The sequence below is a fragment of the Triticum urartu genome, chromosome 7A (genome assembly GCF_056163025.1).
Source record: "Triticum urartu cultivar PI428250 chromosome 7A, HENAU_Tu73, whole genome shotgun sequence".
NCBI lineage: Eukaryota > Viridiplantae > Streptophyta > Magnoliopsida > Poales > Poaceae > Triticum > Triticum urartu.
The window spans coordinates 17,967,061-18,039,149 of NC_141879.1; the positions used below are offsets into that span (position 1 = coordinate 17,967,061).

Here is a 72,089-nt window from a genome sequence, read left to right on the forward strand (position 1 = left end):
CAGAACCGGGACTAAAGGCCCTTTGAAATCGGGACAGATGCCCTGTTTTCTACTAGTGTTTGTACCTCTTTGTTGTAATACAAAGAAAAAAGAGCATCCCCGCAAGAAATATGCTTCCACTGCGACTCTAAACATCGTTAAAAAACGGACAAATTGCAGCAGTAACATTTTCTTTCCCTTCCCCGAGAGGCAATACCAATTTAACTATGCTACAAAATAGTATCTCTGACGTTGTATGTAGTCCGCATAATATCAGTATATAAGCTAAACACTAGTGCCAGGCTACTGAAGCTGCTCATCCAGATACTCAGCTTGCAGTTACATATGATAATTTACACTCGGTTTACGTCGGCAACACGTGATTTTCTTGTAGTGGAACGCATCCATATATCACGAGATGCATGCATGTCTACGTACGCGACAAGATCGAGATCGTGCTTGTGATGCGTCGGTTGATCCCAGCCAGCTAACAAATTCGGCCGGTGCCCAATCTATGTGTGATTGCTTCCGTTTCCAGCCACATGCATGACTTGTCCACTCTTGTCTTTCCCGGCGGGCCGGCGGCCGTGATTTTCGCTACGCTAGCTGGAGGGCGCGCATGCAGCTGAGAGCCGAACCGGCAGCGATCGACGGGCGCACCTGACCTGCCTCTGCCTGTCCCAAGTTCTCGACACACGCACGATGGTCGATCATCATTCGCCACTAATCTCAATCGCCGACTCATATTGTCACGCCTCACCAGTTAGTTAGTCAATTAATCTTGCTAAGACGACTGAGACTTCGTTCGATGCAATATCGATGAGATCTTACAATAAGACTCGTGTAAAAATCGACTTGGTTAAATCTAAGTCGACTAAGACCTACTCCCTCCGTTTTTAAATACTTGTCTTTCTAGTCATTTCAACAAGTGACTACATACGGAGCAAAATGAGTGAATCTATACTTTAAAATATGTCTATATATATCCGTATGTAGTAGTTATTTGAAATGTCTAGAAAGACAAATATTTAAGAACGGAGAGAGTAGTTGTTAATTAAGAAAGCACGTAGTACTTTCTGTCTGTCGACTGTACATCTCGGTCGCCATCCTGCAACCCCCGTCCTGCAGCTAGCTACGTACCACTAGCTGCTCGATTCTTCTCTTCTTCTCATACCTCCTTCCACCCGGCCCGCAAGCTCCCTAGCTAGCTAGCTAGCTTCTTCTCCTTATAAAGGCCTTTCCAGAGCTCCGTGTGCCATTCCAGAGCTGCAAGACTGCCAAGGAAATCGCTACCTTTCTACCTCACATATTCTTCTCCAACGATCCAGATCAGCTGATCAATGGGGTTCCCGGCGGCGGTGCACGCGGAGGTGCGCAGGCTGCTGCTCAACCTCCTCTTCCCTACACCAAGAACAAGAAGTGGAGATATACACACACACACACACCAGGAAATAGATTACATGAAGTTGATAGAGGGGTGAATCTGAATATATGAAGGGGTACTTGAGAAGAGTTTTTTTTTCCTATACTAGCTTTTTAGTCTAACTTCCCGTCCTGCTAAGATTTTAGCAATATCATGTCTTTTTTTCCTCAAAAAAAAGCAATATCATGTCTTTTTTCCCATCTTTTATACTGCTTCTCAGGGGGTTTGGAAATGATTCATGTATACAGTTTATTAGATATTTTGCGCATTAACGCCTTCTTGGAAATGCATTTTGATTTGACCAGATTACCTTAATTTCTCGTCTATGCTAAACCTAACGTCTAAAACATTGATGATATGGTTGCCGCATACCTACCAAGACATGCAATTTTGGTTCTTGTGTGTACAATAATTCGTCCACTAATATCTGCTTCCTTGAGGGGGTTTTCATTTTGAAAGGGGACAACTTTTATTCCACCATGTATTTGTTACTCATTTGTTCATATAAAAATAACTTTGTTACATGAAAATGTGTGAACCAAACTATTAACCGGGCTAATACTCAAATAAGAGATGAAATAATTACAATATACTGCTAAGACTCGTGCATCATAGAATCCTCTAGCAAGATATTATATATGAAACAGCCACAAAAACATCTAAACATACTATAATACATGTACAATGTCTAGCACACCGCATGTGCAAAAGCCATGCAAACTACATCTTTTGTTATCTCTAAATAAATTGAACAAATTACTCCATAGACGGATGCATGTGGTTTTGTCATTTTTTGTGCTTTATTTAGAATTGGATAAACCAGATTCATTTCATGAAACATCCTAAACTATAACACGAAAATTAACACAATTTCCAAATAAAATAGTATCTTACTCTTCTTGTTGCACGTATGCCAACAATGTTTAAATTCTAAAATATTACCGATGCAGATATGTAGTAAGTATTGATAAACATAATGTAAATACTAGTCAAATTTCGTGATAATAAGGTGTAGAAAATAAAAAAAATATTAGTATAAATATGTGATTATGGTATCCTACTTAATGCAGAGTCTTCGCCGGATTAGCCTAGGACAACACAAGTCTCGTGCTTCGGGCCATGTCGGGCTCGGGCCAGACTGTCCGACTAACCCATCGTGACATGACGGCACTGCATGAATGCCTCGCCGAACATCGAAACACGGCACGCAAAATGCCAGGCCGCCGTCGAGTTGTATCGTGTTGGTTCACCATTGTTTATGGCGTTGTTGGTCGCAGCTTGGTAGACAGTAGTTAGCATCACGAGCGTCCATCAAACAGCTGAATAGGTGTGAGGCAGTCAACGGTGTAAACGCTGCACGCGACCGACATTGACTGTAGACCGAAGTCTCCGCTTAGGCCAGCAAATTTATGTCAAAAAATCAATCAATTTTTTGCCTACTTTTTAAACTGTTTGGTTTGGTGAATTGGTTTATCTAATCAGATCAGAGAGATAACGAGGCTTAATTCTGATTTACAGTGAACAATTTGCGGGCCGTTAAATTTTAAATTGATTTTTTAAAATTGAATATTGTCAAAATTCTAGAGGTGCTACGTCGAACAAGTAAATCTAGAGGTGCCAAACCAATGGAGAAAAACACCACTACCGAGAGAACGGCTATAAAGTGGAGTCATGTGTTGCCACCACCCACTGTGGACATAGATCCGAAGTCTCTAAATTGTGCCAGATGCATGGTTCATCCCCTCCAAATATTCAAGGTAAACTTTTAATCCTAATTTGGTGCCATTTGTGTACGCAGGTAGCTTATTGACTTCCATTTAGGAATGGAACTAATCTTTACCAAACTTCGAGTTAGTAGTGAATTGACACACACTTTCCTGGTTTTTCAGCACATTGCTCCCACTCTAAACAATTTTTTTCCAAAGAAAATCATTTATCATCGAGGGTAAAAGTCCTAGTCTGCAGGATTTTTTACCTTTGGAAATTTTGTTGAACACGTTACGTGTGAGGTCGAAGAAACCAGTCGGCGGTGAATCGGAGCACTGATGGTGACAGAAAGCCCGTCTGGGGTGGGCGGCGTCTGCTTCAACAGCCGCACGGCTGCCGGAGGGGACATGCATGATTTTTTTCTTTTTTATCTCTACATCTTTTGTTATCTCTAAATAAATTGAAAAAATTATTCAACTGATGGATGCATGTGATTTTGTCTTTTTTGTGCTTTATTCAGATTTTTATCAACTAGATTTACTTCACAAAACATCTTCAACTATAATACAAAAAATTAACATAATTTCCAATAAAATAGTATCTTATTGTTCTTGTTGCATTTATAAAGATAGAAGTTTGTGTATGCCAATAATTTTTAATTTTTAAAATCTCATCAATGCAGATATGTGGCAAGTATTGTTGCATAATGTAAATACTAGTCAAATTTTATGATAATAAGTTGTCAAAAAAATGTTTAGTATAAATATGTGATTATGGACTCCTACATAGTGCAAGGGCTTGGCCAGGTCGCGCCAGCCCAGCAGAGCTCTCGTACTTCGGGTCATGCTGGGCTCGGAGCAGATACTCCGACTAACCCATCTTGCCATGTCGGCGTTGCATGGATGTTTCACCGAGCGTCGAAGCACGACATGCAGCATGGCAGGCCGTCGTCGGGTCTTACCATGTCAGGTTGCCATCAGTTTCTGTCGTTCGGCCATCACCGCGAGCTGGATATTCTGCTGGTGACCTCGGTTGTAGTTGAGAGAAAGTAGGATCTACCGACAACTGTAGCAGTTACTAAGGAAGGAGGATGTATATGTGAATGAGGGGTGGATTCTCGAGTGCTCATCCGGTTGGTGGACACCGTGAACGCTGCGGCGCCATTGGCTAACTCAGGGATTTACTAGTGTCTGTTTGGCATCATCCATGGAGACTTGAAGAGATGAGGGAGAGAGATATGGTTACTGGTGGGGACATGTTGTAATTTTCTGTGTTAGTTTTGACCATCTTGCATGTGTTCATTTGTTAGTTTTTATCGGGTTGTGTTTCGTGTCAGGCCGTGCCCGTGCTAACTCGTCTAATCATGTTGTGCCATGCCCATTTTCTCGGCCAGACACGGCCTAGGACCTCGTTCCTCAGGTCATGCTGGCTCAGTTCATCATACCTCGGGTCGTGTCGTGCCATGGACCGTGCTTCGTCTTTAGACCTTGTGCCGTGCCAAAAAAGCCAAGCCCAGTTCTCAGCATTAGTCCTACTAGATGGTTGTCTGGATAGACCAAGTGACTTCTCATCTGGCATAATGGTAGTGACTCATAGTAGAATGCGCCAACTCCTAAGTATGCATCGACGAAACTTAACAATGGTCGTATGCAACATTATTTTTCTTCACTATGTATGTTGTCAAGCTAAGGCAAGTACTTGTCATCCTTGTTGGTAGCTCGACATCTCTTCTTAACCCAAGTCGCATGGTCATGTTTTCCAAATTTGATCAATCGAGAGCGCCCAGAGAATATCTCTCAGAGCCAGAGCGGCAAATCCTATCTTGGCCGACCATGTCTCACGACATGTTTTACGACTAAACCAAAAGCTACCTTTATAACTATATAGTTACAGAGTAGCATTTAATAAACACTAAGTAAGTCGGTCCACATCCCGATTACATGCGAAGACCTCAAGTCTTGGATATGACATATACATTGTACCTGAGACTAATACATGATGATATCTTTGCATCTCAAAGTGGGTTTATCTGACTCGGTGATTCAGATCCCGAGCTCGGGGTTAGCATTCCTAGATCCATAACTTGTGAAACATAGTCATCAATTGAATGGTATACAAATGAAAGTATATGTATCCACATAATCTTATGAACTAGGGACCGCTAATAGTCTCACGTGCCAAATACTTTTTTATGCTGCTTCCGTTCTAGAATACAAGGTGTATCTATATTTTTTAAAATCAAACATATGTACATTTGCCAAAGAATATAGAAGGAAATATGATCATCCATAATACAAAATAAATTAAATATGGAAAATACTTTTCTAATGGATCCAATGATACAAATTTGGTAGTTATAGATGTCAAACTTTTTTTCTAAATAATTGGTCGATGGCTTGTAAATCTTTATTATGTTTAAGATGCCCTGTACTTTTTAGGAACCTTTATAATAGATCTAGGTCCTTTTTTGCAGAAAAGAAGAAGAAAACTTCCTGGTGGATATGCATGTGTTTCTGCTACATGTTGTAAACACGCGCACCAGCATTGATATCCGTGAAATTACGTACCCGGGCTGTTTGGTTATTGTTGTACCCGGGCTAGACGCCACACCTACCGTATTCGTGAATTAATCATATGGAAAGTTGCTCATATATTCAACAGATTAATGGTAGTTTTAGAGCGTTCTTATTGATAATAGAACAGAGTTGGCCATTCTCTTGGAAACTTTCCATTAGGTTCGGTCCAGATTCTGGGCTGGATGAGGCCCACCAAGATTGTAGCTCTACGCATGTAATGTATTCCCTTAACCCTTTTTTTGCATCAAATGTATTCCCTTAACCCTGGAAAATGCTGAACAATAAGGTAAAAAAAACTAGTGTATATACATTGTGCAAATGATTTCATATGAAAATGAATCCGCATATCATGTTGATATGGCTGAGTATTTCTTTTACCTCTTTTTACAGTCATATACACTTTTACCACTTATCAATCCTTTTTTCCCCTTTTCTTTTTCTACGTTAAAAAACAGGTTTAGACAAATTTGCACTCCTTGGTTCCAACAGGTTGAAACCCACTGTCAACCAATTTTTGTTTACCTTCACATCTTACCTGCTTGTTAAAACAAACTTACATCAACTGTTTTTCTTGTGAATAAACCCTTTTATCTTTTGCTCCGTGCGAATTATATATCAGAACAAATTTGCACCTCTTTGTTGCAATAAAAAGAAAAAAGAACACCCATGCAAGAAATATGCTTCCATTGCGACTCTGAACAGCGTTAAAAGACAGACAAATTGCAGCAGTAACATCTTTTTTTCCCTTCTCCGAGAGGCAATACCAATTTAACTATGCTACAAAATAGTATCTCTGATGTTGTATGCAGTCCGCATAATATCAGTATAAGCTAAACACTAGTGCCAGGCTACTGAAGCTGCTCATCCAAAAATCTAGACACAGTTTCCTCTGCTTACCCCACTATCTCTGACTCCAGGTCGTAACCACGCTTACGGATCAACTGCAAATTACGTACCAACTGCATGCTCGACAATGAATTCTTGTTTCTGTCAATGTGAAATGAGCAAGAAAAAAGGCGCCGCAAACTACTCTGAAGCACAGCCACTAGCATGTGAAGTTTGACTGCTCTTGAATTTCACCAACTGTAGAGAGAGCAAGGCATCAGGTGTTATTTACACGTATGTAGATAGATACTATAACAGTTCACAAGATAGATTCAGAGTACGATTCCATACCAGGAAGTTCAACAGCAAAGTTAGCTTGGGCATCAGCATCCGAATTAAATTCCTGCATACCAAATAAGTGGAAGCGTCAGGCGCTTTAGCTGGTAGCTGCTCAACTTCAGCCATTTCATTAAGAGAGAATAATAATACAAAGGGCGAGGCAAGGGCAGTCCCTCCCAAACATGGGTTATCTGCATTTCTCAAAATCACCAGATTTGGAGTGGCATTTATCAAATTAACCCCCCAAACATACACAGACCACACCCAGCGAACAAAAAGGTCTACAAACGCACCACAAACACAAGAGGATAACGATAAGCCTGCCTCCTCGAGACAAGAGTCTGGGGCGAGCGACCTAAGAAGGAACAAGGGAGCAAAAATGGTCTTGTTTTTTGACAAAAACAAAAGTAAAACTAGCACCAATCCATGCCACCTGGTATCTTTTTTTCAAGGCATTCAGTCACGTGAAGGCTTTTGTACAAGAGCACAAGTATGTAATATGTTTGCCAATCATTCATATAACAGATCCCCCAAGCTGGCTGATACAAGTAAGTTTGAACCATATCAGATGGCACTGAAAAGATATGATACCTACCCTCAACACATGGTTGATTTGAAACTCAAGAAAATTTCCCTTCAGCTCCTTGACTTTCTTGCACAAGTCAGCCATATTATCATTCCTAACACGCCAGAGATCTTGGACCTGCTCCAGAAAGTTCAGTGTGTTATTTATGTGAAAGAAACAAAATTGAACGCTAATAAAGCTTCCAGCTACTGGAGAAACTCATCAAAGTGCTCTGATTACGTTTTACCAGATTTTGTATGCCCTAACATCAAGGCCTTAATACAATTATTTCTTGCCCAAAATAAAATAATAGACTGTGGTACACCTTATATTATAACCTGTAAATGTTATAATAGATGTAGCATAAAACTTTCCCTTGGTGAGGATAAACAGAGGACCATGATGATCAAATTAAATTAAAGGAGAAAGAACGTACAAAATAAAAACAAAAGTCATTCGATCTCTTTTAATTTGACCACAAGTCTATTGTTTTGGTGGACTGCAAAGAGTAAGCACAAACTGCACATCAAGCAGTTATCTATTGACAGTTCCATGGTAGAACATGAAGGCTGCAAAGTAGTGAGGGTACAAACCAGACCTGGTTACAGACAAGCTTAGAATCGCCTTGAGCACGAACATACTTGAATCCCTTCTTAGCAGCATATCTCAACCCCAGGAGCAATGCACGATATTCAGCAGCGTTATTCGTTGCAATACCCAAACCCTCACGTAGTTGAGCAATCTATGGTTAAAGTAGAAGATAGTCGTCATCAGCTAGTTGTGGTACTGGTAACAAAACACTAAGAAAACAAACCAGCTCAGAAACAGTTGGCGTACATACCACAGATCCATCTGACCGCCTTACTACTACACCGGCGCCTGATTTCCCGGGATTTCCTTTGCAAGCACCATCAAATTCAAGAATGCAGGACAGCTTTAAAGACGAGGTTCAGTGATGAGAATAAGTCAACATTTCCTCAGTGAAGATAAGTTGCAAATATGCATATTAATATCAAAATCATAATGACAAAATAAAACATAGAAAGAGGGCTTGTTAGTAGTTAGAACCTAAATTGCCCAGATATGGCAGGAAAACGACATATTGGGAGTTTCCCGTATGTATCCCCCTATTTTCTATTGTCTAAACTAATTCAGATACAGGTGGGACACCCCCCGATACCAGCCGGACATGGGAAAATTCTAACCCATCTATCTATACCCACAACAACCCCCTCCCTTTTTCTCACCTAATTCTGCCCCCATCCTGACCTGAGCTCCGCCCCGCCGTTATACAGCACATATGCAAGGAAGGCCGGCTGCCGCCGGTGCACCACTGCTCCCACCCGTGTTCTGAGTGCCACCGCACCAGAGAAGGAGAGCTCCAGGCCGCTGTTGCTCCATCATTCGATCTGAGCACTACCCGATCTGTGTGCCACCGCAGCTCCCTCTAGCGGCCAGGCCTGTTTCCCCTTTCCCCCCTCTTTTCGAGGTGCTGCACTCCACTCATTTCTTCTTCTCCTCTTAAGTTCAGCAATGGCTAGCGCCACTAGAGGTTCTGGTTCTGGAATTGGAACTGGAAGTTCAAATTCAAATGCAGGCAGTGGAGGGGTCAGTGCAGTCCAAATGCTGAATGATGCTCGTGTGATTCATCCAAATGAAGATGTGAGAGTCGCCACTCTAGAGGTATGCTCAGAAGATCAAGAAGACCAGATGAGGCCAAGGAGGGAATACAAATCTCGTATGTAGGATCTGTAACCGTGAAGTTAATGGGAGGTACTCAAGAGTGAAAGCACATCTCTTGAAGTGGTCAAATTATGGTGTCAAGACATGTCCAAAGGTGAATGTTGATGGTCTAATTTAGCTCAAAGATGATCAAGACAGGGCTGATGCAATGGCTCCTAACATGTCTCTCGATATTCCACTGCCAACCGATGGAATCAGTGGGGGGAAGAGAAGGGTGTCATCGGCTATTGAAGCAAGCTTCAATCTGGAAACTCGCAGCAAGTTGATGCTTTGTTGCTAGGCTGTTCTATACTGCACATGTTGCGGTGTCCGTATACTCCATATCTGTGTTTTTTTAAAACTAACGTATCACAGTACCATAGTGTCCAGTATCACCGTATTCATGCAGTTTATGTTAGAACATGGTATCCATACTCACATGACTATCAGGTAATGGCTCCTGTTCAGCGACTTTGGGATGCTTCTTTGATGGTCCGGTTTCCTTCAGCAAATAATTATTGGTGTGAGTACATGAGATGTGAAAACTTTTTGACAAGCATTTATTCACGCTTAGCTTGGAGTGAGAAAAAGATCTCTACTCACCGTCTCCTGTGGCCTTTTCAAAGTAGAGGTTCCATCAGGTTGCTGAAACAAAAGGTGACACAATAAAAATATATGAGAGTTTATGGGAAAATGCGCTAGTAATGCAACCACCTTTGAGGATATAACAGAAAGATCAGCTCAACTGTCAAGGTAGCTTTGGAACTATGTACCAGAGAAACTAATGCCCTGGAATTATGGGCTATCATGGGCATATATAGTATATAGAGATCACAAAATTAAATTTTAGTGGTGGCCCTTTCTATCAAGATTAATACCATGCCTATACAACCAACAAGCACATAAAACACAAGTTTGGTTATAAGTCGTAGCGTCAATGACGCCACACATTGCAAAGCGTTTGCAAAAATACAGTAGAACACAGAGCATATGGTAGCTTCCATAGGTAAGCGGAAAGGGATGAATAAATCTATACTGCACTGGCATGTTATAGACATAATCTCAGGGGAAATAGTTGGAAACTACAATTGCACAACAAATTTTTACCTGGAAAGGGCAGGGAGCCAGATCATCAAACAATTCATCTCTTGCATCTGCTGCATTAATGGAATACAGAGCATTCTTTAGCCCGCGCGCAGCGAGATACTCCTCGGTGTCTTTACGCAGAGAATAGCCTTTGTACACAGTCACAGAAGGATCGCAGACCTACCACGATAATTTTCACATAAGAAATGTCTACTGAAATAGTAATAATAACTTTTTTTTTCATTGAGTATCACCTTATCAGTAACATACAGATGAACCTTGCAGCAACGCAAGAAAGAACACAGTGGTTTTAGCAATCCTATGAGATGCAGTCTCTAGCGCAACAATGATATTAGCATACTATGAGATGCATGATTACAGCTGAGGATTTATGTGAAGTGTTACGTTATCCATCCTTTCTAGTTATTATAGGAAGCACTTAGTGGTACAGTTGTCAAGTGTAGATATGTCTCCTCAGGATGCTACATTCATTGAAAAAATTGGCAGGTGAGCAGGTGCTAACATTTTCTTCAGGTGAGATGTTTAATGCAGATAACCGTCACAATAATAGACTGAATGCTTAGGGTAACAAGTTTAGAAGTAAGGAGAAGGTAAAACAAAGATTTTTAAAAAAAGAACTCCTTACCGAATTGCTGACTTGAGCTTGGCAGTCAGCGAGGTTCTTGTAGATACCGATGACATCCCCCTTGCGGACGACATAGAACGGGTCGCCGCCGGCAGAGTCCATCGGTGGCGGCGTGGTCTTCTTCGCGGCGGATCTCTTGGTGGAGCGCTTGGGCGAGGAGGAAGAGAAGAAGCGCTCAGCGAGGCCAAGGGCAATGGGTGGCACGGGAGGCCTGAGGGGCAGGTAGCGCAGACCGTGCTGGTGCTGGTGGCGGATGCCGCTCAGAGTCAGGGTGCCGGCCACCGCGTGCCTCCACGCCACTCTAGAAATCCCACAGAGAGAAGAAGAAGAATAGCAACTCCTCATCGACAGCTGCTAACGCGAAATGAGAGGATACCCAAAATAGCACTGGTGAGAACGAGAGGTTTCAACATACACTCGGCTCCGCGTTGAATTGGACCGGCCAATTCAGCTTACAACGCCTGGCTAATCTGCACAATACACAGACTGAAAAATCAACTTGCTGCACACCGGAGCCAGAGGGGATTTATTTTTACAAGAGAAACAGAACTGGACAGAGAGCCACATTAGTAAATTGTTTGCAGCAGCTGTAACATAGAACCAAGACAAATGGTGTATGGACATGAAAGAGGATAAGCGAGTGCCGGCGCGGGTACTGGTTCATCCAACAGCATGAATCACAAATTGCTCGAAATAAACATGCCAGGACAACAAACACTTGCTGGTCCAGTGAATCCTAGAGAGCTTATTTCTCATGAACAGATACTTGCTAGAACAAATCACAAACAGGCAGCGTGCAGGCAGGATACGCACAGACGGAGAGAAGCAGGGGGCGTGCGGCTGCGGCGGCGGTCGCGTCGGGGAGGGGGTTGTTGGGTAGCGCATGGGAGGGGGGGGGGGGGGGGGGTGCTGGGGACGCGCCGCCGGAGGGGGGTAGGACGCCTGAGATGGGAGAGGAGGAGGGCTTGTGCCGGGCGCGTCGGGGCGGAGGCGACGGCGCAGGGAAGGGCGCGGGGGAGAAGGAGAGGGAGGAGGAGGAGGAGGAGGGCGCGGGAGGAAGCTCACCTACGCCACCGCCGCCGACGACGACCTCCGCTGGACGCCGCCGCCGCTCTCCTCTGTTGTGTTGCTGGTGGAGTGGGGAAAAGGGGGAGGAGGGCCCCCGATTCGGGTGAAATCAGAGCGGGATAGGGTTTAGACACAAGCCAAGGGTTTATTTTTGCTGCGACTTTCAACTTTCAACGCCTCTGATTTTCAGCAAACCAATATGTGGTTGAATAATTAGGAGGACGATGGTATCTCTAAGCCATCGGAGTTCAAGTGCTAAGCATGTGGTGGCTTTGGCGAGCGGAGGAGCACATACGACGGGCGGCGGCGCGAGGGCGAGCATGCGAGAGGAGATGTGGCGGCACGAGGGACAGTAGAGTGCGCCGGTTCGTGTGGGGCAAGCAAGGGAGGCTGACGGGGACTATTGGGCGTGAGGATAGGTGCGTGTTGAGGGGGAAAGGGGGGGAGGGAGGGGGGGGGGGGGGCGGCCCAGCTGCCATAGACCGATTCAGACCGAAAAAAAGACGCGTGCATGGTGATAGGGTTAGAAAAAAAGAGTAACAACACTATCCCAGATGTTTGGAACGTCCAACACGGACCGGCATTAGTGATAACATTTGGCCCTCGGTCGCTCTCATCATACTTTGAAAGATTTGGGACTTGTGTAACATTGAAGTTTTCTGGAACGGGACCATCCACCTCTGGCTAGCGTGAAGAACACTGTTTTGGATTTTACTGACTATCTCTCCTCGTGTCCTAGGGCAACTCTGTAACTTGGCCAAACTATTGGCTTCCTTTCAACTAATATATTCATGTGGAGATCGCCTCCACAATGATTGTTCAACAACAAGTATATAAATAACAAGTCAGGTGAACTGTTATAATTATAGTAAACGATCAATCCATCCATGTCCCTTGAACACAGCCACCACCCACCTTCTCTCTCGATCTCGAGCTGAGGAAATGATTGAAATGGTGGCAAACAAGTTGTGCTAGTGGCCCTCATGCTATTTCACATTGGTGTAGTCTCTGCATTGTAGACATAAGGGAGGGAACAAGAAGGCCCCTCTCGTGCGGGGGGGTCATTGTCAATAAAGGATTGATCTTCCCCAGCATTGTTCAAAAATTCAAAAATTGTTCCTATTTCTTCAATCTTGTTCTCAATTTTTTTAAAAAAATTCAAGAAAATTCATTAAATTTTCGTGTTTAAAAAATCTAAAAAATATATTCCGGATTTAAAATTTTATCCATGTTTAAAATTCGTGTTAAAAAAATGCTCAAAAACTTAAAACAATGTTCGTGTGGTTTTAATGTGTTTCGAAAATTTCGAAAAAAATCATATTTTGGAAATTGTTTGAAAAGTTCAGAAAATGTTCATGTTTTCAAAATTTGATTGTGTTTTATAAAAAAAGTTCACAAAGAGATTCTTCTTTTATAAATATTTCTCATAATTTAAAAATTATCACATTTTAAAAATAAGTTATTCGTGTTTAGTTGAAAACCCAAATAAAATTTCTTGGAAAATTAGTCCAGCACGCCGCAAATTATATATGACGCTCTTTGCGTCGATTTTTCGAGCAAACACACAAACAGAGCGAGGAGGCGAGCTACTAATTGTGCCGGCCCGTTTAGCGTTCCACGGATCTCGGTTTTGAGAACTTTTCTAGAAGGTTCCTGGCCGGTTTAGGTTTGGTTCTTTAATTTTTCTTTTTCCTGTTGTTCCTTTTACCTTTTTTCTTTTTTTCTTTAAAATTCGTTTTTTAAATGTTTGGAATTTTGAAAATAAATCCAGAATTTCAAAGAAGTTTGTGTTTTAAAATTTTGTGTGGAATTTCAAAAAATCAAACATTGTTCAAAACTTCAAAAAAATGTTCCCATTTTATAAATTACATAAATTTAAAAAACGTTCCTGTTTTTAAAAATTGTTCACAATATCAAAAAAATGTTCCCATTTCACAAATTCAGAAAAATGTTTCCATTCCAAATTTAGTTCGGAAATTTGCAAGAAAAACAGTTGTCTTGAAAAATATTCATAAGTTTTAAAATTATTCACTTTTCAAAAATGTTCAAATGAAACAAAACATCTTAAAACTTAGATGCTACCGCAAGTCGGGTGGCAGTGAACAGTTCTTTTTTTGAGAAACACCTATAACTTTATTATTACTCATAACAATTATAGCTACACCCGATTTGGACCTAAGATCCAAGAAAATACAAAGTAACTCCTAATGACTAAAAATTACATTGAAATCTCTTGAAAACACCTTCTTCGCAGTATCAATCTCTACTAGAAATACTCCAAAGATTTTGGTAAAAAGGTTGCAATTGGACTGGAGCAACAATGTTGTCACTCTTTCACCCACACGAGCATTAATCTCTGCTCGAAGAAATACTCCGAAGACTTCGGTAAAGAGGTTGCAATTCGACTGGAGCAAAAATGTTGTTGTCACTCTTTCACCCACACGAACATTACCAATAATGATTTTTGAAAGCGTCTTGAGTCGCCCATGCAAAAAGATGGGGAGCCTTGATCGATGAATGTACTTGGCCAGGGCATGATCCCCTAAAAATGCAGGCCGTCAAATCACTATATCATCACTATGGTGTCGATGAAAGATTTCACCTCCTTAAAGAATCAAATCAACAACAAAAAAAGCTTGACACGGCAACATAAACTCATTAGATCCGAATAATCGGTTGTGCGAGGACAGAAAACTCTCTAACCTCATGGCACCGCCAAAAGATTGAGAGAAAATTTATTCTCACAAAATTATGATGATCATAGACGTTGATGAAGAACAAAGATGTCTTAAAGATCCGAGGTTCCTCCACCTCTCAGCACCAAGATGGCAGCCGGAGGTCAGGGCGGCTAAATTTCTTAGGTGACAGCGGCGATGGTGGCACGAGAAACCCCATACAATGAACAAATAGCTACGCTATAGTGTACGTGCGCTATGGGCGAAGTAAATGGGCCAGCCCAGTCGAGGCTCTCGTGCATCGAGGACCCCACTGGAGACAAGGAGCATTACATAGGAGCTCTCCTTTGTCTCAAGAAAAAAAACATAGGACCTCTCCTTTGTCTCAAGAAAAAAACATAGGACCTCTCCTCACGACGCACCAAGGGCTCTCAATTCCTGCGAGCTTAGGGTGTATTTTGTTGAGGAACCAACTATCATGGATTGTTACATTCCAGAGGAATGGGTTGGTTCGTTTCTTCGTATAGTAGGAGCAAAAAGTAGAACGGGTTGGTTATGTTCTTGTGCTTGGTTTTGAAGCACCGAATGAAAAATGGAATAACAATATGTCAAAAAAATTGGCAGCATTTTATTTGTATTTTCAAGAAAAACAACATAACTATATATTGACAAGCATGACACTTAAATGACATCACATAGAACACAATTTTCAACAACAATATCGTAATGTAGCAATAAGGTAGCAAGTTCAATTGCCACATACAAAAGCAATCAGCCATACAAGTCTTGTTCACATACCAAATATCCAAAACCAACCAAAGTGCACTACAACCATACATGTCAACTAACATATTACAACCATATCGAATTTAGAAGTTCTTCACAGCAGCAAACAATGATAGCCATTGCAGCAAGTAATGCATGTTATCAAACATATAGCCACCAATGACTAGTAATCATGGATCTATTTTGACAAAAATCGAACACAATATATATGCACAAGGAGTATCTTATTTACATGCAAAAATTGGGCAGCACCATTTTCCCTCTAATTCAGTGTGCACCTTATTTACATGTTGGAGCCGAAGGAGTCTCTCTCTCTCTCTCTCTCTCTCTCTCTCTCTCTCTCTCTCTCTCTCTCTCTCTCTCTCTCTCTCTCTCTCTCTCTCTCAGACACACACACACACACACACACCACACAAACGGTAAGTAATATATACTAGACCATATTCATTAATTTGTTGCTGCAATATACTAAATTGATTTCTAGAAGGATATGCTGATTGCATGATCTCCAATTTATTTCGCTGGAGTAAAGTTAATGGTGTGATCGACATGATTTTCATATTAATTAGCCTGCTCCACCACCAAATAATAAAAATATTAATTCACCTGCTATGCATCTCACAATTGATTTCTCCAATCTATCTATATATTCAAGCGCGACCATTGCCATTAGCTCACAATCCGACTCTCAGGTAGCCAGTTCACTGGGCGCCCCAGCATGAGAGGCACCGGCTTGGTTTCCTCGCTGACAGTAATCCTGCTCCTCATCGGATACCTTGCAGTTATAGCACATTGTATGTAAACATATATATATACGATTGTATTTCTCAGTGATGCAATCATGTAACTATGTAGGAGTATATATAAACTTGTACGTAATTCTGAATACGAATTTTTTGATGCGAATTAACAGGTCGTTTGGAGGCTGGAAGAAGGAGGAGCTACCAGGAGGATCATACCGGAGCTACTACGGTCAACGCGACATCATTAGATGAGAGCAAGCTTAACCTACGTTTCTGCACAGGCCATGTATGTCGCCACCCTCCGAGAGTCTGTTACTGCTGTGAGCTTCTGCCGCCGGACCAGCCGTGCTTCGCTTCCAAAGAGGAGTGCTGGCAAAAATGTCCCGCCTGTGACCCCAAGTGTCCCGGTCCACCTGCCACGGAGTTGCATGCATGAGCAAACATATGCTTTTCATGTAAATGAGTCATAAACATGGTTGTTATTATGTGAGAAAAAAAATACTGATACACAATATCTTTGCTAACAACACTGTCTTTTATACCGTGAGCCATTGTTTTTCTTTTCTCTTTTCATGATACCTCGCGAAGTTTCTCTTTGGGTGCCGAATGGAGCGCACATGATATTTTAACTGTATGCATTTATTTATGTTTCCTTTTTTATAGAACAAAAATGACACATACATTTCGTCTTAATTATTTAAATTATATCTGATATAATATCATGTTATGCTAATTTTGTTTCATATATTGATTTTTCTCCATATCTCTACTATTAAAGAGAGTTGGTCATTGTAAATTCGCTTGGCCTACACCCCTCCACACGTCTTACATTAACTCAATCAAATCAAATCAGATCTTCCCAAAACTTCAAATAAATCAAAACTTTCCTCGCTTTCCCCTACCCATACCCAAATCAAATAAATCTTACCAAAACCTCATCTAAATAAAATAATTTCTTGGCTTCCCCTACCAATGCTCAAATCGAATCCAATCTTACCAAAATCTAGAATATGTGGGTGTCAGATTTATACGGGCCTGATTGATGTTGAACCATCAAAATATGTATGCCCCAGTTGCAATGCACAGAAAATTAGCTAATTTTAACTAATCTCACGGAAGAATATCTTAGCTACGTACGAGGTAGTTTTTTTTTCCGTATGTCAATCTGAAAAAAAACTACTCCAACTTTGTACTAACTTTAGTATATCGATTTTGAAACGAAGGGAGTATGTCATAAATAGTACTCCCTCATCCCGCAATGTAAGGCTGAGGTCCCTAGCAGGAGAGCAACATCATCAGGGATGGGATATCGAATAAAGAACACGAAGACAAGGGCGAGAACTGTGAATGAGGGGGCAGTTTGAGGGAATGCCATAAGGCCATCATGGATGGGATATCGAATGAAGAACACGAAGACAAGGGTGAGAACTGCAAATGCGGGAGCAGCTTGAGGGAGTGCCATACGGCGGCCGTGGCACTCGCGCGAGAGCGCTTGCTTTGCGGTCCGTGACCTAGCACCGCTGTGATGCAGTTGTCTTGACCATGGCGTCCCTGATGGGGTGGACGACTCTGGAGAGGTTCAGAAGGTCATCCACGCGCAAGTTGGTGTCTCCCATGGGCCGCGTCCCGTAGAAATGGCGAGCAGGCTGATTCGAGTAGCAAACAATAACAATACTAGGACGCTTGTGTGTTACTATAATTCCCAGTATCCATCAATTCCCAACAGGAAATGTCTATCTGAAACAGTATCTATCACCATCCGTTTCTCAAATTAATTCTGCTCTTTCTGATAGAGAACAAAACAGACTAGTGGTGCCATGTACTGGTTGTTTAGATGTTCACATCCAACTGATCAAATAATCATTTTGGCTGGCACAACACGTGCTGACACTGTTCATCCATGTTACACTGACATGCAGGGAGAAGCTAAGGATATCAGGCTATCAGCACACACCGCTCCGCGTCGGGAGCCACTCCTACCCTATCCTATCTTATAAGTGAGATTTCGAATTGAAGACCTACATCCTAACCTCGCGTGCATGAGGTTAACTGTGAAGTTATAAACAGAAAAAAAAATAGGTCTATATTCAACCCCAAATTACACATCAATATATATAGATAGTATTTAAACCCCTTTTCTGTGCCAGCTTGTCCACATCAATTATTTAAACCACCTGGTGCATGCATGCTAACTTACCTAGAGCCACCTTAACTGGCAGTGGGGATTTCTCAGTGCAGGTTCCTCCCGGTCTTGCCATCGCCTTTCATTCCGGGCATACATGGAGAGTCATAGCCTGCTACCCTGTTCTTGCAGATCCTGGCACTGGAGCTAGGATACACTGCAATGATTCCAGGAAATTATAAGATAGCAGGGCTGACAAATGCATGGACAGTACTTCAATGGCTGAAACAAGCAGAAAGAAGGTTACATTCATTCTCTTACTGTCGAATTCGGATACAGTTCTTGATAACTTGCTAACAGAGTTGTCCTAAATTGCAGAGAATGAGGTCTCCTTTGGTTTAGAGGAATTTCATAGAAATTCTAGAGGATAGGATTCTTATAGGATTTTTTCCTTTAGAGCCCTTTGGTTCATAGGAATGGATTCCTATTCCTACATAGGATTGGTTCCTATCCTCCGCATTTCATAGGAAAATAAAAAAGAGCCTAGACTCAATGGAAAATTTTCTTTGATGTCAACCAAATGACATCTTGTTTCCTATTCCTGTTCATAGGATTTGAGATACATGTCATCTCATTTCCTACAAGATTCCTATTCCTATGATAATCCTATCCTATGAACCAAAAGAGGCCTGAAACTTAAGTTTTACACAAAAGGGCACAGCACCTGCTTTTTCATTAAAATAAGACTGGTGCTCGATGCAAAAACGATAGTAAGCTACTGGTGCTACCACCATAGTACAGTACCATGTCAGGCAGTGAAGGACACAACCACTAGCAACTAAACAGAGCAGATCGAAACTAGCATTCACCCGTAGTAGAATATAAATTTCAACTACTGACAAACACTTCATTGTCTTGTCGTACCTAGTAAAATCTTGTTCATTTTGCAAGTTTTATACCAGTGGCCCTTCAGTCCTAGTCCTAATTTAAATAGTAGGCCAAAGAACCTTTCCCATTGCTGCATGGACCAGCTCCAGTGGAACAACTTCTGACTTTAGTCAACAAACAACATCACCCAATATAGTGCTTTGGTAAAAGACATGGCTATCAACCGGAAGGGTATCGAAGACACATGCAGCATCGAGACAAAGGAGCTGCCAGAGGGATCGTACAATGGCAAATCGTGGCAATGGTTTTTGCCTGTAGAAGTACTCCACTAATCACTTATGAATTTTAATCGAGCATCTTAACTAAAGAACCAAATGGAAAATGACGCATCACTGATTTCTCTCTCTCTCTCTCTCTCTCTCTCTCTAAGAATCATAGAACAACAGAACTAACCATGTGATCGGGGACCACCATGCAAAAATATTAAATCAATTTAGGATCCCTCTGGCATATATGACTAGCAGAGAGAGATTGTATAGACATTACTGTATGTACTCTTGTATTAATTCATTTCAGAGTGAAGTGAGTACAATACTATCAAAAGGCCACCATGTTTCTTTTCCCAGCATTCCCCAGATAGATCAAGCCATGTAACAAGCTGTGTGTGTACAGTTATGTTTGTCAGGTTAATGTCATTTCACAGTCTAGTATCTCCTCCAATCAGTATACCGAATATACATATAAATGCGCGGTGTGAGACCAATCAGTAGGAACGCCCGGAGTTTGCTAGCCGCCGAGGTCCAGCACTCTGCCGGTCCGGGCTTAGACGCTTAGCGTTGTGCATATCCGGACCGGCAGAGTGAAACCAAGAGGGAGCGGGCTAGAATTGTTGAGACAATAGCCTAGCCATCCTCCGGGTTGAAGAGGAATATTGGCATCATAGGGGCGGTATCAAGTGGGTCACCAAAGGAGACACTAACACCAGATATTTTCATGCTTACGCTAACGGTAGGAAGCGTAAAAGCACTATCCTTCAGTTACAATCAAATCATGGTCTCTTACTAACCAACGATCTCATTGTGGCCCACATCTATGAGTTTTTCATCGGCCTTTTGGGGACGGCCGAGGAAAAAGCACTTTGCCTACGCGAGGACCTTTGGGATCCATCCGAACGGGTCTCACAGGAGGAGAACAATGGGCTCGTTCTCTCGTTCCTTCCGGAGGAAATCGATAGAGCTTTGCACGATATGAAAACGGACACGGCGCCTGGGCCGGATGATTGGCCGGTGGAGTTTTTCAAAAAGTTCTGGCCTAATCTTAAACACCTTTTCTATGATATCATGAACGGTTTCGCGTTAGGCACGGTTGACCTTGCTAGATTAAACTATGGGGCTATCAGCTTGATACCCAAAGTTAAAGGGGCCGACGACATAAAACTCATTAGGCCGATCACTCTGATTAATGTCCCTTTCAAGATCTGCGCGAAAGCTTATGCCTCCCGCTTGGCACCCATAGCTCAACGGGTGATTAGCTCTAGTCAGACTGGTTTTCTGAAGCATTGTAACATTCTAGAAGGCCCTTTAGCGCTTCTAGAAACCGTGCATGAGCTTAAACGTACCAAGTCGCGAGGCATTCTTCTCAAGTTAGATTTTGAGAAGGCCTATGATCGCGTGAACTAGGAGTTCGTGCGTGAGGTCCTCATCGAAAAGGGTTTTGATGGGGCTTTTGTCCATCGTATCATGCACCTCGTGAGTAGTGGGCACACGGCGGTGACCATCAACGGTGAAATGGGCAACTTCTTCAGCAATAAGCGTGGCCTAAGGCAGGGAGACCCGAGCTCGCCTTTGATTTTTAATTTTTTTTTGCGGATGCCCTCGCAGCTATGATTAACAAAGCCAGGGCTGCGGGACACATTAAAGGGCTAATCTCACACCTCATCCCTGGCGGTGTGACTCACCTGTAGTACGCAGATGACACGATGTTGTTATTCGAGCCGGACGACCACAACATTGCCTCGATTAAGTTACTGCTTCTAGCATTTGAGATTTTGTCGGGTCTTAAGATCAATTTTCTCAAAAGCGAAGTGATCACCATAGGGATGGATGATCACGAAAGTCGGAGGGTTGCAAACTTGCTCAACTGTAAGATTGGAAGGTTCCCGATCAAATACCTAGGGCTACCAATAACGCACAAGAACCTGACCATAGCTGAATGGACGCCACTTTATGGCAAAGTGGTGAATCGGGTTAGCCCGTGGAGAGGGAGGTTTATGTCTTCGGCTGCTAGGTTGATTTTGACCAATTAGCTTATCCTCCCTTCCTCTCTTTACAACGGGAATGTTCCTCCTTGCCGATGGAGTGCATGCCAAGCTAGACACGCCGCGCGCCCGGTTCGTTTGGGAAGGAACTGGGACGAAACGCAAATACCACTTGGTAAAGTGGGCTGCGGTCTGCAGACCGAAAAAGTTTGGTGGTTTGGGGATCATGAACTCGAAACTTATGAATGTTGCCCTGCTCACCAAATGGTGGTGGCGCCTCGCCCAAAATGAGAAGGGTCTCTGGGCGGACATTCTTCGGGCAAAATATTTCCCGGACGGCAATCTTTTTAAGGCAGAGACCAAGGGATCGTCGCTTTGGAATGGGATCCAAGCGGTGAGACCAGCATTTTTGGTTGGGGCCCATTTTTCAGTCAACAACGGATCGTCTACGCGATTTTTGTTGGGCTGTTGGAGGGGTCAATCACCGCTGTGGCAATCACATCCGGAGTTGTTTCAGTTAGCCACAGACACGCACATTTTGGTCGCTGACGCCCTTAGAGTGCACCCTCCGGCGATCTCCTTCTTCAAGCCTCTGGAGACACGAGAGGCTGCTGCTTGGAATGCATTGGTGGCTGAGCTCAAGGGGAGGAGACTCAGCCAGGATAATGATGAGATCTGGTGGAGGCTAACTACTTCACGAAAATTCTCGGTGAAATCATTATACGGGAAGCTTACGGAGGGGAATGAGCTAGACATGGCTAGGGGGCTGTGGAAGGCTGGCATTCCCCTCAAGATTAAGATTTTTATGTGGCAAATGTTTCGTAATCGCCTTCCAACCTCGGATAATGTGGCCAAGCTCAACGGGCCGGCGAATGGGACATGCGCCATCTATGGACTTAGGGAGGACGCTAACCACGTCTTCTTTAGATGTTGTCTCGCTAAATTTGCGTGGAGCGCGGTCAGAGATACTCTTAACCAGAATTGGAACCCGCAAACTAGCATCGATCTTCTTAACCTGTTATCCGCACAGAGGGGTGCGAATGCGAGGGTGGTGTGGCGCAGCGTAGAGGCGATGCTTTGGTCCATTTGGACCATGAGGAACAAAATTACTATAGAACACAAGTTCCCTGCTCACCCCGCTGAGATTCTTTTCAAATGTCATATTTTCTTACAGGCTTGGGCGCCATTGGCGAAGCAGCGTGACGAGGGACGCATGATCGAGATTATGGAGTAGATCAAGCTGTGCATGACGAGATCAAGACTGCAAGAACAGCACGCTTGAGCATTTTGCGTTTAGATTTGCTGTGATGCGAACTATGTTATGGTCTATCTTCGCTTGTTTGAACTTCTAGCTTATCTTTGCCGGGACGTTAAGCCCGTTGAACTTATGTCGGTTTGGTTGTAAGGTTGATACTTATGTGGATGCTGTCATGAGGCTTTATTAATTTAAAGTCGGACGCTCCATGCGTCTTCGTTCCAAAAAAAAAAGACAAGCCTATATGTTATGGCCACTACATTTCTAGCACAACAAATGCCATGTCAAACCCCTTTTTTCATAGGTGAAGCACAAGCTTATATGATAAGTACTACCTTGGTTTATCATCTGAAAGGGACCAAACGCACATACACCCAGCATGAAAACTTTGCAGCAAAGCTTGCATTTTTATTTCAGTTTTGGACATTATAACAGCGATTTCTCTGTGGTTAACAGATCCAAAGCTGTACTGAATTCATTAGCTACAGAGATCATAAATAAAAAGAAATTCTCTATTGGAGGAAGCACACGCTTGGTTTGAAGGTAAAGCTACTGCTCATCTGCATCTGCTAATGACTCCGAGAACAAGGGAACATAGGGTAGAAATTGTTGTATGTTGCCTTTCTCAAGATTAATGATACGGCCAATAACTTTCTGATGCCGCATGTCGTATGATACCAAGGTATCACGTTCATATGAAACCAGGAAAATGGTATCACAATCTGGATGCATCCCAACCACCTCATAATTCTGCCCGATCATGCTCATAAGATTATCGATGCTGGCAGTATGCTTCAAGACCAATTCTTTACTATCGCAATCCTTGAGTTACCAGATTGCTCTCTCAGAAACCAGCATTCTGTTGTTATCATCATCAGGAAGTATAGCATAGTGCAAACATCCTTGAGATGATCCAATCATACCGAATCTTTGATCATACGGCACACGGGTGGTTGTCCACACTTTCCCCTTCGTGTCCACCCTCAGCAGCACATGGTCGCCGAGGACGTGGTTCAGTCTTCCCATCAGGTACAGCATACCAAGGACGAAGACACATTTACTCCTGAAGGACAGGGTAACTTCCTCAACCATCTCCTGAAGGACACATTTACCCAAAACCATCACACTTGAGGCTAGGGTAACCGGTCGGTATCACATTTGAGCCATGTCACAAAAAACCACCAACTCTGGGACTAATTGGAACCGCGGAGCACTGACTGGCCGATTTAGCCGCGGAAACAGCGAAACCGACAGGTCGAACCCACCTGTCGGGCTGACGTGGCGTGCCTATGTGGATAATTCGCTGAGGTGGCACAAGGCCCCACCTGTCGGGCTCTCTCTTCTTCCCCTCTCTCCCTCCAGTACACCAACTCCCACCACTGTCTAATCCCGCACCGCCGCCGGAGCCCAATCCCGGTGAGATACACCACCACCGGCGAGTTGCCCAGCCGCCCCAGCCACCTATAATCCATGTTGAGCCGCCGCGCTGGACCTCGTACCTCCATGACTAGATGTCTCCCTGGACGAACACATGCGTGCGCTGCATCGGGCATTGAGGGCGGCGCGAGATGGCGGCGAACTGGCGTCGCGAGCTGGCGGCACGAGTTCGGCAAACCAGAAGCATCGGGCCGCCCCCTAGGCTTCTCGTACATGGGAGATCCTGCTCGGGCTCAGGCTAATGGAGGCGGTTGCAACGTCGGGCCTCGTGGTCGCAATGATGAAGCACGCGTGGACGACGCTGGAGCTACTGTGCCGGGCTGCCGGTGGCGGTGCGCAGGGAGGCCCTGGCCGCGCGCCGTTGAGGGCATGTCCGTCCGCGGCCGCGAGTCCGCCATCGACGTCCCCAGAGAAGACCACCATGGGCGTCGGCCGAGTTTCTCCTTACCGCAGCTGCCTCGCGCGCCCGTTCCCAATGCGCCGCCGCACGGCCTCGCCTGGTGGTGGCGCCGGTGAAGACACGCACATAGCGTGTTTGTTGAAATGCCCATGCGAAAACTGAAGAGAGGAATAAAAAGAAAATGTGAAAAAAAAGATAAACACTCTAGTCATTGACAGGTGGGGCCCTCGTCCAACTCAGCAAATTGTCCACACAAGCACGCCATGTCGACCCGACAGGTGGGCCCGACCTGTCGGATTCGCTGTTTCCGCGGCTAAAACGGCCCGTCAGTGCTCCACGTTACCAATTAGTCCCAGAGTTGGTGGTTTTTTGTGACATGGCTCAAATGTGGTACTGACCTGTTACCCTAGCCCCAAGTATGGTGGTTTTGGGTAAATAACTCAAAAAAACAGAAAGTACTCTAAAACAACCAGTAAAACATGAAGATCCCCGGAGCTCTGTGTCATCATTTCTAAACCTTGTGAGAATGTCCTCCCTCCCCCCGTGCAATATAAGAATCCGCTACCAATTCCAAGCAAGTCATCATCTTCAACCACGGCATAATCGCCGCCTCGCTGCTCCCCCTTTTCTTCATTCCGACACCCAAAAGACAAGAACACACATGTGCATCCAACACTCCTGCACCCGCCTTCACCATCTATGACTTTGAGTATCGCTATATGCGCCTCTTCCAGATATGGAAGAACTAGGATCGGGTTCCGGTGTTGCGGCCCGGCCAACCCCCTGGGCAACGCAGGACATCCCTCCAGCAACAGCACAAAGAAATAGGAAGAACAACAACAGAAAATCATACCAGACGCGACACCACCACAGCGGTCTCGGCAACGTCTCCCAGACCCCTAACCCTACTGCCAATCCACCCCACACACAGATCCGAGGTCCCCCCTCCCGCCGGTGGAGCAGCTGGCGGAGGGAGAGAGAACCATCGGCAGCGCCGATGGCTCGCAAAGGAAAGTCGTGTCGCCTCCTTCCACCTGTGTACGAGATCCTCTTTTTTGGGGCAAGCGGTTGACACACTTACTAGGAACGACAGAAGAGGAGAGGAGGCAACGCACGCATGCACGAGCGAGTGAGCTGAGAGACTTGTTAAATATTAGTCGATCGATCTTACATCGAAATTCGTGTAGCTTTTTATTTTTTCTTTCTAATTCCTACATCTTATTACTTTCCCGACTCTTGATTAAGTCTTAATAACTGAAACCTAGCCAAACCCTATGAAATATCAGACCTTGAAATTTGGGTCTAGAGACCATAGAATTTCATCAACAACAAGTCAACAGCAACCAATAAAACGTATATTCCAATATATCTACGGAGCAAACTTGTTAAAACCCATGAGTTTGTAAAAGTAGCAGCCCAGAAGTGGCCAATGTAGAACAGAAGATGCCGACAACCATGATTTGCATAGCAACTATCGCCTCAAAGAAGAAAACATTAAAGAGGGCCTCTAGAACACCCCAGGTCTTGCCAGACGAGATTAGGGAACACAAATCTCACACGCACCCTGATGAGACCGAGACTAGCGAACCTTCGCATGTCAAAACTACAGCCAAAGAACCAAAACGTAAAACCATATTGTCCACTGCGTAGGACAACACCACCGAGACTTTATTTAACACTATCGCCGCCACAACTGGAAGTGATGAAGTCGCAGACATCGAGGATCTACATGTTTGTCCAATCTTGTTGTTGGATCTGATGGTGCAATCACCGTCGGGGTCGTGGAAGAAGCTAGAGGAAACATTATTGAACACCTCCGCCACCACTGCTAGGAGGGTAGTAGAAGATTCCGCAAGGCCCTATTTCCCTAGGAATTATGGGAATCAAGAAGCGAGAGTTTCATGCACTAAAACAAGGAGGCAACATCGTTAAAAATATGTTAGCACTGAAGGTACCTACAAGGAACACTTTACAGAAGGACTTCAACAATGTCTATAGTACCAGATAATCACTTGTGACTGCCCAACAACCAGAAGACACATACAAGCGCAAGATGGTCAGCAAGGTAAGCCCCAACAACTAGAAGCACCGCTAGTGGCAGCTAGCCTTGTGTAGGCCTACTTATCAGCAGCAACCAAGAGCTCTTGGACATCGCCCCAACTATCAGCCAATCAGTATGCACCTCAAAGGCTTGCCTACCAACAACAATTGTGGAAACAACAAACCTTCATGTGTCAAAATATTTTCGGTCTGACCCCTCCTTCAGTAGATTATCACAAAACGACACCGAGGGAAGGGGACTAGGTTATTGTAACGGCTTTGGTTATTTTGGATTTCACTCAAATGGATTTGGTCTCCAAAGTAAAATCCATACACCAGGAAGAAGTGGGTATATATATACAACCATAAATATATTATATGAAGTAAATTGAGAGGTGAATTTGAATATATGCATCGAGGAAAGTTTTTGCTCTGTTTGCTTTTAGTTTCCTTTTGTTCTGGCTAAGATTTTAGAAGTATCATTCTTTTCATCGTTATACTACCCCTTGAGGAGGTTGGGCCAACTCTTCTTTACACTAGTTCAATAGATATTTTGTGTATTACATGCTCTCTTAGAACTACATTTGGATTCGACTGGAATGCCTTATTTTATCACATATGTCAACTCTAAACTCTAAACTCTGGATATGATCGCAACATACCCACCAAGATATGCCACCTTGTATACAAAAGACACTCGTCCACTAATATCTGCTTCACTGGCAGATGAGTATAATGTAACCAAACATCTACGAGTCACTAAACTTCCTGGTTCAAGAATAGACGAGAAGATGATCAAACTAATAAATAGGCTAATATTGAAATTAGAGACCAAATAATTACAACACATTTTTCTATACTCGTGAACTGTAGGATCCTCCATCAAGATATTTATAGAAAATACATACTCAAACATGCTATAATACATATAAAATGCCAAGCAGACTCCATGTGCAGGCCACCCAAACTAGATCCAAGATATGGCCAATTTTTCTTATCTCTAAACAAGCGGAATAAAATACTCCACTGATGGATGCATGCGATTTTTTGTGTGCTTTCCTTAGTTTTGGATCAATAGAATTTATTTCAACAAATAGAATGGATTTTTTTCAAATAACATAGTTTTCATGATTATAAAGTATATTCTACTTTGTTTGTTATATTTATCATGATGGAAGTCTGTGTTGTGTGCTCAAAGTTTTAGAAAATAAGTGCTACCAATTAAACATGTGTTAAATATAATGTAAATACTAGTTAACGTTTGCGTAATAAGACATAAAAAATAAAAATGTTTTGTATATAATAAGGTGTCACTACTAGATATGTGAGTTTTAGCCACCAAGGTTGTTGGTTGCTAAAAGTACAAAATTGGTCGCTATTGATCTACTGCTACCAATACTAGTTGGTTGCTTCGTGGTGCCTATAGTCTAATCCATAATGATATTGAGCAACCAACATTGTGAACCCTGATCACTAAATGTCATATCAATAGGTATCAACTAAATATGGTGACTAATATAGCATGTACCAACCAAGGAAGACTTGGTGACTAATGGCATCTATAGAGACCAAGGGATACTTTGTTGCTAAAAATTAACAGCCACCATATACATGGTTAGTGGCTAGAGATATCAAGTGACCAGCCAAGGCTTGGTGACTAAAAGAGTCTAGGGACCAGTTACACGTTGGTAACTAGACGTCTTTTGTAATAAAAAAATTGTAAACCTTGGTAACTAGAGTCATAAGAAAGCAACTATATCATAGTTACAATATATTGCCACATGCTAACATTAGTAGCATTCAAGAAATCTTAAAATTGTAGACATACAACAGGAAAAAGTTCAGAATCAACATTTGTAAACTTATGATCTAATCATTACACGGGTACACTGAGGTGCTATACAAATGGTTTTTAACCCCTTTCCGCGACGGCATTTGGAACTGTCGCCTAGTGAGTGACTACGATAGGGGGTTCCTTTCCACACAACACAAAAACTTTCGGGGATAGGGAGCCTTGATGCATACAGTTGTCCCTATATAACCGTTTCCGATATCTCAAATATCCCAAACGCTTCATCCTTGCTACTCGTTTGTGCTCGCATTGCCATCGCAGTCGGAGTTTTGTGGTTTTACCTAAAACAAGGCAGATTCCAGGCACGGGAGTTTTCCGGGCAGGTGAAAAATAAAAATGTTTTGAATAAATAAGTGTGTTCTAATATAAGTTCAAATCCCACAATTCGTTTAATGGGTATAACCATACTTAAAAAGCTAAAAATAAACAAATATGTAGTAGAGTTAGGTGTTCACCATGTTCTCCACCAGCACCTCCCACCGTCCAACCCTTGCCGGAGTTCACATTGGATATTATTCCTAATTCATGATGGAAGGCCTCCTTCATTTGGATTTCTCACCGGGATAAGCGGTCTCGGCTCAGGTGCATCAACGTTTCTCTTCTTCAGTCAACTTTTCCCATCGCCGACTGTCAAAGAGTTTTTCCTAGAGGTCTCATATTTTGCTACTTCCTTGGAGATGATCGTCTGAGTTTCAACGTGCTTAAACTCTTTGGTCAAAGGTTTCGATTCTCTGTTGCTTCCAACAAAGTGGGTCATTATATCTACTCTCTAAGCGATCGTGTCTGGCCTGATTTCATTTGTTACTTTCATCTTCATAAGGGCCTTCATAAGAATGACATTTCTCCATCTCTTGGCGGTTTTGGTTCAGTTGGGGATTTGTCATAAGTGATTTTAATGAAAATATTCATGGGGCGACTAATTATTGGTTGAATTTTTTCTTGACAAAGCAAAGTCTCATGAGCATCATCACATAGCTACTCTTATTCAATGTGTTCCAACTTGGAGTTTTTGTCGCCGAAAAAAGAAAAGTCTCATGAGCACAATCATATTGACAGTTCTAATGCCAAGCGTCACATATATATTGCAGCGGCCAGTCTTGTCGATCGAACATCTTCCCACGTGCCATAATCCGAGCAAATCAGATTTCACCACAGTTTCGTTGCATCCGTAGAGCCAGTTATAGTCACTGGCAGCAGGAGCCAATGCATTGGCTAAAATAGTCCACAGATAGTAGCAGCATCCGAGGTCAATCGAACAATCTCACCATCTAGAGATTATTACCCATTGGGCAACACCATCGTCAGAGATCCTGAAAGTAAGTGTGTATTCATAGTCACTAGGGAGGAGACGCACACCGGATATTCGCACGTGCAAGCCGCGGTGAGAATCGCCACCTACAAGAGATTGTTTGTCCTCATTTTCATCACCAGATGCTGGGATAATTGCCCTTTGAGGCGCACTCAGTTCAGGCAGATCATACCAGCCCTGCAAATAGTAATTGGCATGCGGACTTAGTCCAGAGATAAAAAAAAAAGACATTGTTCGCTATTTTTCAATAGTAACTATTTCCATCTATTTTCAAAGCTAAAAAATGACTTAGGAGAAGCATTCATGTATTTTTTTATTCGTGATCGGAGTACAAGCAACCCTTTACCGTGTAGTTTATGGTTTTGAGCCCCGCACTTTTTTATGGTTTTAAACCTTTTGTATGCACTGGTCAATTCAAAAGGCCTGGACTCAGCGATCCCCCAAATAAACCTAAAACCCAAGCAATGAATTACTCCATCCGTCCCATAATATTGGACATTTTTTGACACTATACTCGTCTTACATTATGAGACGGAGGGAGTGCCATTTTATCACCTGTGAGCGGAGGAAAGTGTAAACCATCACCAGCTGTAAATGTGTTTTTTTGTCAATATGGTGATTGAATCAATGGCAAGATCTTGTTCAACTGAATCTCCATCGCGAAAATTCCAAGCAAATGCGGTCGGTCTGTTCTTTGAGTCTTGACGTTCTGACTATTCTTGCTTGCTATTGGAGTAGTATTTTCTGGCTTTTTCATGGGAACACTGTAACGGATTGACTTATGCTAAACAAAGTAATTTTACCTCGCTAAAGTGTATCAACACTCTCAAGGATCAAGTTTTTAACTATCTCAATATACTAAGAGAAAATTCCTTATTTGACACTATCTTAAAATCTGCTTTCTTATTTGACATTGAAAAAAAATTCTTCCCTATTTGACACAAGTTTTAAATTTTATTCTCTATATGACATTTCCATTCATTTTGAGCCTAAATGACACCTGAAAAGACTCTTTTGCTCCTCATGTGGTATGTGTGTAGGGGGCAATAGCGCACACACGCAGCACCAGTGCAAGGACAGGAGCACACACAGTAACATATACACATGCACCAACACACACGCACGCGCGCACACACGCAACAACACGCACGCGCATGTGCACACACACACACACGCACACACACGCACACGCAGCAACACACATGCACGCGCACGCATACACGCAGCAACACACACGCACGCAGCACACACACACATACACAAACACGCAGCAGCAGCACACATGCAGGCAGCACATAGGCACGCAACAGCACACACACACGCACGTACACACGCAGTGGCACACATGCACACACACATGCAGCAGCATCACACATGTGCGTGTGCACCCACACACGCAACAGCACACATGCACGCACACACATACCGCATGAGGGGCAAAATCGTCTTTTCAGGTGTCATTTAGGCTCAAAATGGACGAAAGTGTCGTATAGGGAATAAAATTTAGGACTAGTGTCAAATAGGGAAGAAAAACTTTTTCAGTGTCAAATAAAGAACCATATTTTAAGACAGTGCCAAATAAGAAATTTTCTCATATATTAACCAATCGATCGAAACGCAGACCAGAGATACTCTCACTGTAACATAACTAACCTGCTACAAACTTTGAGAGGGCCGTAAAAATGTGAAGAATATTATGACCACTCACTAAAGCGTATGATCATTCATATAATACCAACTAATGTGATACATGGATGTTTAGCGTCGTGGGTCGGGTCCATGAGAAACCGTAAGCCTAGTTGCAATATTGCACCTTAGAAAAAGCGAAGAACTGGACAAGATTGGCTTAGATGTTATGAAGCAATCAATCATGGATGTCCCATGGCCGGCCTTGTGTTTTGACATGCTAGAAGTGACCAGGGCATATATAGATGACATCTAGAACCTGCATAACAAAAGATGTAGCTTTGAAAGTGAACAAAAACAAATGTAAGGTGCTCAAAAACTTGGGTCAAGTATCCTATAAGAATCTTCTCTTTATTGCGACCCTAACAAACATGACCACTGTCTGTCCATATTTATTGGCATATCCAGATTGATCAGCTCTTGTATCTGGTCGGCACCAGCAAGAGCGGTATCTTCTTATGGATGGTGAGTCCTCCAGCCTCCTCCCTGTTCTTGTCCTCACTCCTCAGCCTCTCCGGGAGCTCCCGATCAAAGCAGTAGAGCAAGTTTGCCAACGCGAACTCTGTGCTAGCCACCCCCATGTCGATCCCGGGGCACATTCTACGCCCGGCGCCGAAGGGCAGGTATTCGAATTACGCCCGGTTGAAGTTCACATCCTCGCCCTCGAATCTCTCCGGGATGAACTCCTCAGGGTTGTCCCAGTTGGCAGGGTCCCTCCCAATATGGCCCATGTGTTCACCAAGATCCTTGTCCTTTCCGGCACGTCGTAGCCAGAGACCGTGATGTGCCGTGCAGTCTCCCTCGGCACAAGGAGGGGCAGCGCCGGGTGCAGTCGTAGCGTCTCCATGACCACCATCTTGAGGTACTTGAGCTTCCCCACATCGTCTCTCTGTACCCTCTATTTGTTGCTGCCCACCATGGTCCTGACCTCGTCTTGCACCTTGTTCAGCACGTGTGGGTTCCGGACCAGCTCGGCCATTGCCCAAATAATGGTCACCGCACCCGTGTCGACGGCACCAATAAATGTGTTATGTTCTACAAGAAGTTTTTTTAGTGGATGTTCTACAAGATTTTTAAGCAGGATATATGTTTTGTAATTTAACTTAACGGTGAGCCTACCGTTAGTAGCGTCTTGACGACGTCTCTGTCAAACCTGAAAGAGCCTTGGTGGTGCTCCTTCTTCATGAGGCCAATGAGTACGTCAATGAGGCCGGAGGCACAACCATTGTCGGGCTTGTCGATGTGCTGCTCGATCATCATCTCAAAGAAGTCATCGTACTCCTTGAAGACCCTCTCGCGGAGGGAGGCTACGCCAGTGAGGCGGTCCATGCGGCGGCCAAGGGCGTTGGGGAAGTAGTCCTCAGCGGAGAAGCTGAACCTCACGACCATGGCCTCGTCGATCACATGGTGAAAGTGCTCCCTGTACGGTGCCAAGTGCTATGTGCCATAGATGTTGCCGAACGCCACCGTGCCAACGATGCCGTCCATGTACTCGAAGACATGGTCCTCCAGGCGCAGGCTTCCGTTAGACGCTGGCCAGTGCTAGTCCGCTCACCAGCTTGCCCACCTCGGCCTCCCTGGCGTACCAAGTGGCCTGGATGCATGTCCACAACAATATTTATAGAAATTTTTTGAACCCTTTTTTTGGGCAGCTTGTCCACAACAATTATTTAAACCCTTTTTAAAGGTGCATGCATGCTAACTTACCGACAGCCACCTTACCTGGCAGGGGGGGTCTCTCGGTGCAGGTTCCTGTCTTGACATCGCCTTTCATTCCGGGCTTACATGGTAGCCTCCTACCCTGTTCTTGCAGATCCTGCCACTCAAGCAAGGAAGGATACACTGCAAATGATTCCAGGAAATTATAAGCTAGCAGGGCTGACAAATGCATGGACGGTACTTCGATGGCTGAAACAAGCACAAATAAGGTTGCATCCATTCTCTTACTGTCAAATTTAGGATATAGTTGTTAATAACTTGCTAACAGAGTTGTCCTAAATTGCAGAGAATGAAACTTAAGTTTTACACAAAAGGGCACAGCACCTGCTTTTTCATTAAAATAAGACTGGTGCTCGATGCAAAAAGAGATAGTTAGCTACTGGTGCTACCACCATAGTACAGTACCAGTACCATGTCAGGCAGTGAAGGACACAACCACTAGCAACTAAACAGAGCAGATCAAAACTAGCATTCACCCGTAGTAGAATATAAATTTCAACTACTGACAAAGACTTCATTATCTTGTCATACCTAGTAAAATCTTGTTCATTTCGCAAGTTTTATATCTGAAGACTGAGCTTAGACAGCGCCCCCTGAGTCCTGGTTTGCATAGTGGGCCAAAGGACCTTCCCATTGCTGCATGGACCAGCTCCGGTGGAAACACTTCTGAGTTCAGTCAACAAACAAGATCACCCAATATAGTGCTTTGGAAAAGACATGGCTATCTACCGGAAGGGTATCGAAGACGCATGCAGCATCGAAACAAAGGAGCTGCCAGAGGGATTATCCAATGGCAAATCATGGCTATGGTTTTTTCCTGTAGAAGTACTCCACGAATCACCTCTGAATTTTAAGTGAGCATCTTACCTAAAAGAACCAAATGGGAAAACACGCATAACTGATTTTTTTTCTCTCTCTCTGTAAGAATCATCGAATGCGATTAGAACAACATAACTAACCATGTGATCAGGGACCCAATGCAAAAAATTTAAATCAGTTTAGGACCCCTCTGGCATATACTGTGTGTGCTCTTGTATTAATTCATTTCAGAGTGAAGTGATCACAATACTATCAAAAGACCACCATGTTTCTTTTCCCACCATTCCCCAGATAGATCAAGCCATGTAACGAGCTATGTGTGTACAGTTGTGTTTGTCAGGCTAATGTCATTTCACAGTCTAGTATCTCCTCCAATCAGCTATATCGAATATACATATAAATGCACAGTGTGAAAATATTGGCATATATGTAACTCCTAGATAAAAGAAAACCATTCGATATACAACGAACAGAAGTACTAGTACACATTCAGTAAGACTCGTGATTAATGCACATCAGCAAATTGAATCGATCTAACCCATGAGCTAATTATATCTTTCCACTGCGAACATGTGGAAACCATGTTATGTTTGTGTTCGGTCACTGTTACCACTAGCACTATTTTTTTTTTTAGAAAAGGAGGATGACCCCCGGCCTCTGCATCTGGACGATGCATACGGCCATTTTATTAATTATTCTCACAAGACCTTACAAAGTCATACAATATGAAGACTTAAGCCGCCGTCTAAGCAACAAACTGTCGCTACACCTATCCAGTTGATGAAGGGGCGCAGATAGCCTGGGCCTAATACCAAATAGACATCGCAGCCAAGCCTAACATCTAAGATCTGAGACCCCAACCTAGCCACTTGCCGGGTCTGGGGCACACACTGGTCCGGCGTGCTCTCAGCGGCCGCCGCCGCCAACTGCCACCGCTCCATCTTCAGAACTGTACTGATGCATCAACCTTGCTCGGTCCAGCTATCGTCGACGCCACCACGGCACCCAACGGCACCTCCTCCCTGCGCGCAAACAGCTGAACACGTCGCGGTCGCCACTGATACATCTTAGCGCCATGCTGCCAAGTATCACCAGCCGACACAGCTTGAAGCCCTTGGAGGATCTGTCGTGCGTAGCACCTGCCGACCAGGCATGACCAAGCGTAGCACCTGTCGGTCAGGCATGACTTGACATATCTACCGAAGCTCTGTGCAAGACGAAGCCGCTCCACCTCCTGCCTCTGACTTCCAGCGCTGCTCCACAAAACGATGCTCCCAAGAGAGAAACGACACCGCAGTGCCGCCATCGTCCGGTCTGGAACACCAGATCCTAGGGTTTCCCCCGGAGCAATACGAGTGGGTCGACGGTAGTCACATGACGATGCTTTCATCAAGGTAACGACGTGGAACGCCGCCATCGCCCGCCGTCGGCTCGGTTTTCACCAGCAACTACGTCTCCCCGACTCGCAGCTGGTGCCAAATGACGGATCCCGAGATCCGAACACCCAGCCTCAGGCCGACCACCTCTGACGGAAGAGATGACCACCACCGCCGACTGCACCGGTCAGAACAGATCTGATTGGAGGTGCCGCCGACGAGACCACCAGGCCCTCCACGCCGCCGTCGCCGATCTGAAGGCAGCATGCACGCCACCACAGCCAAGCCGGCCGCCGCCGCCCGAAGGGCCATCCGCAGCGCCCGCAGCCCTGGCCTCCGCCGCGCCAAGCCGTCACCGTCCGAAGACAGGCCGGCCTCCCGCCGCCTGCAGCCATCCGCCGCGCCGCAGATCCCAGATCGGTCGCGCCACCACATGCCTTGGGGTCCGCCCCACCCCTGAGACGCGCGAGAGAGGAGATCCCCCACCACCGCCGTCGGCCCCCGGGCTTAGCCCGGCGGCGTCTTCCGGCAGCGGCTGAGGGAGAGGAGGAGGGAGTTTGCGGCGGCGGCGGCGGCTAGGTTTCTGGTCGCCCGAGTCGCCCTAGAGGGAGGACGACGCGGGGTCGCGGGAGAGGAGCAGCTGCTGACGTTTAGTCCGCTCAACATCAATACCACTACTTAATTACATGCAGTTTTTGGCAGAATAATTTGAGGACGCGAAGAAAAGAAGCTAGCTACCAAATGCTGACATTTGTTACTAGTAGGCACGTACCTTGACAAGAAAGGAACAGCTTCAGAAACAGAAACTTGGATTAAATCTTTGAAATAGTCCAATCTGCTTCTGCTACAGTATACTGCTACTGCGCCCTTAAATTAGAGCAGAAATTTCAAGCTGCAGGCGCACCTTGTCAATTTTCCTCCTCTCTAAGAACAATCGCTGCCTTGTCTTCTTCACAATGTCTGCAGGGCCCCTTGCTTCATGCTGCTTTTTTTCCTCTCTACCGAATCATGAAGCACCGGCAATATGCTAATTTGTTTTGCTTTTCCTAAAGATGATTTTCAGCCTTGCAGGTTTCCATGGTAGTTAATGCACAGCAAGAAATTGACATTAGGATTTTCATTTTTGATATAATTTTGGAGTCTGGTCATCTGATGATGTACACGGTGATTTTTCTTCCTTGCCGGGTACAGTTTCGATGCGTACAGCCACAGGGCAGATTCTGCTGCATTACCCAGGCTGCAGTATATGGCTGTTAAGTTAAGAGTGCACAACTCTAAGCGTCTAAGCCAGACAGACAAGCCTATATGTTATGGCCACTAAATTTCTAGCACAACAAATGCCCTGTCCTGGCACCTGCCAAAATCCCTTTTTCATAGGTGAAGCACAAGCTTATATGATAAGTACTACCTTGTTTTATCACCTGAAAAGGGACCAAACGCACATACACCCAGCATGAAAACTTTGCAGCAAAGCTTGCATTTTTCTTTCAGTTTTGGACATTATAACGCGATTTCTCTGCGGTTAACAGATCCAAAGCTGTACTGAATTCATTAGCTACAGAACTCATAAATAAAAGGAACTAGCTCAAAGGTAGCGTTTGCCAAAATACAGAATGAATAAAGACCAATACTGAATGAATAAAGTCAACTAGACATCGCACAAGTAAGGCAGTAACCAGTCTGATTGAAGCTTTTAGTACACTAGAAGGTTGACAATATGCACTAGATTTAGGATAATCACAATAACTGATTTTCATTGACAAGGAGGCTGATTACAGTAGAATTTCGCCCCTGGAGCTAATACATGCATGTCCAGAACTAGACATCGCACAAGTAGGCAAACAAGAACAGGGTAACAACGTTCTTTGGAAATGACATTAAATTTAAGCTGTGGGGTTTACCAGGCATTGCTCCGAACAGGAAACCAAGCCTGCATGAGTGTAAGCAGTAGCAAATTGAGCAGCATGATTGAAGCAGATTCCGAATTAGTACAATGACAAATTGTTCAGCCAAAAGAAGAGACAGTTCTTGGGAGGAAGCACATGCTTGGTTTGAAGGTAAAGCTACTGCCCATCGGCCACTGCTAATGACCCTGAGAACAGGGGAACATAGGGTAGAAACCATTGTGCGTGGTCTTTCTCAAGATTAAGGATACGGCCAACTTTCTGATGCCGCATGTCATATGATACCAAGGTATCATGTTCATATGAAACCAGGAAAATGGTATCGCAATCTGGATGCATCCCAACCACCTTATACCTCTGCCCGGTCATGCTCATAAGCTTATTGATGCTGGTGGTATGCTTCAGGACCAATTCTTTACTATGGCGATCCTTGAGCCACCAGATTGCGCTCTCGGAAAACAGGATTTTGTTGTTATCATCGGCAGGAGGTATAACATAGTGTAAGCACCCTTGAGACGATCCAATCGTACCCAATCTTCGACTATATGGCACGCGGATGGTTGTCCATACTTTTCCCTCCATGTCCACCCCCAACAGCGCATACTCGACATTCATGCGGTCCAGGCTGCCAATCACGTACATCATACCGCCGACGAAGACACATTTGCTCAGGAAGAACAGGGCAACTTTCTCAACCATCCCACTGTCCCGTTGACACCAGTCTCCTGTCCGCGACGAGTAGATGTTCACTCTTGTGATGCAAGTTCCGAAATAGGCCTGCTCGAAACAAAAAACATGGAAATAGGACGAGACTGCCGGGTCGAAAGCCAGGCCTGAGGTACTGCTATGTCTGCTCGCCGGCGCCTGCGGCTTGGGCAGTGGGGGCAGCTCCACCCACCTCCTGGTGACGGGATTGCACACCACAAAACGGCAATCGTGCTCTGCCCAAGACAAAGGGTTCACCTTGTTCTTGCAGCAGCCGCGGTAGAGGAGGAGGCCATTGCAGGCGTCCATCAGGGCCATGTCCTTGTACTTGGTAGGCCGCATGCAAGGGAGGCAAGGGTCGAACGAGGATGCCCCATCGCCGGAGACAGCAGCAAAGTGGAGGTGGCGCGCGTTGTTGCTTATGGTGGTGTAGATGAAGCCGGCGAGTGTCTGGGGCAGCTTGTTGCGGTTGGCGGGGTCGGCGATGAGGTCGCGCCACGACATGGAGACGCACTTGAAGCGGTGGAGGGATCTGGCGGGGAGGCGGGACAGGATCTCCAGAATGAGGTCGTCGGTGAGCAGGCTGGCCGCCGTCGCCCCTGCCCCCGGATGGTTGCCCAGTCTCCAGTTGGTCTTCTTCTCCAAGATTCCCTCCTCCTCCGCCTCCATGGAGCTGAATCTGGAGTGCTGCATGGACAGGGGGCACCGGGACAAGGGTCAGGCCGGGCCGATCTGAGATTGGAGATAGAAAAGAAACCTGCAGATGGGAAGAGGAAATCGTCGACCGGCCGGGCTAGTAGGTGGAGCGTACCTGGCTTTGGGGCGCCGTCGGCGACTGTGGATGTGGACGCCGTCGGCGACGGTGGATGTGGACGCCCGCGGCGGCGCTTCGCACCTTGGAGAACAGTCAACGAGGGTACGATGGACTTGCCAATATACGTGCCCTTTATGAAATAGTCTTTGCCGCATCTCAGCCCGAGACTTGTTAAATACTCCAAAGATCCCCGAAAGTTTTTGACCCGTACAAGCACACCTTAACACAACCTTGTGAGAACCAGAAAAACGAGTTATTTACCCAAACATACGTTGTTACCCAAACATATTCTACGAAGATCTTTATCGGTCAGACCGCATAACAACATACGTTGTTCCCTTTGTCATCGGTATGTTACTTGCCCGAGATTCGATCGTCGGTATCCAATACCTAGTTCAATCTCGTTACCGGCAAGTCTCTTTACTCGTTCTGTAATACATCATCTTGCAACTAACTCATTAGTTGCAATGCTTGCAAGGCTTATGTGATGTGCATTAGTGAGAGGGCCCAGAGATACCTCTCCGACAATCGGAGTGACAAAACCTAATCTCGAAATACGCCAACCCAACATGTACCTTTGGAGACACCTGTAGTACTCCTTTATAATCACCCAGTTACGTTGTGACGTTTGATAGTACCCAAAGTGTTCCTCCGGTAAACGGGAGTTGCATAATCTCATAGTCATAGGAACATGTATAAGTGATGAAGAAAGCAATAGCAACATACTAAACGATCGGGTGCTAGGCTAATGGAATGGGTCATGTCAATCAGATCATTCAACTAATGATGTGATCCCATTAATCAAATAGCAACTATTTTGTCTATAGTTAGGAAACATAACCATCTTTGATTAATGAGCTAGTCAAGTAGAGGCATACTAGTGACACTCTGTTTGTCTATGTATTCACACATGTATTATGTTTCCGGTTAATACAATTCTAGCATGAATAATAGATATTTATCATGATATAAGGAAATAAATAATAACTTTATTATTGCCTCTAGGGCATATTTCCTTCAGTCTCCCACTTGCACTAGAGTTAATAATCTAAATTACACAGTAATGATTCTAACATCCATGGAGCCTTGGTGCTGATCATGTTTTGCTCGTGGAAGAGGCTTAGTCAACGGGTCTGCAACATTCAGATCCGTATGTATCTTGCAAATCTCTATGTCTCCCACCTGGACTAGATTCCGGATGGAATTGAAGCGTCTCTTGATGCGCTTGGTTCTCTTGTGAAATCTGGATTCCTTTGCCAAGGCAATTGCACCAGTATTGTCACAAAAGATTTTCATTGGACCCGATGCACTAGGTATGACACCTAGATCGGATATGAACTCCTTCATCCAAACTCCTTCATTTGCTGCTTCCGAAGCAGCTATGTATTCCGCTTCACATGTAGATCCCGCTACGACGCTTTGTTTACAACTGCACCAACTGACAGCTCCACCGTTTAATGTAAACAAATATCCGGTTTGCGATTTAGAATCGTCCGGATCAGTGTCAAAGCTTGCATCAACGTAACCTTTTACGATGAGCTCTTTGTCACCTCCATATATGAGAAACATATCCTTAGTCCTTTTCAGGTATTTCAGGATGTTCTTGACCGCTGTCCAGTGATCCACTCTTGGATTACTTTGGTACCTCCCTGCTAGACTTATAGCAAGGCACACATCAGGTCTGGTACATAGCATTGCATACATGATAGATCCTATGGCTGATGCATAGGGAACATCTTTCATATTCTCTCTATCTTCTGCAGTGGTCGGGCATTGAGTCTTACTCAACTTCACACCTTGTAACACAGGCAAGAACCCTTTCTTTGCTTGATCCATTTTGAACTTCTTCAAAACTTTGTCAAGGTATGTGGTTTGTGAAAATTCAATTAAGCGTTTTGATCTATCTCTATAGATCTTAATGCCTAATATGTAAGCAGCTTCACCGAGGTCTTTCATTGAAAAACTCTTAATCAAGTATCCCTTTATGCTATCCAGAAATTCTATATCATTTCCAATTAGTAATATGTCATCTACATATAATATCAGAAATGCTACAGAGCTCCCACTCACTTTATTGTAAATACAGACTTCTCCAAAAGTCTGTATAAAACCAAATGCTTTGATCACACTATCAAAACGTTTATTCCAACTCCGAGAGGCTTGCACCAGTCCATAAATGGATCGCTTGAGCTTGCACACTTTGTTAGTTCCCTTTGGATCGACAAAACCTTCTGGTTGCATCATATACAACTCTTCTTCTAGAAATCCATTCAGGAATGCAGTTTTGACATCCATCTGCCAAATTTCATAATCATAAAATGCGGCAATTGCTAACATGATTCGGATAGACTTAAGCATCGCTACGGGTGAGAAGGTCTCATCGTAGTCAATCCCTTGAACTTGTCGAAAACCTTTTGCGACAAGTCGAGCTTTGTAGACAGTAATATTACCGTCGGCGTCAGTCTTTTTCTTGAAGATCCATTTATTCTCAATTGCTTGCCGATCATTGGGCAAGTCAACCAAAGTCCACACTTTGTTCTCATACATGGATCCCATCTCAGATTTCATGGCTTCAAGCCATTTTGCGAAATCTGGGCTCACCATCGCTTCTTCATAGTTCGTAGGTTCATCATGATCTAGTAGCATGACTTCCAGAACAGGATTACCGTACCACTCTGGTGCGGATCTTACTCTGGTTGATCTACGAGGTTCAGTAGTATCTTATTCTAAAGTTTCATGATCATTATCATTAGCTTCCTCACTAATCGGTGTAGGTGTTGCAGAAACAGGTTTATGTGATGTACTACTTTCCAATAAGGGAGCAGGTACAGTTACCTCGTCAAGTTCTACTTTCCTCCGACTCACTTCTTTCGAGAGAAACTCCTTCTCTAGAAAGGATCCATTCTTAGCAACAAATGTCTTGCCTTCGGATCTGTGATAGAAGGTGCACCCAACAGTCTCCTTTGGGTATCCTATGAAGACAAATTTCTCCGATTTGGGTTCGAGCTTATCAGGTTGAAGTTTCTTCACATAAGCATCGCAACCCCAAACTTTAAGAAACGACAACTTTGGTTTCTTGCCAAACCATAGTTCATAAGGCGTCGTCTCAACGGATTTTGATGGTGCCCTATTTAACGTGAATGCGGCCGTCTCTAAAGTATAACTCCAAAACGATAGCGGTAAATCAGTAAGAGACATCATAGATCGCACCATATCCAGTAAAGTACGATTACGACGTTCGGACACACCATTACGCTGTGGTGTTCTGGGTGGCGTGAGTTGCGAAACTATTCCGCATTGTTTCAAATGTACACCAAACTCTTAACTCAAATATTCTCCTCCACGATCAGATCGTAGAAACTTTATTTTCTTGTTACGATGATTTTCAACTTCACTCTGAAATTCTTTGAACTTTTCAAATGTTTCAGACTTGTGTTTCATTAAGTAGATATACCCATATCTGCTTAAATCATCCGTGAAGGTGAGAAAATAACGATATCCGCCACGAGCCTCAATATTCATCGGACCACATGCATCTGTATGTATGATTTCCAACAAATCTATTGCTCTCTCCATAGTACCGGAGAACGGTGTTTTAGTCACCTTGCCCAAGAGGCACGGTTCGCAAGTACCAAGTGATTCATAATCAAGTGGTTCCAAAAGTCCATCAGTATGGAGTTTCTTCATGCGTTTTACACCGATATGACCTAAATGGCAGTGCCACAAATAAGTTGCACTATCATTATCAACTCTGCATCTTTTGGCTTCAACATTATGAATATGTGTATCACTACTATCGAGATTCATCAAAAATAGACCACTCTTCAAAGGTGCATGACCATAAAAGATATTACTCATATAAATAGAACAAACATTATTCTCTGATTTAAATGAATAACCGTCTCGCATCAAACAAGATCCAGATATAATGTTCATGCTCAACGCAGGCACCAAATAACAATTATTTAGGTCTAACACTAATCCCGAAGGTAGATGTAGAGGTAGCGTGCCGACTGCGATCACATCGACTTTGGAACCATTTCCCACGCGCATCGTCACCTCGTCCTTTGCCAGTGTTCGCTTAATCCGTAGTCCCTGTTTCAAGTTGCAAATATTAGCAACAGAACCAGTATCAAATACCCAGGTGCTACTGCAAGCTCTAGTAAGGTACACATCAATAACATGTATATTACATATACCTTTGTTCACCTTGCCATCCTTCTTATCCGCCAAATACTTGGGGCAGTTCCGCTTCCAGTGACCAGTCTGCTTGCAGTAGAAGCACTCAGTTTCAGGCTTAGGTCCAGACTTGGGTTTCTTCTCTTGAGTAGTAACTTGCTTGCCGTTCTTTTTGAAGTTCCCCTTCTTCTTCCCTTTGCCCTTTTTCTTGAAACTAGTGGTCTTGTTGACCATCAACACTTGATGCTCCTTCTTGATTTCTACCTCCGCGGCTTTCAGCATTGCGAAGAGCTCGGGAATAGTCTTATTCATCCCTTGCATATTATAGTTCATCACGAAGCTCTTGTAGCTTGGTGGCAGTGATTGGAGAATTCTGTCAATGACGCAATCATCTGGAAGATTAACTCCCAATTGAATCAAGTGATTATTATACCCAGACATTTTGAGTATATGCTCACTGACAGAACTGTTCTCCTCCATCTTGCAGCTATAGAACTTATTGGAGACTTCATATCTCTCAATCCGGGCATTTGCTTGAAATATTAACTTCAACTCCTGGAACATCTCATATGCTCCATGACGTTCAAAACGTCGTTGAAGTCCCGATTCTAAGCCGTAAAGCATGGCACACTGAACTATCGAGTAGTCATCAGCTTTGCTCTGCGAGACGTTCATAACATCTGGTGTTGCTCCAGCAGCAGGCTTGGCACCCAGCGGTGCTTCCAGGACGTAATTCTTCTGTGCAGCAATGAGGATAATCCTCAAGTTACGGACCCAGTCCGTGTAATTGCTACCATCATCTTTCAACTTTGCTTTCTCAAGGAACGCATTAAAATTCAACGGAACAACAGCACGAGCCATCTATCTACAATCAACATAAACAAGCAAGATACTATCAGGGACTAAGTTCATGATAAATTTAAGTTCAATTAATCATATTACTTAAAAACTCCCACTTAGATAGACATCCCTCTAATCCTCTAAGTGATCACGTGATCCAAATCAACCAAACCATGTCCGATCATCACGTGAGATGGAGTAGTTTCATTGGTGAACATCGCTATGTTGATCATATCTACTATATGATTCACGCTCGACCTTTCGGTCTCCGTGTTCCGAGGCCATATCTGCATATGCTAGGCTCGTCAAGTATAACCCAAGTATTATGCGTGTGCAAAACTGGCTTGCACCCGTTGTAGATGGACGTAGAGCTTATCACACCCGATCATCACGTGGTGTCTGGGCACGACGAACTTTGGCAACGGTGCATACTCAGGGAGAACACTTCTTGATAATTTAGTGAGAGATCATCTTATAATGCTACCGTCAATCAAAGCAAGATAAGATGCATAAAAGATAAACATCACATGCAATCAATATAAGTGATATGATATGGCCATCATCATCTTGTGCCTGTGATCTCCATCTCCGAAGCACCATCATGATCACCATCGTCACCGGCGCGACACCTTGATCTCCATTGTAGCATCGTTGTCGTCTCGCCAATATTATGCTTCCACGACTATCGCTACCGCTTAGTGATAAAGTAAAGCATTACATCGCGATTGCATTGCATACAATAAAGCGACAACCATATGGCTCCTGCCAGTTATCGATAACTCGGTTACAAAACATGATCATCTCATACAATAAAATTTAGCGTCATGCCTTGACCATATCACATCACAACATGCCCTGCAAAAACAAGTTAGACGTCCTCTACTTTGTTGTTGCAAGTTTTACGTGGCTGCTACGGACTTAAGTAAGAACCAATCTCACCTACGCATCAAAACCACAATGATAGTTTGTCAATTTGACTCTGTTTTAACCTTCGCAAGGACCGGGCGTAGCCACACTCGGTTCAACTAAAGTTGGAGAGACTGTCGCCCGCAATCCACCTATGTGCAAAGCACGTCGGGAGAACCGGTCTCGCATAAGCGTACGCGTAATGTCGGTCCGGGTCGTCCCGTCCAACAATACCGCCGAACCAAAGTATGACATGCTGGTAGGCAGTATGACTTATATCACCCACAACTCATTTGTGTTCTACTCGTGCATATAACATCAAACCATAAAACCTAGGCTCGGATACCACTGTTGGGGAACGTAGTAACTTCAAAAAATTTCCTACGCACACGCAAGATCATGGTGATGCATAGCAACGAGAGGGGAGAGTATGATCTACGTACCCTTGTAGATCGCAACGGAAGCGTTTGACACAACGTAGAGGAAGTAGTCGTACGTCTTCTTCCCGATCCGACCGATCCAAGCACCGTTACTCCGGCACCTCCGAGTTCTTAGCACACGTACAGCTTGATGACGCTCCCCGGGCTTCAATCCAGCAAAGCTTCGGGGATGAGTTCCGTCAGCACAACGGCGTGGTGACGGTGATGATGTTCTACCGACGCAGGGCTTCGCCTAAGCACTACAACGATATGACCGAGGTGGAATATGGTGGCAGGGGGCACCGCACACGGCTAAGGAACGATCACGAGGATCAACTTGTGTGTCTTAGGGTGCCCCCTTGCCTCCGTATATAAAGGATCCAAGGGGGGGGTGCGGCCGGCCTAGAGGAGGCGCGCAAGAGGAGTCCTACTCCTACCGGGAGTAGGACTCCCCTCCCGTTCCTTGTCCAACTAGGAGAGGTGGAGGGAGAGAAGGAAAGGGGGGGCGCCGCCCCTCCCTCCTTGTCCAATTCGGACTAGGGGGAGAGGGGGCGCGCGGCCTGCCCTGGCAGCCCCTTCCTCTTCTCCACATTAGGCCCATAAGGCCCATTAACCCCCCGGGGGGTTCCGGTAACCCCCAGGTGCTCCGGTTTTATCCAAAACTTCCCCGGAACCCTTCCGGTGTCCGAATATAGTCATCCAATATATCAATCTTTATGTCTCGACCATTTCGAGACTCCTCGTCATGTCCGTGATCACATCCGGGACTCCGAACTAACTTCGGTACATCAAAATGCATAAACTCATAATAACTGTCATCGTAACGTTAAGCGTGCGGACCCTACGGTTCGAGAACAATGTAGACATGACTGAGACAAATCTCCGGTCAATAACCAATAGCGGAACCTGGATGCCCATACTGGCTCCTACATATTCTATGAAGATCTTTATCGGTCAGACCGCATAACAACATACGTTGTTCCCTTTGTCATCGGTATGTTACTTGCCCGAGATTCGATCGTCGGTATCCAATACCTAGTTCAATCTCGTTACCGGCAAGTCTCTTTACTCGTTCCGTAATACATCATCTCACAACTAACATATTAGTTGTAATGCTTGCAAGGCTTATGTGATGTGCATTACCGAGAGGGCCCAGAGATACCTCTCCGACAATCGGAGTGACAAATCCCAATCTCGAAATACGCCAACCCAACATGTACCTTTGGAGACACCTGTAGAGTTCCTTTATAATCACCCAGTTATGTTGTGACGTTTGGTAGCACACAAAGTGTTCCTCTGGCAAACGGGAGTTGCATAATCTCATAGTCATAGGAACATGTATAAGTCATGAAGAAAGCAATAGCAACATACTAAACGATCGGGTGCTAAGCTAATGGAATGGGTCATGTCAATCAGATCATTCAACTAATGATGTGATCCCATTAATCAAATAACAACTATTTTGTCTATGGTTAGGAAACATAACCATCTTTGATTAATGAGCTAGTCAAGTAGAGGCATACTAGTGACACTCTGTTTGTCTATGTATTCACACATGTATTATGTTTCCGGTTAATACAATTCTAGCATGAATAATAGACATTTATCATGATATAAGGAAATAAATAATAACTTTAGGCCGGAAACATAATACATGTGTGAATACATAGACAAACAGAGTGTCACTAGTATGCCTCTACTAGACTAGCTTGTTAATCAAAGATGGTTATGTTTCCTAACCATGAACAAAGAGTTGTCATTTGATTAACAGGATCACATCATTAGTTGAATGATCTGATTGACATGACCCATTCCATTAGCTTAGCACCCGATCGTTTAGTATGTTGCTATTGCTTTCTTCATGACTTATACATGTTCCTATGACTATGAGATTATGCAACTCCCGTTTGCCAGAGGAACACTTTGTGTGCTACCAAACGTCACAACATAACTGGGTGATTATAAAGGAACTCTACAGGTGTCTCCAAAGGTACATGTTGGGTTGGCGTATTTCGAGATTGGGATTTGTCACTCCGATTGTCGGAGAGGTATCTCTGGGCCCTCTCGGTAATGCACATCACTTAAGCCTTGCAAGCATTGCAACTAATGAGTTAGTTGCGGGATGATGTATTACAGAACGAGTAAAGAGACTTGCCGGTAACGAGATTGAACTAGGTATGGGATACCGACGATCGAATCTCGGGCAAGTAACATACCGATGACAAAGGGAACAACGTATGTTGTTATGCGGTCTGACCGATAAAAGATCTTCGTAGAATATGTAGGAGCCAATATGAGCATCCAGGTTCCGCTATTGGTTATTGACCGGAGACGTGTCTCGGTCATGTCTACATTGTTCTCGAACCCGTAGGGTCCGCACGCTTAAGGTTACGATGACAGTTTTATTATGAGTTTATACATTTTGATGTACTGAAGGTTGTTCGGAGTCCCGGATGTGACCACGGACATGACGAGGAGTCTCGAAATGGTCGAGACATAAAGATTGATATATTGGAAGCCTATGTTTGGATATCGGAAGTGTTCCGGGTGAAATTGGGATTTTACCGGAGTACCGGGAGGTTACCGGAACCCCCCGGGAGCTATATGGGCCTTAGTGGGCCTTAGTGGAAAAGAGAAGGGGCAGCCCAAGATGGGCCGCGCGCCCCTCCCCTCCCTTGGTCCGAATAGGACAAGGAGAGGGGGCCGGCCTCTCTCTCTCTTTTCCCCCCTCCGCGAATCCTATTCCAACTAGGATTGGGGGGGGGGGGAATCCTACTCCCAGAGGGAGTAGGACTCTCCTGGCGCGCCTCTCCTAGGACGGCCGCACCCCCCCCTTGAGCCTTTATATACGGAGGCAGGGGCACCCCAGAGAGACACAAGTTGATCCACGTGATCATATTCTTAACCGTGTGCGGTGGCCCCTTCCACCATAGTCCTCGATAATATTGTAGCGGTGTTTAGGCGAAGCCCTGCTGCAGTAGTACATCAAGATCGTCACCACGCCGTCGTGCTGACGGAACTCTTCCCCGACACTTTGCTGGATCGGAGTCCGGGGATCGTCATCGAGCTGAAGGTGTGCTAGAACTCGGAGGTGCCGTAGTTTCGGTGCTTGATCGGTCGGGCCGTGGAGACGTACGACTACATCAACCAAACGCTTCCATTGTCGATCTACAAGGTACGTAGATCATACTCTCCCCTCTCGTTGCTATGCATCATCATGATCTTGCGTAGGAAATTTTGAAATTACTATGAAACCCATCAAGAACACCCCAGGTCCTGCCATACGAGATTGGGGAACACAAATCTCACACGCACCCCGATGAGACCGAGACTAGCCAACCTTCATATGTCAAAACTAGAGCCAAAGAACCAAAACGTAAAACCATGTTGTCCACTGCATAAGACAACACCACCGAGACTTTATTTATCACTGCCGCCGCCACCACCGGGAGTGATGAAGTCGCGAACATCGAGGATCTACATGTTTGTCCAATCTTGTTGTTGGATCTGATGGTGCAAGCATCGTCGGGGTCGTGGAAGAAGTTAGAGGAAACATTGTTGAACACCTCCGCCGCCACCGTCGGGAGGGTCGTAGAAGATTCCGCAAGGCCCTATTTCCTCAGGAATTATGGGAATCAAGAAGCGAGAGTTTCATGCACTAAAGCAAGGAAGTAACATCGTTAGGAATATGTGAGCACTCAAGATACCTACGAGGAACACTTTACAGAAGGACTTCAACAATGTCTATAGTACCAGCTAATCACTTGTACTGCCCAACAACCAGAGGACACACACAAGCGCAAGATGGTCAGCAAGGTAAGCCCCAACAACCAGAAGCGCCGCTAGTGGCAGCTAGCCTCGGGTAGGCCTACTTATCAGCAGCAACCAAGAGCTCTTGCACCTCGCCCCAACTATCAGCCAATCAGTATGCACCTCAAAGGCTTGCCTGCCAACAACAATTGTGGAAACGACAAACCTTCATGTGTCAAAATATTTTCGGTCCGACCCTCCTTCGGTAGATTATCACAAAACGAACCCGAGGGAAGGGGATTAGGTTATTGTTCCGGCTTTGGTTATTTTGGATTCGCTCAAATGGTTTTGGTCTCCAAAGTAAAATCCATACACCAGGAAGAAGTGGGTATATATACAACCCTAAATATATTATATGAAGAAAATTGAGAGGTGAATTTGAACCACTCGAGGATTTGAACCACCTCAAAGGCTTGCTTTTAGTTTCCTTTTGTTCTTGCTAGGATTTTAGAAGTATCATTCTTTTCATCGTTATACTACCCCTTGAGGAGGTTGGGCCAACTCTTTATAGTTCAATAGATATTTTGTGTATTACATGCTCTCTTAGAACTGCATTTGGATTCGACTGGAATGCCTTATTTTATCACATATGTCAACTCTAAACTCTAAACGATGATATGATCGCAACATACCCACCAAGATATGCCATCTTGTATACAAAAGAAACCCGTCCACTAATATCTGCTTCACTAGCAGACGAGTATAATGTAACCAAACATCTACGAGTCACTAAACTTCCCGGTTCAGGAATAGACGAGAAGATGATCATCTAGGGATGGCAGTTTTGCCTATGGGTATGGGTATCCGTGGGTACCCTTCTCGAAAACAATGGGCATGGGTGAGACTTTGAACCACTTCGTGCTCATGGATAATGGATATCCATACCCGCAAAATAAATGGGTAGGGTATGAGTACGAAGTTATACCCATGGATAACCCAATGAATACCCGGAAAAAATTAACAAATAAAAATAATTCATAAATACGTTTTGTAGGCCACTATCCCTAAAATACGTAGTAGCCAATTGTCCAATTCTCTTAACTAGCCCATGGACCACAGGCCCACAGCCGTGATTCTTCTCGCTTTGACCCTTTCCTCGACCTCGAAACACGAAGCAATCAAGTGAACTTACTCATCGGCTCATCCCCAACCAAGGCGTCACACTGCATCTTCATCTCCCTGCTTGTAACTCCTTCTAATCCCCTATTCCCCCTCATGCCGTCCCTATCCTGCTTTGCCGCCGCTTAGTGGTCGAGCGATGGCCGCCCTTCCTTGCCGTCGGCTAGGGCTGTTCGCTAGCCCGTGGGAAGAGGCCGCTCGCTGCCATCACTGGCCAGAAGGGACGCCGCCTCACCAGCCAGTGAACCTGCGGGTCTGCACGAGAAGAAGGGTGCTCCTCTAGCGACCATGGCTGACAGAGGTGGAAGATAGCCAAGTTTAACTCGAGTGGAGAACCGGAGCAACGCTAGTTCGACGGAAGCGGTGAGTATTTTTCTAGCCCTGAACAGTACGCATAGATTGCTTCAGTGATAGAACAGTACACATAGACTGCTTCAGTAGAACAACACACATTCAGTACGCATAAATTTGCTTTAGTGATATAATTTTAGTGGCATACAGTACGCATAGATTGTTCTCATTTTTTTTTTGCCTATTTTGTAAGGTTGTGCTGCGGCATCCCCTAACACCGGCTCGTCACCGTCACCGGCAGAACAGAGGTTAGAGGTCAGCTACGAATATGTCACCCAATACCGCTGAAGCTCTTATATGCATGCAAGCATGGAGTCCTGCTGATTTGCTTGGTAATAATCCATTTATTTCAGTCATGAATTATGAATTACATCTCATTTACTTTGATTTTCTTCTTACTAAATGTAGAATAACTTTGCTTTAGATAATGTCACTTCCGATCAATTTGCGATTCAGTTTGTTCTTGAAGATGAAGGAGAAGTTATGGTAACATTACAGTGCTGCCATTTACAACTTATCATATACAGATGATGTTATTGAGTACATTCTTAAACTTTTTATTTCTTTTGTAGGAGGAATGTGAATGTGAAGTCACCATTGGTGACTAAAATGAGCAAGTGCCTCTACTTGGTTGTTAACATTGAGGCATGGGCGTGCATTAGGGATCATGCAATGTTGTTTGGTCGATTAGTCTTAGCATTGCAAGTTTGAAAACTTTAATTTGTTTTCAATGTTAGTTTGTAATGGAGATTAAGACCTTTAATTATCTGCCAATCGTCATTGTAAACTTTTGTTGCAGCTGCAAACCAGATTGTGATGGCCGAGTACCTAACAAGTTTCCTGTCTTAATTATTTTAATTAGATGTGCGTGTAAGTAATTTGCCCCATCCAACTAATGGCATGGGGTAACAATCTAATCGCCACAGTCACTAAGATGGAGTTTAAGGCGCATGGTGTGTTTGGCAAGGTAGAAGCGAGTAGACCATTTTTGCTCCACTTCTTTTTTTTTTGAATACAACTCCCATTTTTTGCTCGCACTGGTTTGTTCTAGTAGTTGCACAACTAGGAATATCAGTCTGGCACAACAACCCATGGTAGTTACACAGATGCACCTTTTTCTCTCAAAGTCAAAGGTAGTGGAAGAGGGAACAAACAAACAAATCAACATGAGTTTGAAACAAACAAATCTAATTTTGGCAGCACTTTTTTTTTATCAAACTAAACATCCAAGTAGATTCTCTCAGTTGCACACATGGGTCTAATCAGCTGCACAGATGCACCCACAAGTTGCACAAATAACACACGGGATGGGCACTGTTTTTTGCTGTTATATTGCATTTTTTTCTATTTTCAAGATTTTCACACAAGTTCTATTCCAGCTGCACACAATAGACACAAATCTGAAAGTATTTTTATTCAAGTCAAAACATCCAAATTACTTCTGTCAGTTGCACAATTCTTTTTTAAGTTGCATAGAAGGGAGCCATAAGTTGCACACCACAAACCTATCTAGTTTCAATATGTTGTGTTTGACGCCACATACATTTTTTCCTGTTTTTCCGCAGTTTCACACAGGGGATTCTTCCAAATTTGGCCAAGATGACATACAACATTGGGTCCCATGTCTTCTCGTGAAGTTTTTGTTTTTTCATGCATCAACAATCTTACAAGCAGTAACATATCTTCCTTTTGTTTTGTTTTTGTCTGCCAACCAGGAGCTGGATGGAAGAGCTTTTAACAAACAAATTTTGCACAGAAGAAGTGATCACCAAGAAGCAGTCTGCTACTTTGTCTTTTTCAATTTTTTAGCCATTGGTTGCCTTTTGAACTAAAACATTACTGCATTATAGATATGTCTAGTAGACTATATGCAATAAACCAGAACATATGACCTATATATGTTACATTTTCGATACAACATGATCATTTATTTCACGTGTCTGTGTGTGAGTTGCACAGTTTGAAACAAAAGTTGGCTGGATTACTTGAAATAGTTAGTCGCAACCAAACCAAAAGTTGCACAATATGCAATTCCATGTTTGTGTGTTCCTGGGGTTTTATGTTTGTTTTTGCACAAGTTTAGGTGAACTATTTTTGGAGCAGTTATGTAGTTGTAGTCAATATGAAGAAGGATTGGAGAAGTTGAATTCAAGGTGAGAAGAAGAGGAACATGCCACCTTGCTTCCTCCTTTCCTCAAGTTGAAGATCTACATCAGCCTGGTATGTCGCACTTCTTTCCTTCTCCTTTCCCCCTAAAAAATTGCATAGATCAGATCTTCTTGTTCTTCACCTTGGCAGATCTTCCATGACGGCTCCTGACATAGGGACGGCTCCCATGGTGTGTTTCTGGTTGCTTCTTTTATGGGGAAGAAGATGGTGGGCGAGGCAGTAGGAGATGGGTTGGTGTGCACGGCTTGATTGGTGAGACCAGGAAGGTGGAAGAGAAATGGAGGGGGACAAAATCACGTGGGTTCAGGGTTGGAGTGAAACGCTGGGGACCATATGTTTTTTTGTGCGATGGAGGGTTGCCTTTTTCCTTTATTTTCTTGTTGGGACTGGGATGGGACATAAACTTACCATATCTAGCATGCCTCTCGGGACCGCTAGGGAGCCAACCGCCGCGGTTGGCTCCCTAGACGCGTCCAAATTACTATCACCACAACGCTCTCCCCCACCGCACTAACACTACAACAAAGCAAAGACTTATCCCGAATCTGACTCATCATAAAATAAGTACACCTATACACAAACAGGGAGAGGGTTCAGACACACATACCTGTTGAAGTCTTTATCCACCCGGCCTCCTGCGGATCTGGCTTCACATCCGACTCACCGGACTCCGCTGGGTCGCTGTCCCTACTGCCCTCGTGTCTGGCATCGCCGCAACCAACGTCCCCTTTCTTCCTAACCAGATCCCGCTGGGGGCACGCTATCCTGAAAGATTGGTAACCTGCACACCACAGACACAACCAAATAAAATCAGGACGTGACATGGGCGGACGTCCTACCATAGCCAAGAACCTTTTCGCCGCCGCTAGGGACAATGGCAGGTAGACAAAGCTCAGCCTACAGGCGCGGTGGGGAGTGAAGTGATGGATGCGCGGGGGGATACCTGCACACATGATCCACCGGAAAATCGCCGCAGCCGGTCGCACCAATCGGCCATCGCCACGCTGCCGCACCCGTAAACATCTCCAAGGTGGGGCATCCTGCTTGTGTGTGTGTCACACTAATAACACGCGGAGGAAAACAAATCTGGACCTTGGTCCTGGTACAACGCACATCCTGGACCACCGGTCCATTCCGCTTTGTTACTCATCTGTCCGTGGTCCTAACTAGTCCACGCCACCTCGTATCGTATGCGCCACACGTACGACACGCTCCTAGGTCTACGAAGTACTTCCTCTGTAAACTAATGTAAGAGTGTTTAGATCACTAAGTAATTGCTCTTATATTACTTTACGGAGGGAGTAGTATGCACGGTTCGCGGAATACCTTTATTTTCACAGCTCACACCTGCCGCATTTAGTGGCCCTCTCACCTACCAACCTGGTACATCCGGTGGTCCAGATAATGATACTATATGCCGGTATGAGCCATATCGCCGTTCTCTCTATCGAAAACATCGCCGCTCTCTTCACTCTATGAAGTACTTAAACTACTTTGGCATTTTTTCTACGGGAACGTTTTGTTTCACAATATGTTGTTACCAAGACAAACACCAGAGACCTTTAGCAAGAGCACATTCTACTACATCAGCCTATCCAAGACAATGTTCAAAGATCATCTTCATAAACTCCCGAGAAATTTGGTAGCATTCATCATCACCATCATATATTCTTTGGTTGCATCCGTAACTAAAGAGTCGGTTACAGTCACCGCCAGCAGGAGCCATCGATCCTTTAGATCTTCGGAGTTTGAAGATAGAGGTGTCAGAGAAGTTACCACGGGGATATGCCTTGGCTAATCCTACATCAACAGTGTACTTCACTAAAATGATCTACAGCAGCATTTGAAGCCTTCAATCATCTCAAAATTTGGAGATTATTACTAATTCAGCATGCCACCATACTCTATTACGGACCATCGCCAGATATTCTGGAAGTGTGTATTCATGGTCACAGGCGAGGAGACGCACTCCACATACTGGCAGGTGCAAACAACGACGGGAATCGCCACCTACAAAAGATTGTTTGTCCTCATTTCCATCACCATATGCCATTAATAATTATCCTCTGAGGCGGACTCAGGCAGATCATATTAGCCCTGCATATAGTAATTGACATGATTAGCCAAATATCATGGCCAGATCTTGTTCTACTGAATCCCCATCACGAAAATTCCAGCCAAATGTGGCCGGGCTCTTCTCTGATTCTCGACGACCTGATTATTCTTGCCCAATATTGGTGAATTTAAATGCAGGCTGAAGATACTCCACTATAACATAACCTGCTACAAACTTTTGAAAGGGCCATAAAAATACGAATAATATTATGCAAAGGCCAGGGAAAACCCTGCTTGACTGAAAAAAAGACTTATAGTATGCATAATGTGACACATGGATGTTTTGGCAATCGTATGCAACCCCTTAGAAAAAGCGAAGAACTGGACGAGATTGGCCAAGATGATAGTATGAAGTAATCAATAATGGACGCACATGGCCTTGTGTTTTGCCTGGCTGAATGTGACCACGGCAGGCAAAGATGCCAGCTTGTATGCTACATATACCCTCCTAGCATTGCAAAGGAAGCGACCCTTGGTACCAAGTATAACGACCATGTAGTTGCATGAGTTCAGATACTAACTACAGCTTGTACCAAAGTTGAAAGGAATCAAAATAAATAAATAAATCATTAGGAGCAGATTATTGTTGCAGAGAGCATTATCAAGGTGGAAAAACTTAAGAGTTTAGTCTACAAACAAGAGGACCCATGTAGTGCAGTGGAAAAGACATGCCTATCAACCAGAAGAGTGTCAAAGCCGCACGCAGCATCTAAAGTTCTAAACATAAGAGATGCCAGTCATGGCTATGGTTGCTGCTGTAGAAGTACTCCAGTAACCACTTCTGAATTTTAACTCACTATCTGGTAGGCCAGAAAAAAAAATCTGACAAACCATGCATCAGTGTTTTTTTTTTCTATGTAAGCATTGTTGAACTAAAACAACAGAGCAAACCATGGGATCGGTAATGTGACATTAATCCTACACCTCACCAATTCCACATGCGAAAACAATTGAATTTGGTCTAAGACCCTGCATATATGAGATGGTATAGGTCTCGTGTTGACAGCTCTAGTGAGGCGGCAAGGGTTGTCCGGTAATCGTGGTGGCACAGGCTGGTGGGCGGCTGATGGGGTGGTGCATTTTGAAATGCTTGGGGTGATGGTGGTGGTTGTGGATCGGGAGAAACACATGTCGGCCTATCCGGCACCAATGTGATGACGCTTGCGGGTGCCGTCGAACCTTCCTGAGGGGCGTCGGGTATATCCCTTCCCCACTATCCCTTGCGTACTGGGGGAAACCCTAGAACTTGTTCGGGAAACAACGGCGGCATCGTGGCATTCCTTCTTGAAGATGTTGCTTGGTGCGCGACACTTCGGGATGCTGGGAGCGTGGTGGTACTTCTTCGGAGGGTGCAGCTGTTGCCGGTCTTCCTTTCTTCGTTGATCTGCCGGTGTCGGCATTTATTTCTCTTTCTTTTTCTTTCTTTTTCTTTTGGGCATATCTGTGTTGTGGCCCCAGCGAGCTGGATGTATCGGATGTATCAGGTGTTTGCTTTATAATATAAGGGGGGGGGGCCTTTATCGGATATATGGGTGATGGATATTACTCCAATTATATCAAATAATATATACATGCATGATCTGAAAATATTGGCATGCACAACCATTGCTCAACTGAATGACTCCTAGCTAAAAGAAAACAATTCGACATACAATAAACAGGAGTACTACACATCCAGAAAGACTCGTGATGAACGCACAGCAGCAAATTCAATCGGTCTAACCCATCAGCATGTTATCTTTGTGCTTCACTACTGTTAACCATTAGTTTTCTACTTAATTACATGCAGATAATTAGAGAACAAGAACAAAGGACGCTAGCAAATGCTACTAGAACACATGTACCTTGACAAGAGAGGAGCAGCTTCAGAAACAAAAACTTCGATTGAAATCTCTGAAATAGTCCGATCTGCTTCTTCTACTACACTGCTACTGCACCCCAGTACACGGTGATTTTTCTTGCTTGCGTAACAGGGTTCAGTTTCGACATGTACAGCCGCAAGGCACATCAGCACTGCATTACACAGGCTTCAGTATATGGCTGTTAAGAGCGCACTGCACTAAGCATCTAAGCCGACAGACAAGCCTATATGTTTTGGCCACTACATTTCTAGCACAGCAAAATCCCTGTCCTGGAACCTGCCAAAATCCTATCTTCATACATGAAGCACAATCTTATGCGATACAGTACCTGAAATAACAAAAACGGGCCAAACACACATACACCTGGCACTAATGCCATTTCTCTGTGGTTAACAGATCCAAAGTTCTACTGAATCATTAGCTACAGCAAACATAAACAAAGAATTTGCTCAAAGGTAGTGATTTGCCAAAATACTGAATGCAAAATGTTAAATACAGATCGCACCAGTAACCAGTCTGATTGAACCTTTTAGTGCACTAGTAGGTTCACAATTTGCACTAAGATTTAGGATAATCATAATAACTGATTGTTATGGACAAGGAGGCCAATTACAGTATAATTTACCACCATGGAACTAACACATGTCCAGAACAACATCCAGTGCTAGGTAACAATGTTCTTTGGAGATGACATTATGCTTAATCTGTAGGTTTATCGGGCATTGCTCTGACCTGAAAATGTTGAAGCAGATTCCGAAGTACACAGAAAAATTGTTCAGCCGAAAGAAGAGCCAGTTCTTCGAAGGAAGAACAGGGGTGGTTTGAAGGTAAAGCTACTGCCCATCTGCATCTGCTAATGGCTCCGAGAAGAGAGGAACATAGGGTAGAAAGTGTTGTGCAAGGTCTTTGTCAAGATTAAGGATACGACCAACCTTTTGATGCTGCATATCGAATGATACCAAGGTATCATGTCCATATGAAAGTAGGAAAATCGTATCGCAATCTGGATGAATCCCAAGCACCTTCTACTTCTGCCCAGTCATGCTCATAAGCTTATCGAAGCTGGCAGTATGCTTCAGGACAAATTCTTTACTATCGCGATCCTTGAGGCACCAGAGTGATATCTCAGAAACCAGGATATTGTTACTATCATTGACAGAAGCTATAGCATAGTGTAGGTACCCCTGCGACGATTCAATTGTAGCAAATCTTCGAGGGTTAGGCACGCGGATGGTTGTCCACAATGTCCCCTCCATGTCCACCTCCACTAGCACATAATCGTTGCTGATGTACAGGTTGCCCCATAGGTAAATCATACACTAGTAGAAAAGAGGGCTTTGGTTCAGGCCTGGTCAGCCCATTAGTCCCGGTTCAGTCCAGAACCGGGACCCATGGGGGCATTGGTCCCGGTTAGTGAGGCCAGGGGCCTGCCGGGCCTCGTGGGGAGAAGGAGAGGTGGTCGATATCACTTCTCTCTGTATGCATATGTTCATGACGATCTTCTGTTTCCTTCATTTGATTACTAGCTATCGTGTCTAGTCCTCTTTATACGTATATAGTGTTGGGTTTCGGAGTAATTTCAAAGTTTTTCCTACGCATACGCAAGATCATGGTGATGCATAGCAACAAGAGGGGAGAGTGTTGTCTACGTACCCTCGTAGACCGCAACGGAAGCGGTGAAGCAACGTAGAGGAAGTAGTCGTACGTCTTCCCGATCCGACCGATCCAAGCACCGTTACTCCGGCACCTCCGAGTTCTTGGCACACGTACAGCTCGATGACGCTCCCCGGGCTCCGATCCAGCAAAGCTTCGGGGATGAGTTCCGTCAGCACAACGACGTGGTGACGATGATGATGTTCTACCGACGCAGGGCTTCGCCTAAGCACTGCAACGATATGACCGAGCTGGAATATGGTGGAGGGGGGCACCGCACACGGCTAAGGAACGATCACGAGGATCAATTGTGTGTCTAGGGGTGCCCCCCTGCCCCCGTATATAAAGGAGCAAGGGGAGGAGGCCGGCCGGCCCCTATAGGCGCGCCAGGAGGAGTCCTCCTCCTAGTAGGAGTAGGACTCCTACTAGGAGGGGGAAAGAGGTGGAGAGGGAGAAGGAAAGGGGGGGCGCCGCCCCCCTCCTAGTCCAATTCGGACCAGGGGGGAAGGAGGCGCGTGGCCCACCTCTGGCAGCCCCTCTCTTTCTCCACTAAGGCCCATATGGCCCATTACTTCTCCCGGGGGGGGGGGGGGGGTTCCGGTAACCCTCCGGCTCTCCGGTTTTCTCCGAAATCACCCGGAACACTTCCGGTGTCCGAATATAACCGTCCAATATATCAATCTTTATGTCTCGACCATTTCGAGACTCCTCGTCATGTCCGTGATCACATCTGGGACTCCGAACTAACTTCGGTACATCAAAATGCATAAACTCATAATAACTGTCATCGTAACGTTAAGCGTGCGGACCCTACGGTTCGAGAACAATGTAGACATGACTGTGACAAATATCCGGTCAATAACCAATATCGGGACCTGGATGCCCATATTGTCTCCTACATATTCTACGAAGATCTTTATCGGTCAGACCGCATAACAACATACGTTGTTTCCTTTGTCATCGGTATGTTACTTGCCCGAGATTCGATCGTCGGTATCCAATACCTAGTTCAATCTCGTTACCGGCAAGTCTCTTTACTCGTTCCGTAATACATCATCTTACAACTAACTTATTAGTTGTAATGCTTGCAAGGCTTATGTGATGTGCATTACCGAGAGGGCCCAGAGATACCTCTCCGACAATCGGAGTGACAAATCCTAATCTCGAAATACGCCAATCCAACATCTACCTTTGGAGACACCTGTAGAGCTCCTTTATAATCACCCATTTACGTTGTGATGTTTGGTAGCACACAAAGTGTTCCTCCGGTAAACGGGAGTTGCATAATCTCATAGTCATAGGAACATGTATAAGTCATGAAGAAAGCAATAGCAACATACTAAACGATCGGGTGCTAAGCTAATGGAATGGGTCATGTCAATCAGATCATTCAACTAATGATGTGACCTCGTTAATCAAATAACAACTCTTTGTTCATGGTTAGGAAACATAACCATCTTTGATTAACGAGCTAGTCAAGTAGAGGCATACTCGTGACACTTTGTTTGTCTATGTATTCACACATGTATTATGTTTCCGGTTAATTCAATTCTAGCATGAATAATAAACATTTTATCATGATATAAGGAAATAAATAATAACTTTATTATTGCCTCTAGGGCATATTTCCTTCAGTCTCCCACTTGCACTAGAGTCAATAATCTAGTTCACATCGCTATGTGATTAATACCAATAGTTCACATCTTTATGTGATTGGTTCACATCTCCATGTGACTAACACCCAAAGGGTTTACTAGATTCAACAATCTAGTTCACATCGCTATGTGATTAACACCCAAAGAGTGATCATGTTTTGCTTGTGAGAGAAATTTAGTCAACGGGCCTGCCAAATTCAGATCCGTATGTATTTTGCAAAATTCTATGTCTACAATGCTCTGCACGGAGCTACTCTAGCTAATTGCTCCCACTTTCAATATGTATCCAGATTGAGACTTAGAATCATCTAGATCAGTGTCAAAAACTTGCATCGACGTAACCCTTTACGACGAACCTTTTTTTTGTCATGTCCATAATCGAGAAACATATCCTTATTTCACTAAGGATAATTCTGACCGCTGTCCAGTAATCTACTCCTAGATCACTATTGTACTCCCTTGCCAAATCAGTGCAGGGTATACAATAGATCTGGTACACAGCATGACATACTTTATAGAACCTATGGCCAAGGCATAGGGAATGACTTTCATTCTCTTTCTATCTTCTGCCGTGGTCGGGCTTTGAGTCTTACTCAACTTCACACCTTGTAATACAGGCAAGAACTCTTTCTTTGACTGCTCCATTTTGAACTAATTCAAAATCTTGTCAGGGTATGTACTCATTGAAAAAACTTATCAAGCGTCTTGATCTATCTCTATAGATTTTGAAGCTCAATATGCAAGCAGCTTCACCGAAGTCTTTATTTGAAAAACTCCTTTCAAACACTCCTTTATGCTTTACAGAATAATTCTACATTATTTCTGATCAACAATATGTCATTCACATATACTTATCAGAAATGCTGTAGTGCTCCCACTCACTTTCTTGTAAATACAGGCTTCACCGCAAGTCTGTATAAAACTATATGCTTTAATCAACTCATCAAAGCGTATATTCCAACTTCGAGATGCTTGCACCAGTCCACAGATGGATCGCTGGAGCTTTGCACATTTTGTTAGCACCTTTCGGATTGACAAAACCTTCTAGTTGCATCATATACAACTCTTCTTTAATAAATCCATTAAGGAATGCAGTTTTATTTATCCATTTGCCAGATTTCATAAAATGTGGCAATTACTAACATGATTCGGACAGACTCAAGCATAGACACGAGTGAGAAGCTCTCATCGTAGTCAACACCTTGAACTTTGTCGAAAACCTTTTGCGACAATTCTAGCTTTGTAGATAGTAACACTACTATCAGCGTCCGTCTTCCTCTTGAAGATCCATTTATTCTCAATTGCTTGCCGATCATCGGGCAAGTCAACCAAAGTCCAAACTTTGTTCTCATACATGGATCATATCTTAGATTTCATGTCCTCAAACCATTTCGTGGAATCTGGGCTCATCATCGCTTCCTCATAGTTCGTAGGTTCGTCATGGTCAAGTAACATGACCTCCAGAACAGGATTACCGTACCACTCTAGTGCGGATCTCACTCTGGTTTACCTACGAGATTCGGTAGTAACTTGATCTGAAGTTACATGATCATCATCATTAGCTTCCTCACTAATTGGTGTAGTAGTCACAAGAAAAGATTTTGTGATGAACTACTTTCCAATAAGGGAGAAAGTACAATTACCTTATCAAGTTTTCTACTTTCCTCCCACTCACTTCTTTCGAGAGAAACTCCTTCTCTGGAAAGGATCCATTCTCAGCAACGAATATTTTACCTTTGGATCTGTGTTAGAAGGTGTACCCAACATTTTCTTTAGGGTATCCTATGAAGACGCACTTTTCTGATTTGGGTTTGAGCTTATCAGGATGAAACTTTTTCACATAAGCATCACAACCCCAAACTTTAAGAAACGACAACTTTTGTTTCTTGCCAAACCACAGTTCATAAGGTGTCGTCTCAACGGATTTTGATGGTGCCCTATTTAACATGAATGCTGCTGTCTCTAATGCATAATCCCAAAACGATAGTGGTAGATCGGTAAGAGACATCATAGATCGCACTATATCTAATAAAGTACGGTTATGACGTTCGGACACACCATTACACTATGGTGTTCCAGGTGGCATGAGTTTGTGAAACTATTCCACATTTGTTTTAATTGAAGACCAAACTCGTAACTCAAATACTCTTCTCTACGATCAGATCGTAGAAACTTTATTTTCTTGTTACGATGATTTTTCACTTCACTCTGAAATTCTTTGAACTTTTCAAATGTTTCAGACTTCTGTTTCATCAAGTAGATATACTCATATCTGCTCAAATCATCTGTGAAGATCAGAAAATAATGATACCTGTCGCGAGCCTCAATATTCATCGGACCACATACATCAGTATGTATGATTTCCAACAAATCTGTTGCTCGCTCCATTGTTCCGAAGAACAGAGTCTTAGTCATCTTGCCCATGAGGCATGGTTCGCAAGCATCAACTGATTCATAATCAAGTGATTCCAAAAACCCATCAGCATGGAGTTTCTTCATGCACTTTACACCAATATGACCTAAACGGCAGTGCCACAAATAAGTTTGCACTATCATTATTAACTTTGCATCTTTTGGTTTCAATATTATGTTTATGTGTGTCACTACGATCGAGATCCAACGAACTATTTTCATTGGGTGTGTAACCATATAAGGTTTTATTCATGTAAACAGAACAACAATTTATTCTCTTACTTAAATGAATAACCGTATTACAATAAACATGATCAAATCATATTCATGCTCAACGCAAACACCAAATAACACTTATTTAGGTTCAACACTAATCCCGAAATTATAGGGAGTGTGCGATGATGATCATATCAATCTTGGAACCACTTCCAACACACATCGTCACTTCACCCTTAACTAGTCTCTGTTTATTCTGCAACTCCCGTTTCGAGTTACTAATCTTAGCAACTGAACTAGTATCAAATACTTAGGGGTTGCTATAAATACTAGTAAAGTACACATCAATAACATGTATATCAAATATACTTATGTTCACTTTGCCATCCTTCTTATCCGCCAATCACTTGGGGTAGTTCCGCTTCCAGTGACCAGTCCCTTTGCAGTAGAAGCACTTAGTCTCAGGCTTAGGACCAGACTTGGGCTTCTTCACTTGAGCAGCAACTTGCTTGCTGTTCTTCTTGAAGTTCCCCTTCTTTCCTTTGCCCTTTTCTTGAAACTAGTGGTCTTGTTAACCATCAACACTTGATGTTTTTCTTGATTTCTACCTTCGTCGATTTCAGCATCACGAAGAGCTTGGGAATTGTTTCCGTTATCCCTTGCATATTATAGTTCATCACGAAGTTCTACTAACTTGGTGATGGTGACTAGAGAATTCTGTCAATCACTATCTTATCTGGAAGATTAACTTCCACTTGATTCAAGCGATTGTAGTACCCAGACAATCTGAGCACATGCTTACTAGTTGAGCGATTCTCCTCCATCTTTTAGCTATAGAACTTGTTGGAGACTTCATATCTCTCAACTCGGGTATTTGCTTGAAATATTAACTTCAACTCCTGGAACATCTCATATGGTCCATGACGTTCAAAACGTCTTTGAAGTCCCGATTCTAAGCCGTTAAGCATGGTGCACTAAACTATCAAGTAGTCATCGTATTGAGCTAGCCAAACGTTCATAACGTCTGCATCTGCTCCTGCAATAGGTCTGTCACCTAGCGGTGCATCAAGGACATAATTCTTCTGTGCAGTAATGAGGATAAACCTCAGATCACGGATCCAATCCGCATCATTGCTACTAACATCTTTCAACACAATTTTTCTCTAGGAACATATCAAAATAAACATACGAAAGCAACAACGCGAGCTATTGATCTACAACATAGATATGCTAATACTACCAGGACTAAGTTTATGATAAATTAAAGTTCAATTAATCATATTACTTAAGAACTCCCACTTAGATAGACATCCCTCTAATCCTCTAAGTGATCACGTGATGCAAATCAACTAAACCATGTCCGATCATCACGTGAGATGGAGTAGTTTTATTGGCGAACATCACTATGTTGATCATATCTACTATATGATTCACGCTCGACCTTTCGGTCTCCGTGTTCCGAGGCCATATTTGTATATGCTTGGCTCGTCAAGTATAACCCGAGTATTCCGCGTGTGCAACTGTTTTGCACCCGTTGTATTTGAACGTAGAGCCTATCACACCCGATCATCACGTGGTGTCTCAGCACGAAGAACTTTCGCAACGGTGCATACTCAGGGAGAACACTTCTTGATAATTTAGTGAGAGATCATCTTATAATGCTACCGTCAATCAAAAGCAAGATAAGATGCATAAAAGATAAACATCACATGCAATCAATATAAGTGATATGATATGGCCATCATCATCTTGTGCCTGTGATCTCCATCTCCGAAGCACCGTCATGATCACCATCGTCACCGGCGCGGCACCTTGAGCTCCATCGTAGCATCGTTGTCGTCTCGCCAATTTTATGCTTCCACGACTATCACTACCGTTTAGTGATAAAGTAAAGCATTACAACGCGATTGCATTGCATACAATAAAGAGACAACCTTATGGCTCCTGCCAGTTGCCGATAACTCGGTTACAAAACATGATCATCTCATACAATAAAATTTAGCATCATGTCTTGACCATATCACATCACAACATGCCCAACAAAAACAAGTTAGATGTCCTCTACTTTGTTGTTGCAAGTTTTACGTGGCTGCTACGGGCTTAAGCAAGAACCAATCTCACCTACGCATCAAAACCACAATGATAGTTTGTCAAGTTGGTGCTGTTTTAACCTTCGCAAGGACCGGGCGTAGCCACACTCGGTTCAACTAAAGTTGGAGAAACTGTCACCCGCAAGCCACCTCTGTGCAAAGCACGTCGGGAGAACCGGTCTCGCGTAAGCGTACACGTAATGTTGGTCCGGGCTGCTTCGTCCAACAATACCGCCGAACCAAAGTATGACATGCTGGTAAGCAGTATGACTTATATCGCCCACAACTCCCTTGTGTTCTACTCGTGCATATAACATCAACATATAAAACCTAGGCTCTGATACCACTGTTGGGTTTCGGAGTAATTTCAAAAAATTTCCTACGCACACGCAAGATCATGGTGATGCATAGCAACGAGGGGGGAGAGTGTTGTCTACGTACCCTCGTAGACCGCAACGGAAACGGTGACGCAATGTAGAGGAAGTAGTCGTACGTCTTTCTGATCCGACCGATCCAAGCACCGTTACTGCGGCACCTTCGAGTTCTTGGCACACGTACAGCTCGATGACGCTCCCCGGGCTCCGATCCAGCAAAGCTTCGGGGATGAGTTCCGTCAGCACAACGGCGTGGTGACGATGATGATGTTCTACCGACACAGGGCTTCGCCTAAGCACTGCAACGATATGACCGAGGTGGAATATGGTGGAGGGGGGCACCGCACACGGCTAAGGAACGATCACGAGGATCAATTGTGTGTCTAGGGGTGCCCCCTGCCCCCGTATATAAAGGAGCAAGCGGAGGAGGCCGGCCGGCCCCTATAGGCGCGCCAGGAGGAGTCGTCCTCCTAGTAGGAGTAGACTCCTACTAGGAGGGGGAAAGAGGTGGAGAGGGAGAAGGAAAGGGGGGGCGCCGCCCCCCTCCTAGTCCAATTCGGACCAGGGGGAAGGAGGCGCGCGGCCCACCTCTGGCAGCCCCTCTCTTTCTCCACTAAGGCCCATATGGCCCATTACTTCTCCCGGGGGGGGGGGGGGTTCCGGTAACCCTCCGGTTCTCCGGTTTTCTCCGAAATCACCCGGAACACTTCTGGTGTCCGAATATAACCGTCCAATATATCAATCTTTATGTCTCGACCATTTAGAGACTCCTCGTCATTTCCGTGATCACATCCGGGACTCCGAACTAACTTCGGTACATCAAAATGCATAAACTCATAATAACTGTCATCGTAACGTTAAGCGTGCGGACCCTACGGTTCGAGAACAATGTAGACATGACTGAGACAAATCTCCGGTCAATAACCAATAGCGGGACCTGGATGCCCATATTGGCTCCTACATATTCTACGAAGATCTTTATCGGTCAGACCGCATAACAACATACGTTGTTCCCTTTGTCATCGGTATGTTACTTGCCCAAGATTCGATCGTCGGTATCCAATACCTAGTTCAATCTCGTTACCGGCAAGTCTCTTTACTCGTTCCGTAATACATCATCTTGCAACTAACTTATTAGTTGTAATGCTTGCAAGGCTTATGTGATGTGCATTACCGAGAGGGCCCAGAGATACCTCTCCGACAATCGGAGTGACAAATCCTAATCTCGAAATACGCCAACCCAACATCTACCTTTGGAGACACCTGTAGAGCTCCTTTATAATCACCCATTTATGTTGTGACGTTTGGTAGCACACAAAGTGTTCCTCCGGTAAACGGGAGTTGCATAATCTCATAGTCATAGGAACATGTATAAGTCATGAAGAAAGCAATAGCAACATACTAAACGATCGGGTGCTAAGCTAATGGAATGGGTCATGTCAATCAGATCATTCAACTAATGATGTGACCTCGTTAATCAAATAACAACTCTTTGTTCATGGTTAGGAAACATAACCATCTTTGATTAACGAGCTAGTCAAGTAGAGGCATACCAGTGACACTTTGTTTGTCTATGTATTCACACATGTATTATGTTTCCGGTTAATACAATTCTAGCATGAACAATAAACATTTATCATGATATAAGGAAATAAATAATAACTTTATTATTGCCTCTAGGGCATATTTCCTTCATATAGTACGTAGCGTCGACCAAGCACGGAGATAAAAGAGGACACTTCTCTCTATTAATTAGCTAGCTAACACAATATATGGAACACCTAAATTAACCCCCCAAAACCCACAACCCCCCCCCCCTCTTCAAAAAAAAACCCCAGCCCCTAAAATGCTGACGTGTGGATGCATATTGGTCCCGGTTGGTGCCACCAACCGGGACCAAAGGCCCTCCTGCCTGGGCTCGGCACACCGGCCACGTGGAGGCCCATCTGTCCCGGTTCGTGTAAGAACCGGGACTAAACGGCTAGGGCATTAGTAACGACCCTTTAGTCTCGGTTCAAAAACCGGGACAAAAGGCCCTTACCAACCGGGACAGATGACCCTTTTTCTACTAGTGATACCGCCAACAAAAACCCATTTAGTCACATACAGCTTAACATTCTCAACCGTCCCGCAGTTCCTATGACTCCAGGCTCCTGTCCTGGACGAGTAGATGTCCACTCCTATGGTGAGAATTCCCATATAGCTATTGACCTGCTTGAAATAAAGAACATGGAAATGGAACGAGACCGCCGGATCGAAAGCTAGGCCTGCGGTATGGCAATGTCTGACCTCCGGAGCCTGCGGATTTGGGGGCAGTGGGGGCAGCTCCACCCACCTCCCGGTGGCGGGATTGCACACGGCAAAATCGGGAAAATACTTGTGGTCGTAGCGGCGGTAGAGAAGGAGGCCATTGCAGGCGTCCACATGGCTCATGGCCCTGTACTTGCTAGGCGGCGGGGAAGGGTCGAATGGGGCGGCACTGTCACCGGAGACGTTGGCGAAGTGTCGGGGGCAGTGCCAGCCTGTGATGTAGTCGTAGGTCATGTAGAGGAAGCCGGCGAGGGTGTGGGGCAGCTTGTTGCGGTTGGCGGGGTCGGCGATGAGGTTGCTCCAGGGCACGGAGACGCACTTGAAGAAGTGGATGGATCTGACTGGGAGGCGGGAAAGGATCTCCAGGACGAGGTTGTCGGTTAATTACTGAAATAAACTTAAGACCATATATTAAATGCCACATCTTATAAATATACACCCTTACAGAAAAATTGAAATACATTCAAAAAAATTGGGGTGTCAAAGTCTTCTTTCTCCTGCATCCACCGACGGCTCGTCGTGGGCATAGCTTAGAGCCGCCTCCGATGCTCCGTCTCAGCGGAGCAAACTTTTTGAAACCCAAGAGCTCGTAAAAGTAGCGGTCCGCAGGTCATCGATGCAAACCGAGAGATGTCGGTGGTCACGATCTGCGAAGCAGATCTCCATGTTGGATCCCTCCGGTCGCTGCCGTCCTCACCATCACCGCGGTCGCGCACCGTCTGGCGAAGGCTGCCGCTTGAGCACATGTCTCCTTCGCCGTCCCACAACAACCCCCCCCCCCCCCCAACGCACATGTCTACGACGTATCAAGTTTAGCCTTACAAGTGTGCATCAAACAAGACAAAAGATTCTCAAATGACATAGAGAAATCAAGCAACATCCTCATTGTTGCGAAGAACGTCACCACCAACATCGCCCCTAGCACCACCATCGCCGGAGCATGGATCACCAGAGCAAACCAAGCCAAAGAACAAGTTTGTACCTCCCGGTCGTTTCATCGAACACATTGTAGGCGTGGCTGGCGGCTTCGCCGTGAAAGTGGATGTCGTCGTCAACTGGAGGCAGAGGAGGAGCATGGACCCTTGTCACGATCGCCTTCATCCTCGATGCCTTCGCCGGTGCAACGGCCGGGCCAATGGAAGGGGTCTTCTTCCTCCCGCCCACGCCCTTGGCGGGTGGAATCGAAGCAGGGCCGAAGGTTGGTGGTGCCACGCTGCCTTGGACGATGTGGTTCCCCTGCCTCTTCCTTTTGATTCCGACGGTGGAAGGTGTTTGGGCGGCTGCAGAAGGAGTTTTCGTTGTCAGCACAGGCGGATGGAGCGGCGGAGGAGGAGGGACTGCCGGTGCAAGATAGGAGGTGGTGGCGACACGGGGGGCGGGAACTAAAGCCGACGAAAGTGGGTTCGTGCCAAGGGAAAGTGCGGCCGGCAAAATTGGGTGGAATCCCGTAGATATGCAGGAAATAGGCTCATGAATTTGTTGGGGAACGCAATAATTTCAAAAAATTTCCTACGCACACGCAAGATCATGGTGATGCATAGCAATGAGAGGGGAGAGTGTTGTCTATGTACCCTCGTAGACCGAAAGCGGAAGCGTTATCACAATGCGGTTGATGTAGTCGTAGGTCTTCACGATCCGACCGATCAAGTACCGAACGTACGGCACCTCCGAGTTAAGCACACGTTCAGCCCGATGACGTCCCTCGAACTCGGATCCAGCCGAGTGTTGAGGGAGAGTTTCGTCAGCACGACGGCGTGGTGACGATGTTGATGTTCTACCGACGCAGGGCTTCTCCTAAGCACTACTACAGTATTATCGAGGTGGACTATGGTGGAGGGGGGCACCGCACACGGCTAAGAGATCCAAGGGATCAATTGTTGTGTCTCTAGGATGCCCCCTGCCCCCGTATATAAAGGAGCAAGGGGGGGGGGGGGGTGCGGCCGGCCTAGGAGGAGGGCGCGCCAGGAGGAGTCCTACTCCTACCGGGAGTAGGACTCCCCCCTTTTCCATGTTGGACTAGGAGAGAGAGGGGAAAGAGGTGGAGGGGAGGAAGGAAGGGGGGGGGGGGCGCCGCCCCCCTCTCCTTGTCCTATTCGGACTAGGGGGGAGGGGCGCGCTGCCCTGCCCTGGCCGCCTCTCCTCTCTTCCACCAATGCCCATTAAGTTCCCGGGGGTTCCGATAACCTCCCGGTACTCCGATAAAATTCCGATTTCACCCGGAACACTTCCTATATCCAAACATAGGCTTACAATATATCAATTTTCATGTCTCGACCATTTTGAGACTCCTCGTCATGTCCCCGATCTCATCCGGGACTCCGAACAACCTTCGGTACATCAAAACATCTAAACTCATAATATAACTCTCATCGAAACTTTAAGCGTGCGGACCCTACGGGTTCGAGAACTATGTAGACATGCCCGAGACATGTCTCCGGTCAATAACCAATAGTGGAACCTGGATGCTCATATTGGCTCCCACATATTCTACGAAGATCTTTATCGGTCAGACCGCATAACAACATACGTTGTTCCCTTTGTCATCGGTATGTTACTTGCCCGAGATTCGATCGTCGTTATGTCAATACCTAGTTCAATCTCGTTACCGGCAAGTCTCTTTACTCGTTCCGTAATACATCATCCCGCAACTAACTCATTAGTTACAATGCTTGCAAGGCTTATAGTGATGTGCATTACCGAGTGGGTCCAGAGATACCTCTCCGACAATCAGAGTGACAAATCCTAATCTCGAAATACGCCAACCCAACAAGTACCTTCGGAGACACCTGTAGAGCACCTTTATAATCACCCAGTTACGTTGTGACGTTTGGTAGCACACAAAGTGTTCCTCCGGTAAACGGGGGTTGCATAATCTCATAGTCATAGGAACATGTATAAGTCATGAAGAAAGCAATAGCAACATACTAAATGATCGTGTGCTAAGCTAACAGAATGGGTCAAGTCAATCACATCATTCTCCTAATGATGTGATCGCGTTAATCAAATGACAACTCTTTGTCCATGGCTAGGAAACATAACCATCTTTGATCAACGAGCTAGTCAAGTAGAGGCATACTAGTGACACTCAGTTTGTCTATGTATTCACACATGTATTATGTTTCCGGGTAATACAATTCTAGCATGAATAATAGACATTTATCATGAAATAAGGAAATAAATAATAACTTTATTATTGCCTCTAGGGCATATTTCCTTCAGTCTCCCACTTGCACTAGAGTCAATAATCTAGATCACATCGCCATGTGATTTAACATCAACTAGCACAAATGCCCGTGCGTTGCAACGGGATAAAAATTGACACGATGGCCATAGCCTAAGATGCCGACATCAAGCGCCGCCTGCTTTCTAGTAGCCCGTCATCCACATAATCGCCACACTCCGATAATGATATAGTTGAACACCTACACCCTCTCTAATCATATACACACAAAAAATATCACGCGGTTTGGTTTCGGTTGGGTGAACGGAAAGAAAAAAAGTGAGTCGATGTGATAAATAACTTAGCATTTTTTTGCAGGGAGCTTTGTATTTTGTTTATATACCGTGACTCAATTAGTAGCTTGCAAATTATTTATAATTTTAATAAATAGCAAAGATGTGAGTGTGTTGCAACGGGATAAAAAAATCACACACCCTAACCCAATAAGGACTCAAGAACCCCCTCTCCCATCCGCTTCCTCTATTTTGGCATGGCACCCTATACATGTTGTCGATTATCCTCTTATATGGCCTCATAGATGTTGGAGGTATTTTGAATGCCCATGCTACGCTGCAAAGAAAATGCATGTTGCTACACCTAGTAAGACAAAAAAAATTAGTACATCATCATTTACATATATGTCTATATATATTGTACATTGAGAAAAAATTACTGGATTTATCACAGGCACACAGTAAATTTAAGAGGGAAGGAAATACAGGCAATCCCTGCTTACATGAGACATCACAGAAGCCATATGCTTGCCTACATCATGGACATCGAGGAATCAATATTAGTTGGTAGGTAGCAAGAAAATTCTGGTCCAGATGGCGCACCGCAGACAGCTTGTGGCTGACCTTTTGGAAGTCTAATGGTCCCTCTCTTTCCTTCTTTCAACCACACCTTTTTCCCTGACAAACAAAATTCAGCTACAATCAAAAAACCGCTCTGTAGTTTCTCCTCGCGTACGGCGTGGAGTAACCTTTGGATCTCTACTCTTAACTAGAAGAACGCCCGTGCGTTGCAACGGGGTCACATTAACTTTAAGAGTTCAATATTAATCATGTTAATAATACATTTAATATTCTCATACATATCAAGTGACATATGAAAATATGGTAAGAGTTCAATATTAATCATGTTAATTTAAGAGTTCAATATTAATCATGTTAATATTCTCATACATTTAATAATCATGTTAATAATACATTTAATATTCTCATACAACTACAAACTAATTATTCAAGAGCGACGATGCAAATTAAAAGAAAGTTCAAAATGTTATGCAAAAAGAAAGTTCAAAATGTTCAGATCAAAGATAAATCTCTATGAAAACTAATTATTCAAGAGCGACGATGCAAATTAAAAGATGAGACAACACCTTAATGAAATATGTTACCCAGTGGGTTTCTTGTTCACTGAGCAAATTTCAGTACTTTCATGAAATTAATTAGTAGAATTATTGTAACACCAAGCATGTACAAGTATCCCAAGATGACCACGAGTGAAATTTCTACTGTATTGCATACTAAACATACCTGACCTTTTTCTTCTTGAATCCATCAAATTTTCATTTCATTTAGAGCATCATGATGTCGTGAATACAACTTCAAAACTATTTAGAGCATCATGACCTCAACACTTCTAAGTCTGAAATCATCTCTAT

At 44.3% G+C, this 72,089-nt stretch overlaps 3 protein-coding genes, 1 long non-coding RNA gene and 1 pseudogene across 5 annotated transcripts; 1 reads left to right on the plus strand and 4 right to left on the minus strand.

Annotated features, from left to right (window-relative positions):
• Nucleotides 1-6,352: 6,352 nt before the first annotated feature.
• LOC125529582 (uncharacterized) lies at nucleotides 6,353-12,027 on the minus strand. Of its 2 annotated transcripts, none has more exons than XM_087534865.1 (11): nucleotides 11,934-12,027; nucleotides 11,284-11,338; nucleotides 10,869-11,169; nucleotides 10,244-10,402; nucleotides 9,740-9,781; nucleotides 9,576-9,638; nucleotides 8,256-8,348; nucleotides 8,013-8,156; nucleotides 7,445-7,552; nucleotides 6,862-6,913; nucleotides 6,353-6,768 (listed from the first exon to the last, which is right to left on the minus strand). In XM_087534865.1, the coding sequence occupies exons 3-11, from the start codon at nucleotides 10,968-10,970 to the stop codon at nucleotides 6,731-6,733; spliced, it is 801 nt and encodes a 266-aa protein (XP_087390991.1). In that variant the 5' UTR covers nucleotides 10,971-11,169; nucleotides 11,284-11,338; nucleotides 11,934-12,027; the 3' UTR covers nucleotides 6,353-6,730. The 2 variants fall into 2 exon arrangements, with proteins under 2 accessions (XP_087390991.1, XP_087390990.1); XM_087534864.1 differs by having other exon boundaries at nucleotides 10,869-11,219; nucleotides 11,934-12,011.
• Nucleotides 12,028-31,799: 19,772 nt separating this feature from the next.
• On the minus strand, nucleotides 31,800-33,519 carry LOC125529583 (4-hydroxyphenylacetaldehyde oxime monooxygenase-like; annotated as a pseudogene).
• A 3,166-nt stretch (nucleotides 33,520-36,685) lies between these two features.
• Nucleotides 36,686-38,858, minus strand: LOC147957026 (F-box protein At5g49610-like). Its single transcript, XM_087534738.1, has 2 exons — nucleotides 38,721-38,858; nucleotides 36,686-38,596 (listed from the first exon to the last, which is right to left on the minus strand). The coding sequence occupies exon 2, from the start codon at nucleotides 38,576-38,578 to the stop codon at nucleotides 37,364-37,366; it is 1,215 nt and encodes a 404-aa protein (XP_087390864.1). The 5' UTR covers nucleotides 38,579-38,596; nucleotides 38,721-38,858; the 3' UTR covers nucleotides 36,686-37,363.
• An 11,133-nt stretch (nucleotides 38,859-49,991) lies between these two features.
• On the plus strand, nucleotides 49,992-52,319 carry LOC147957027 (uncharacterized). Its single transcript, XR_015611984.1, has 4 exons — nucleotides 49,992-50,359; nucleotides 50,541-50,679; nucleotides 50,772-50,833; nucleotides 50,920-52,319. It is a non-coding gene; the product is annotated as an uncharacterized LOC147957027 (long non-coding RNA).
• A 5,199-nt stretch (nucleotides 52,320-57,518) lies between these two features.
• LOC147957028 (uncharacterized) lies at nucleotides 57,519-67,949 on the minus strand. Its single transcript, XM_087531552.1, has 3 exons — nucleotides 67,828-67,949; nucleotides 67,001-67,540; nucleotides 57,519-57,777 (listed from the first exon to the last, which is right to left on the minus strand). Exons 1-3 carry the CDS (start codon nucleotides 67,947-67,949, stop codon nucleotides 57,519-57,521), a joined length of 921 nt encoding a protein of 306 aa, XP_087387678.1.
• Between the last annotated feature and the right edge of the window lie 4,140 nt (nucleotides 67,950-72,089).

Bases quoted from the DNA above. Each gene is read 5' to 3' on its own strand.
- LOC125529582 (XM_087534864.1), bottom strand. From the start codon at position 11,213: ATGAGGAGTTGCTATTCTTCTTCTTCTCTCTGTGGGATTTCTAGAGTG. The intron at 8,157-8,255 runs GTATGTACGCCA...CTTTAACCATAG, and splicing joins GGCGGTCAGATGGATCTGTG to ATTGCTCAACTACGTGAGGG. The intron at 6,769-6,861 runs GTATGGAATCGT...CTCTCTCTACAG, and splicing joins CTTTGCTGTTGAACTTCCTG to TTGGTGAAATTCAAGAGCAG.
- LOC147957028 (XM_087531552.1), bottom strand. From the start codon at position 67,949: ATGTGCTCAAGCGGCAGCCTTCGCCAGACGGTGCGCGACCGCGGTGAT. The intron at 67,541-67,827 runs GTTTGCATCGAT...CCTCCCAGTCAG, and splicing joins GTGACCACCGACATCTCTCG to ATCCATCCACTTCTTCAAGT. The intron at 57,778-67,000 runs GTATGTGACTAA...CCTGTACATCAG, and splicing joins ACGGTTGAGAATGTTAAGCT to CAACGATTATGTGCTAGTGG.
- LOC147957026 (XM_087534738.1), bottom strand. From the start codon at position 38,578: ATGGAGGCGGAGGAGGAGGGAATCTTGGAGAAGAAGACCAACTGGAGA.